At 35.1% G+C, this 68,000-nt stretch overlaps 4 protein-coding genes across 6 annotated transcripts in view; 3 read left to right on the top strand and 1 right to left on the bottom strand.

Moving 5' to 3' along the window:
* Positions 1-11,751: 11,751 nt before the first annotated feature.
* On the top strand, positions 11,752-35,658 carry rad21b (RAD21 cohesin complex component b). 3 transcript variants are annotated; one of them, XR_008839445.1, is made up of 15 exons: positions 13,651-13,749; positions 15,910-16,097; positions 18,268-18,397; positions 18,481-18,580; positions 18,782-18,888; positions 20,371-20,580; positions 25,235-25,360; positions 26,051-26,182; positions 27,491-27,714; positions 27,984-28,137; positions 28,846-28,991; positions 29,874-30,038; positions 31,023-31,106; positions 33,397-33,818; positions 33,904-35,658. XR_008839445.1 is itself a non-coding variant. In XM_056479439.1 (14 exons), exons 2-14 carry the CDS (start codon positions 15,954-15,956, stop codon positions 33,586-33,588), a joined length of 1,914 nt encoding a protein of 637 aa, XP_056335414.1. In that variant the 5' UTR covers positions 11,752-11,865; positions 15,910-15,953; the 3' UTR covers positions 33,589-35,658. The 3 variants fall into 3 exon arrangements, 2 of the variants coding, with proteins under 2 accessions (XP_056335414.1, XP_056335413.1); XM_056479439.1 differs by lacking the exon at positions 13,651-13,749 and adding an exon at positions 11,752-11,865 and having other exon boundaries at positions 33,397-35,658; XM_056479438.1 differs by having other exon boundaries at positions 33,397-35,658.
* A 55-nt stretch (positions 35,659-35,713) lies between these two features.
* Positions 35,714-46,203, top strand: mterf3 (mitochondrial transcription termination factor 3). Its single transcript, XM_056479461.1, has 8 exons — positions 35,714-35,811; positions 37,663-37,964; positions 38,936-39,088; positions 40,815-41,004; positions 43,042-43,189; positions 45,490-45,561; positions 45,644-45,805; positions 45,945-46,203. The coding sequence occupies exons 2-8, from the start codon at positions 37,676-37,678 to the stop codon at positions 46,137-46,139; spliced, it is 1,209 nt and encodes a 402-aa protein (XP_056335436.1). The 5' UTR covers positions 35,714-35,811; positions 37,663-37,675; the 3' UTR covers positions 46,140-46,203.
* Positions 46,204-49,342: 3,139 nt separating this feature from the next.
* LOC130246513 (cytochrome b-c1 complex subunit 7) lies at positions 49,343-57,492 on the top strand. The gene is made up of 4 exons (XM_056479500.1): positions 49,343-49,417; positions 49,880-49,951; positions 53,750-53,916; positions 57,301-57,492. Exons 1-4 carry the CDS (start codon positions 49,399-49,401, stop codon positions 57,376-57,378), a joined length of 336 nt encoding a protein of 111 aa, XP_056335475.1. The 5' UTR covers positions 49,343-49,398; the 3' UTR covers positions 57,379-57,492.
* Positions 57,493-59,401: 1,909 nt separating this feature from the next.
* Positions 59,402-68,000, bottom strand: part of lrrc14b (leucine rich repeat containing 14B) — a 10,877-nt gene continuing 2,278 nt past the window's right edge. Inside the window, exons 3-4 of the mRNA XM_056479442.1 lie at positions 63,183-63,542; positions 59,402-59,795 (exon numbers count right to left, since the gene is read on the bottom strand). Coding sequence (XP_056335417.1) covers positions 59,480-59,795; positions 63,183-63,542 — 676 coding nt within the window. The 3' untranslated portion in view covers positions 59,402-59,479. The remainder of the gene's footprint in view (positions 59,796-63,182; positions 63,543-68,000) is intronic.

Raw genomic sequence — 68,000 nt, 5'->3', positions numbered from 1 at the left:
AACCTCCGGTTCGGCACACAAGCTCTTACAGTAAACAAAGGAAACAGTGGCTAAAGCTTGCTAGTACTAAACACAGATAGCTGAAAACAATTTTAAATGTCAACAACCAATACACAACCAGCTGAAACAAGTCTAAGTGTTCTCGAACCAAACACAGCAACTGAAAAACAGGTCTAAATGTACTTACTCGGTGTTGCTCTCGATGCTAAAGTGCTTCTCCAGTTCTCCAGTTGCGATATGAATACAATTTCACCAGATGGCTTGAAAAGCTTGGCGGAAAAATCTTGAATTTAGATTGATCGGGGTGATTTTGTAAGGGTGTTAATCATGTATAAAATTCTTAAACAAATTTCAAGCAAGAATATTTACAATAGGCCAAAGAAAAAAGTCAAATAAACAGCGCTTCATGGTTTTTGGAGGGTCAAACTGTATTCAGATACAGAATTTGAATAATGAAATGTAAAACAGCACAGTATAGTCTTCACTGTATTAATTATTCAGTTAAATTATTCTTCATTAAAGTTACAAATTTTGTACAGTTTTGTGGCCGAATGCTTTACATTTTTGTGGAATACTTTAAAGTGCCGAATGCTTTAAATTCTCTTGTAATGCCTTTGAAACACGCAAATGAAAAAGTATCACTCTGTTATGGTTATACTTTGCAATGACTCACCAAATCTCAAGTATTCTCAATTGTTGTGATGATGAACTATAATCCCCCAGCATTGCAGATCCTGCGATGTGACTATTGCGGACACACATTGCAATATCGACGCTGAAAAGATAAATTGTGCAACCCTATTTAACGTACATACTAAACATACCATATGGAAGTGTCCATTTTTCAAATAATGTTTGTGAAATATTCAAAGTAGGGGGTGAAATGATGCATCATCATCAAAATGTGTAGAATAAGTGACCACATTAAATGACATTATATTTTACTCATCCATTCATTCATTTTCTTTTTGACTTAGTCCCTAATCAGGACTTAGACTTAGTATTAATCAGGGGTCACCACAGTGGAATGTACTGCCAACTTATCCAGCATATTTTACGTACCATACACACTCATTCACACATACACTACGGCCAATTTAGACTGTGAGGGAACGCTAAGCACCCGTTGGAAATCTACACGTACATGGGGAGAACATGCAAACTCCACACAGAAATGCCAACAGACCCAGCCGGGGCTCGAACCACTGACCTTCTTGCTGTGAAGCGATCGTGCTACCCACTGTGCCACCATGAAGTTTCATTATATTTCAATTAATATTAGATAATTTTATGTATATTTTCAATAAAAAACAGCAATTTTAATAATAATAAATAATTAAACTAACAAATGAGCAAGATCTACTGTCTATATAATAATAATAATTATAAGAATATATTTTTTTTTATTTATGATGTGCTTTTCTTAAACTCAAAGTGCTACAAGATCTACAATAACAAATAAAAAATGCTAAGAATTACAAGCTTGCTTAAAATCCCAGTAGGAAGCCAGGTGGTATAAACTCAAGTAGTAAATAAAGTGTGGATCAAATATTAAACAAATATTTAAAAAAATATTCAACTGGATTATATACTTCCAATTTCTATACTAACTATAGACTGCATTTTTATTGTTTTAATGCTTTTGAAAACCCTTTGTCTTGTGAGCCACTTATCTTAATATGCACAAAATGATATGTAAACATTGACATATCTTGACATATACAGTGCTCAGCATAACTGAGTACACCCCATTTTGAAAACGAATATTTTTATCAATTTCTCTGTGAATATAGGCAATGTATTTTGGTGCATTTAAACAAAACAGATTTATTAAACAGATATATTTTATTAAAATAATATTTTGGTCACCAAACATATTTAGAAATTGAAAGATAATACAATTAAATTCAAGCAAAATATTGCAAAAAAAAATTACAACCTAAAAATTTTTTCTTTTTCTTTTTTTTTTTTTTGCTTCTCTTGTTATTATTTTTTCCTCTTTATTTTAAATTTGTATGTAAAATTTTTCTATAATATATAAATTTGGGTTGTACTAGTTTTTGGACCGCTATCGTAAGTTATTTTGTTAGATAAGCTCCAGATTTGGCTTCAGTGTTGACTAATCTAATCTAATGTATATGCACAAAAATAATAATGTATATCTTCCTGTTAAAAATATGAATTTAAAAGAGAGATTTCTGAGGAGTGTACTTATATATGCTGAGCACTAGGGTTGGGCCGATAGACGATGCCATTTTAGAACGAAAACGATCCACGTCCACAGTGACGTTTCACCTAGCATTTCTGAAAAGCCCTCCTTCAACACTATACTGCTGAAAACGCACATCATGTGACCACACACAGACACACGCACACACACACACTCTGTCATGCGCTGCAGCGTCTGAGTTTCAGCAGTCAACCCGGAGAGCAGTGCAAGTCAGACAGTTTATCAAGGATGTACCGCTGGATCGTGTCTCACTATAGTTGTTAAACGTGATATTTAATTAATCTTGTCTCTAACGACTCTTCGGTCTTTTGGATCTATCAGCTAACATGTCACAGCGTCAGTACACTGCCTCAATCTTTCTCTTTCACGCTTGTACTTAGTCATTTTTGTGAAGACCTCAGATACTGTTGGTTGGTTCCTGTTGGTTGTGCACCTTTTTTACCAACTAAGTTTGTCGACACCATTATAACAACACAGATCACTCTGCCTATTCATGCCAGAGTCCTGTAGAAAAAGTGATTGACAGCTGGTAATTTGTGTGTAACTTTATTTATTTATGATTTGTTTATGGGTAAAACAGACCATTTGGGTCAGGTAGTTGAAACGGTAGGCTACAAATAATTAATTAGTTATGAATTAATTATAAATAAATAATTCACCGCTGCCTACGACGACGCCATCGTCCATTGCGATGTTTCAAATTAGACATCGTATGATGCAAATTGGTCAACATTGCCCAACCCTACTGAGCACTGTAAATTATCAATGCACATAAATACTAAAATGTTTGCTTTAATTCTGCTGTTTAATCATGGAAACACTGAAAACATTTAATATTTCCATCAGGCAAACAGTCTATGGGAAACATGCTTTTTATTATCAGCAGATTTGAGTGATTCTCCACCTCTAAAATCCCATTTGAACCCCTGTTGTGTAAACGTGCAATATTTTAATCTCCAACCGAGCAGAAAGCTCTCGAGAACAGGAAGATGCAGAAGTTTAATCCTGTAGTCGAGCGCTTTTACTTCCGTCACAGTCGAGCTGAGGTTCATGTCCAGTCTTTCATCTCAGCACCGACGCGTTTTATATCACAACAGCTTCGGGCGCGTGTGCTCTTTGAGACCGACCAGCAATTTTTCTCTTTCTACATCATTTCACGCCAATAGTGAGATCAAGGTTACTAGTAAAAGTTCTCGTTTGGCGCGGTAAACTGAGAGATGACACCGCAGCGTTTTGTAGCGCTTCTAGCATAACACTTAAAAGATGGAGACTGAAGGGCTTCACAGCAGAGAGAGAGAGATAGAAAGAGAGAGAGAAGTACAAAGAGCAGAGCCAGTGTGAAAACCGAGGCACTTATTTACTTTCAGCCTTAAATCACATCTTTCCTCCAGCCTGTCCAGCTCATATAGTGGAAGAAACATTTCGGCTATCTGTAAGTGAAGAAACAGCCAGAGAACAGATTGAATAGAGCTTTTCAAAGAATCGGTTGATCTGGCATATAAAAAGTACTATAGTAACAATTTATAGTAAGTACTATGGACACTTTTCACATTTTCTCAGTAGTGGAAGTCGCCATAGTTGGATAAACTTAGAGCGCAGCGAATTCAGTTCAATTCATCCTTTATTTGTATAGTGCTTTTACAATGTAGATTGTGTCAAAGCAGCTTAATATAGAAGTTCTTGTAAATTGAAACTGTCAGTCCAGTTTTCAAAGTTGAACTTCAGTTAGAGAATCGTTTGGAGTTATTTCGATAACAATGCTAAATCAATACTTTTAAAACGGTACCGGTGCCTGAACAGATACTTTTGAGCCACAAAATTATGGTGGATGACTTGACAAAATCTTTTAAAAAATAAATTTATTAGAACAATATAATTAAAGTTTAAAGTAAACATCAATTCCTATTTTATATATGTGAATTACATTAATATATTTCCTTTGATCATTTGTTGGTTAGCATGAATTTAAGATTCGCATTATGAAATTACATTAGCTTACTACTAACCTGTGTAAAGGCTGTGAGCAAAATACTGAACTCCTTTTTTCTAGGGTTGGGGCTTGTGACTATGTTTACATGGTTATCAGTAATCTAATGGTTTGCCTTAATCTGAATAAGACAATAATACGATGGTGTTTACATGAGTTGCTTTTTGAATGTCTCTTTCATGATCCCTTCTTACATGTTATAGTACATAGATAGATTAATGTCATTGCGTCACCACGCTATCCATGTTTCCTCTAGAGTTTCATGTAATTTCAGCTGTTTCATTTTTAATTTTCCGACTTTAACTGCAGATTCACTTTCATTAAGGAACATTTCATTCATGCCCCCATGACAAACTGAGGTATTTAATGCGAGCATTAAGTAAGGACTGGTGGAAGAGTGTTCTTTTAATGGAATTTGATACTGCACGTTGAGTGGAAAGAAAAAACCTTCGCATTTTGTGATTCCTTTAAGGTAATCAAAAATCACTGTTTACATGGGAGTCTAGACTCTTATTATCTTAATCATATTAAAATCGGAGCATTGGTGTCCATGTACGTACTCATTGAAAGTGCCAGATGATGCCGCAAGCTTTCAGAGACAGTGCATTTCTCTGCCTTTAAGTTGATTCCATGAGCCCTCGAATGTGTCATTAAGTTTGATGTGGTTCCCCCTTACACGCAACTTTTGTAAAGCATCAGCTTCACGTTGCTGTGTCAGAATATCTACTTGTAAAATACTCTTTAGAACGCTTGTTCAGGTTGGCCTGCGGGATCAATGCGGAGACTCATCTGTCTCATGCTCTCCACTCCTCCATGACTACCACAGCGTCTGCTCAGGATATGGCCTGGTCCAGGATTATGGAGACCTCGGTATAAGGAAAAACAGACTAACATAAGCGTAGATACCTTTCAAATTATAATGTCTTTTGGGAAGTGTTACCAGCTCCGGTTTCCCTAATTAATGCAGCCTATCAATCCTTTAGAGTATTGGGAGAGTACAACAATGATAGAGTACAGCAAATAATGTTTTACAATGCTATTTGCTGAAATAATAAAAGAAAAACTCCAGGATGGTGTTATCAAGACTTTCAGAAAAAGGAAAAAAAATAGTGCTGATAACCCGGGTGCGAACTACAGAGGAGCTAGGGCATGTGCTCCCCTAAAAAAACATGATTTGTGAAATGTTGAGTCTTAAAAACTAATTACAGTGTGTTGTTTTGACGTGCGGTTTCAGGATTGTGTAATGTGATCATGTATTATCTTCAATATATTTCACAACTTCTACAAGCATCATGCTCCTTGTGACATGTCTTGACTTCTTATTAGACAGCAGTCTGGAGCAAGGGCCCCCGCTCTATATTTACTCTTATTCTGCTATTTCCCTCTTGTCAGCAGTTTCTTCTAAGAAGTATGCAACACAGTAAGAAAGTAGAAGTATGCTTGCTCAATATATGGTATCATACAAAAGAAAAAGATGAATCTTTTGTTAGTCTAAACATTTCTTCTAATAAAAAAATAAAAACACAAAAGTAATCAAAATAAATGATTTTAAATCTTTTTTAAATGATCTTAAGGAAAATGCAAGGTTTACAGAAGCTGGACATATATTTCCTTTGATCCATACATGTACACATAAAAATGTAAACTGTCTATAAAATCACTTTTTAGTAAGACATGTCATACTCTTTTTGTTTTTTAACATGTTTAGATATCCAAGTAAAATAAAACCTAATTCATACACTTAATCCGGAGTTTTCTTTTAAAAATGTCCTGCCGTTATCAGCGCGCAATGAATCTTGGGAAGTTCAAGGCCGGGAAGGATCCACCGGTTGTGTCCATTACCTGGGAAATGAAGGACGCATTTTGAGGCTGCATTTGAAGGAGCCTTCGAGTTTCTTTGAAAATAAGACAGCCTTTGTCGTGCCGCGATGACGCTGCGCACATCGAATGCATCCTTCAGAGGATGCAGCCTCTAAAATTAGACAAAATATTACAATACACTACAATTTCCTGTAGTAAAATAAAGTATTTTTTAAAAAAGCTGTAGTATTTATTAGTTTACCTGTTTGTATAATACTGCAGTGTGCTCTATAAATAGTGCTACAGTATATAATATGGTTCAAAAACACTATAGTATTACTATAAATTAATTCATTAATTCATTTTCTTTTCAGCTTAGTCCCTTTATTAATCTGGGGTCGCCACAGCGGAATGAACCACCAACTTATCCAGCATATGTTTTACGCAGCAGATGCCCTTCCAGCTGTAACCCATCTCTGCGAAACATCCATACACGCACTCATACACTATGGACAATTTAGCCTACCCAGTTCACCTGTACCGCATGTCTTTAGACTGTGGGGGAAACATCCAGAGGAAACCCACACAAACGCAGGGAGAACATGCAAACTCCACACAGGAATGCCAACTGACCCAGCCGAGGCTTGAACCAGCAACCTTCTTGCTGTTAAGCGACAGCACTACCTACTGCGCCACTGCGTTGTCTATAAATTAATATATTAGGCTATTTTTCATGGCTACTTTACACACCAAGCCGATACCAAACACCTGTAGATGCACATTTACAGACAAATTAAAGACACTTTTTTTTTCATTTGGCAAAAAAAAGCTCTTTAATCATGAATTTAAAGAAGTTTGTCTTAATTCTTCAGAATTCTTTTGTTGTGTTCCAGTCAAAGTTTTATATGACTATTTTTAATTTCATAAGGCTCCTTTTACCGCAGCGATGTTTACAGGGCATCCACTGCGTAAAACTTATGCTGGATAAGTTGGCGGTTCATTCCACTGTGGCGACCCCAGATGAATAAAAACACTAAACCGAAAAGAAAATGAATGAATGTTGTGATGTAATTAAAATTCAATCAGTTAAATAGACTTATGCATTCATTTAGTTGTTCAAGCGTACAACGAGTTGAAAGACTGTAAACGCAAGCAGTCTTAGCAGTCAAGCAGTCAGTAGCAGCAAGCGAGCGCAGATTGAAACTCTATTGATAACACTGGAGTAAAATAAATTTCCAAATTTTAAAGACATGATAGGGAAAAATGTAATATAATGCTTCTTGTCTGATCTGAGACCTTCTATATATATCATATATCAATCAGGAAGTGAAGATCACAGATTTTTTTAAAGAAATCAGATCTAAAACATGACGATTTTGTAGTGGCGCAGGCGTACTTGGGCTGGCTGACTGAATCTTTAAAGTCTGTGTGCATATATCCTATTTAACTTGACCCACAATGCTTTGACCCATTCAGTCATGTGACCAAAGATGGTGTTTAGAGCAAAACAAAGGTGAGTAATTCTCATTTTTCGCGTGAGCTATCACTTTAACACCTCACCCTCGCTTGCTGTACATTATGTGGAAGAAAAGCAGTCAGTCGTGAGTTTCCATCTCTGGCATGCCCAGCGTTCTCCATTCCTGCAGATCCCACACTGTTGTTCTCATTTCCCACTGGCTGCAGATTCAGATTGCAAATGCACTCATGGTTACTCAAGAGAGCGAGTGCAGATGTCTCTGCTGTGTTTCTGTCTCTCGTCTGCATCTGCCCGCATCCGTGCGCTAATGAGATTCTTAGAGGCCTGATTAAACACACGCCGCTCGAACCTCAGCTGTGACGAAGACAGGCCCGTCCAGCTCTGTGGAGGACACGACCTGCAAAACGCTGACTAAAAGGCAGTTTAACTCTCCCTTTGTCTTAGAATTCTGTATACACCGTTCGTCGTAAAGGTCAAAAATCATCCACCTTCATTAAACCTCCAAAATAAAGCAGCTAAATATGATTTCAACCCTCATATCTTGTTTGCATGAAGAAACAACCTCATCTTCATCACAAACTCACAAACTGTGAATGTTTAGGTCTTCCCTCATCAGTGTGAGTTTTTCATCAATGTTTAATCAGAGGTCAACACACTTTGGGTTTTTTTAATTAGGTAAAGGGTCTACACTCACTGGCCACTTTATTAGGTACACCTGTCAAGCTGCTCGTTTATGAAAAACTCTGATCAGCCAATCACATGGCAGCAACTCAATGCATTTAGGCATGTAGACATGGTCAAGACTATCTGCTGCAGTTCAACCAGGCATCAGAATGGGGCAGAAAGGGGATTTAAGTGACTGAAAATGGCATGGTTGTTGGTACCAGGCGGGCTGGTCTGAGTATTTCAGAAACTGCTGATCTACTGGTATTTGCATGCACAACCATCTCTAGGGTTTACTATCTAGGTGGTTGTAGTGTAATGGTGTGGGGGATACACAGCCTACCTGAGTATTGTTGCTGACCATGTCCATCCCTTTATGACCACAGTGTTCCTATCATCTGATGGCTACTTCCAGCAGGATAACGCACCATGTCATAAAGCGTGAATCATCTCAGACTGGTTTCTTGACCATGACAATGAGTTCACTATACTCAAATGGCCTCCACAATCACCAGAACTCAATCCAATAGAGCACCTTTGGCATGTGCTGGAACGGGAGATTCCATAGCTGACAAATCTGCAGCCATCATGTCAATATGGACCAAAATCTCTGAGGAATATTTCCAGTACCTTGTTAAATCTATGTCACGAAGGATTAAGGCAGTTCTGAAGGCTAAAGGGGGTCCAACCCGGTAACAGTAAGATGTACCTAATTAAGTGGCCAGTGAGTGTATTTTCTAATGTTAAATGTACCTGTGTGTGTGCGTGTGCATGTGTGTGGTCAGTAGTTTTTGTGGTGGCCTTCATGAAAATATGAAAATATAATTTTTTTTTTGTAATTTTGGGGTTGTTTAAGAAAAAGTCACAAAACTTCAGGTTATTTTTGACCCATAAAGAACGGGATGATTAACTAGACAACTAATCAAGAAGCATGGCAAAGGAGAGAGAGAGAAGTTTGCATCCCATTGTTGCTCAAGGTCACTTTCCTTTCCGCTTGCTGAAGAACAAGCATCGGAGGCTTGATGGATGTCTCATTCTGGTCTGACACTGTGTGCACCGTATGAGAGTGAATGCATGACAAAGCACTCCACAGTAAAGCTCACGAGAGAGTTATGATCATTTCCAATTAAAAGTAAGCAATTCGGTTGTCATGCCGGGGAGTAATGGAAAATCATATTCGGACTTGAAAACCCCTTACCCTAAAGGTAATATGATGGAAATGACTGTCCTTATTCGTTCCCCCAAAGCACCTGTGATTTATGCAAAATACTTCAAGAGGTTGCGCTCTTGTCATTAAAGCCAAAGGACAAGGTAAGGGCATCATGCATGGCTCATGTGCACCAAACAGCAGATCACATTTAGGTTCACTCTACATGAAGATGTTCGGCTCTGCAGAATGGGATAGAAACACTAAGCACATTGTGTGCTTATTTATTTTGATTACCAATTTGGCGGACTACAGTGGGATAATGTTAACGAATAAAATACCTCAAAGTTTTGGGGGATGATTATAATCAAACAATATTTTGAAAAGTGTTTTTGTACTGGTTTTGGGCTATCGCAGATAAATAATTACACCAAAGCACCAGTAGGTGGCGACTAGCGTCTGTATTAGGGGCCGATCACACTGATAGCACTTTTCAGTTCTGATAACATGAGGCGCAACATACAGCCTTATTGTTTATTTTACAATGAGCAGTGCACTGTGCTTTTTATGGTGCTAGGGATTCACCAAAAACAATGTCTTGTTGCTGGAGCGCATGACTTCGGGCAATTTTTTATAGCACTGCATCAAAAACACAAGAAGCAGCATGTGTTTATAGGGTGTGTATCCACTGAAGTTTTTTTTTTTCTTGAGCTCAGCTTTTATTTTCTGTTGTTGTCAATGGTAGGGTCATGTTTGTTGAGCACCTGCAGCATATAGTGAGGCACCAAGTGGGCGTTTTGCATTCAGTGTTTTTTCAGCTGTTGCGAGTTTAAAAAATGCAGTGATTAGTGTCACTTTTTAACATGTAGTTTGATACAATTCAGTTCAAGATTACTTGTATAACGCTTTTCATAAAATTAGCATCCAAAGCATCTTTACAAAGGGTGCACATTGTCACTACATTTCAGTCGAAATCAGAAAAGTTAAGGAGTTGTGTATCGGGTGGGCAGTAAATAATTGTAGTTAACCTACTGTACAGTTACACAGTGTCCTTCCATAAATGTGAGGCTTGGTATAATACATGTTTAATTACGTGTATTAAGTGTGTGTTGTGCTTAATGTTCTCGGATGGTTGACATCATCTTTTCATATCCTCATAGGGTCGGCATCATCAATATCACGCAATTGTCAACAATTAATCTGCTAAATACTTTAATAGTATTGAACTTATTCTTCGTGTACGAGCGGGTGCAGCCATTTCAGCCTGATATCACGAGAAAACGTAAGTATTTTACGTTTTGTCAGTTTAGTGGCTAATTCGTACAAGTTCAGTCGTACGAAATTGTACGATTTTAAAAAGAAGGCGTGGCACCTAACCCCACCCCTAAACCCAACCGTCATTGGGGGATGAGTAAATCGTACGAATTAGATCGTACGAATTCATACGAATTAGCCACTAAATCAAAAAGTTACGAATTGCCATGAGATTGTGTTGGTCATTTGTATCTCTTTAGCTCAAGACTTCCGGTCTCATTCACTTCCATTCATTTTTAGACATTAAAAACAGCTTGTTACGCTGCTTGATGTTGCAAACCGATATTTTCTTATATTATTCTGCCCTATTTGTATAGTCATGGACACACTTGTTTGTGGAGCAACTGAATCGTAAGTTCTAAAACAATTGCAAAAACGAGCACACTTCCGCATTGTAAGAATAAAGTCAATAGCAGAGATTTAAGAAAGAAAAAAAAACAGCCCTGGGGCCCATAATGTTTGATGCCAACGAAACATTTTTAAATAAGCACCTCTCACCTCAAAGAAAAGTGGTCAGTGTGATCAGGGCCTTAATGGGAAATTCATTGAATCTATTATTTTACTGATTCATTTAGAAAATTGACTAGTCTATATAAATGAAACTTTGCATTATTGAAAAGTATTGCTTATAATCGCACACCACTCGCAAATAAACACACTTAAAAAAAGCCATGCTTTTACATTTCTCAAGTAATGTCACATTCACGTTTGTAGCACTATTATCATCATTTATATATTTTAAACAGAGCTGGGCAATGATTCGTTGCATTTTTCAAATATATGCATGTGTGTTTATATATTATAAATATACACAGTACACACTATACTAATGCCTATACACTGTTTATACATTATGTATATAAACTTTTATTTTGGAAGCGATTAATCACAATTAATTGTTGCCCACTAATTCCAAATTGGGGCAACACGGTGGCCCAGGGTTAGCACTGTTGCCTCGCAACAAGAACATCGCTGGTTTAAGTCCCGGCTGGGTCAGTTGGCATGTTGGCGTGGGTTTCCTCCGAGTGCTCCGGTTTCCCTCACAGTCCAAAAACATCCACTATAGGTGAATTGAATCAATTAAATTGGCCGTAGTGTATATGTGTGAATGAGTGTGTTTGGGTGTTTCCCAGTACTAGGTTGCTGTGTAAAACAAATGCTGGATAAGTTGGCGGTTCATTCCACTGTGGCGATCCCTGATGAATAAAGGAACTAAGCCAATGGAAAATGACTGAATTATCATCAAGGTTAGTGAAAGTCAGCTTACTTTTTCTTAAACAGTTTATTTACACTTTAACTTGTCTTTTCAACACAACTGTCAAAAACCCTCCGATATGAACCTCTTGTGATGTTTTCAAATTCATAAACCATAGCATGGTTAAAGTTTATTTCAGGTAAATGAACATAACAGGCTGCTTAAAAAATGTTTATTAAAATTTCAACATGAGGTTGTCCTGCTGCCAGTGAATAACCTTATTTTTGCCATTCTGTACAATACCATGCATTTCTTCAGATCTGGCATTGATTGGAGAAAACACTACATCCTGGTGCTTTTATGGTTTAACCTAATTTATCAGCTGTATTTTGTTGTATGTTTTCCCCCCTCACATTTCATACTGAATTGAATGGTAGGTGTTAGTTTTGTTCACCACCATTATTGGGCACTTAATTTCAGGTAAATCAAAATAACAAACATAATTATTAAAAATGTATTACATTTATTAGATTAGATTCAATTTATTGTCATCACACATTTATTTAAAAAAAATGTAAAATAAGGTTGTCCTGCTGCCAGTAAATAGCCTTTATTTTTGCTTTTCTCTACCTCTGCACAATAACATGCATTTTTCAGATCTGCTTGAGTCCTTCACTGAGTGGAGTAATAACTATCCTGATTCTTTTAACCTAATTTGTCAGCTGTATTTTGTGTTTTGTATGTTTTTCCCCCCTTACATTTCAAACTGTGTCAAATAGTAGGTGTTAGTTTTGTTCACCACCGATTTGAAAAGGAGTAAATATATGAGAATACACAAAATCTGCAGCAGGGGAAAAAATTCATATAAGAAATCAAAATGCATCAAGCGCATCTTGTGTGCTTTTTTCATCCTTGCTGGAGGTAGTGTGAGGTTACCCAGCATCATGTTTTAGGATGGAGTAAGAGTACCATCTGCTGGCTCTAAACGGAATTCATCTACACAATGCATTAAAAATCTGTACGTTTTAGCAAGTGTTCACAAAATGTATGTCATAACTTAAAAGGCTGTGTTTCAACTAAAACCATGTCCTTATTAACTTCTCATCTCATCAAATATATAGGAAAATAATTTGGAATTATATGTTTTACCATGTATTAAGCCACGACATTATATTAATTAAAATCTTTTCATTTTTAAGTGAATGAAAAAAACATTTTACACTAATTATTACTTTTACATTTTCATCTGAATATCACTTCCCAGTCTTCTCGATGTTTTGTTTGAATATTATATTGTATAAACTTTACAAGACCATATAAACTAATCCTCTAATTAAATTCCTTTTTATTTTACTTATTGCTCAGAAACATTTTACATTAATAAATGTTTTATTGTTTTAAAATTAAGCCCCAAAAGAGTGTAAGTATGGGAGAAAAGTTACAAACGCGATTTTAATAGGTCTATACTTTAAATTTTACAATAATCTAATGAGGCGGTCTTTGCAGTTTGCCAATTTGTTTGCATTAAGCATGATCTAGCACTGAAAATAAAATGTACAAATGTAACATTTAATAAGACCAATTAAGTTTTGGTGGAAGTTAAAGCCATTGAGTTTTTTAATGTAAATATTATATTTAATATCCAGAAAAGTGGGATTCAGTCATACCTAAGATGACGATATTTCAGTTGCAAAAAATAACATGACGTCTTTAACAATAACTATAAATTAGTAATTATTAATATTCATTTATTATTTAAAAAAATCATCTTTATGCCTGCTGTAAGAGCACCGGTTTCCCCCATGAAGCGCAGTCTGGCGGCGGGAGGGGGCGTCGCCATTTTGTTTGTTTTAGTGAAACTGTACAGTGGGAGGAGAGTGAAAGCTACCCTAGAAACGGTTGCTAAATACGGAAAACTACGATAGGACCGTTCCGCGTAAGTACTTTCGGAGAAAACATAAGTAAAAATACATTTACGTGCATGCACATGAATCATAACCATTCGTTCGCGGCATGGAACTTGCTAGAAAACCCATTCTGTCACCCTGCGACAGGTGACAGGCGCTAAATAACAGTCGTTTTTTATAGTATGGAAAAATATGGTTTATTAGCGCAATAATGACGGTGCAAAATGCTTTTGCCGCTTTTGAGAAACCGGCACATGGGCTCAGATTAAGGCAGATGTTGATCTCGCAACAGCAGACCGTTAGCTACTAGCTCTTCTTATAGCTGCAGCCTTCCATAACGCGTGTCTATTGACATTTTGCCCATATATTTAATAGGCCGTGACAATACAGGAATAATTATTAGTGTAACGTTAATAATAAACATACAGGGTGCGCGCAATGTATGGTCACAGTGCGCGCATCACAGGCCCCGCCATCACTGACAGTCACACACACCCATTCATCTGTCCTTAGGGCTCTTTTAGCTAAACATTCAGTCTGGATTAAAACGAAAGGATATTAGTAGAAATGTTAAACATGTCAAACATATGAGTAGTAAATACTCCATCGTTATTTTTAAAGTTGAATTAAATTATGTTATATTGCTATTAAATTGCATTTCAATGTGGTGATGTCATTGGCCCATGAAAATTTCCTGCTTGTTGTCAAACTATTTCATAACTGTAACAAGAAGCAATACAATGATAACGTTACGTTAAGACACCTGCCCAGGGATTATTTATCAATATGTGAAGCTTTTTGGATTCTCGGAAGTTATGGAAATAAAAAAATGTAAACGAAAATATGTTAGGACCATAGTTATTGTTTACATTCCTCAAAATGGTCTATACTTATATTACTACATACATATATATATATATATATATATATATATATATATATATATATATATATATATATATATATATATATATATATATATATATATATATATATACATACAGTTGAAGTCAGAATTATTAGCCCCCCCTTGGATTTTTTTTCTTTTTTAAATATTTAGTAAATTATGTTTATCAAGTAAAAAAAAAATCATATTATGTCTGAGTTTTTCTTCTGGAGAAAGTCTCATTTGTTTTATTTTGGCTAGAATAGAAGCAGTTTTATTTTTTATGACCTGTTTTAAGGTCAAAATTATTAGCCCCTTTAAGCAATTTCTTTTTTCGACTCAACGGAACAAACCATCATTATACAGTAACTTGTCTAGTTAGCCTAATTAACCTAGTTACGCCTTTAAATGTCACTTTAAGCTGTATAGAAGTGTCTTGAAAAATATCTAGTAAAATATTATTTCCTGTCCTCATGGCAAAGATAAATTAATCAGTTATTAGAAATGAGTTATTAAAACTATTATGTTCAGAAATATGTTGAAGAAATCTCTCTGTTAAGCAAATTGGGGAAAAAATAAACAGGGGGGCTAATAATTCTGACTTTAATTGTGTGTGTATATATATATATATATATATATATATATATATATATATATATATATATATATATATATATATATATATATATATATATATATATATATATATATATATAAATGTATGTGAGTGTGTGTGTATATATGTGTGTGTGTATGTATATGTATGTATGTGTGTTTATATATATATATATATATATATATATATATATATATATATATATATATATATATATATATATATATATATATATATATTTGTATTTATATATATGCCTATACATAATTTGTATCTATTTTTATTATATATCCGCAAATAATAAACAGTTTTGGTAATATTCTTATAAGATATCTAATTAAATATTGTGTAAAGTAAAAAATACAAATACAAAAAATAAACGCTTTTCAAAGTTTTTTTCAGACTACTAGTCAGCATTTTAACTGTTTGAACTTGAAGTGCATGCAACAAAGCATTACCATAACATTATATCTGTTTATTACACTGGGATAGAGGAAAGTGTGTTTACATGAATAATTTGGAAAACTATGCACATAAGTCTCAGATGGGTGCTTAACCAAAAATGCAGCATAAATAAATTCAGCAACACCAAATCTGATACATATAAATCTTTGTTGTTGCCACTTTTATATTTGCTTTTATGAAAAATAAATATCAATCAAATCAGTAATTGATTTTCTTCTGCAGGTTCAGCGTCCCCCACCACCTCAGTGTGAGACGGTGCAGGGACGATGTTTTACGCCCACTTTGTCCTCAGCAAACGTGGGCCGCTGGCCAAAATCTGGCTGGCGGCCCACTGGGATAAGAAGCTGACCAAAGCACATGTGTTTGAGTGCAATCTGGAGAGCAGCGTGGAGAGCATCATCTCTCCAAAGGTTAATGGATTCTCTGGAAATCATGCTGTTTTGGCTTGTTTTGTTCATGTGACTTTTTTTTGTTTTTAAATGCCATGACTGAGCTTAAAATGTCTTGCAGCCTTTTTTATTTATCAATATATTTATTATTTTCACTTCAGCAATTTACAGAAAAAATTCAGTATAAAGGTAAAAATTATACCTGTGCTGGTCATATAATAATTATAATTCTGTTGTGCAAGAGTGGCTTGACACAAGGAATGGGACAGCTGAAACCCATGTCTTGCATCCGTCTGTGTGTAGTGGTTTTTGAAGCACTGACTTCAGCTGCAGTCCACTCTTTGTGAATCTCCCCCACAATTTTTAATTGGTTTTGTTTCACAAATCTCTCCAGGGTGCGGTTATCCCTATTGCTTGTACACTTTTTTTCTACCACATCTTTTCCTTACCTTCGCCTCTCTATTAATGTGCTTGGGCACAGATCTCTGAACAGCCAGCCTCTTTTGCAGTGACCTTTTGTGTCTTGCCCTCCTTGTGCAAGTTGTCAGTGGTCGTCTTTGGTCTCCCCATGGTTGTGTAGCCTACAGAACTAGACCAAGAGACTATTTAAAGGCCTTTGTTTTGAGTTAATTAACTGATTAAAGTGTGGCACCAGGTGTCTTCAATACTAAACCTTTCACAATATTGTTATTTTCTGAGATCCTAAATTTGGCGTTTGCATTAGTTGTCATCAAAATCATCAAAATTTAAAGAAATAAGCACTTGAAACATATCAGTCTGTGTGGAATAAATGGATACATTATACCAACTTCTTGATGGGAATTAGTGAAATAAATCAACTTTTTGAAGATATTCTAATTATATGACCAGCACCTGTATGTAAACATATTCACCCACAACCAGGGCCGGAGCAAGCAGAACTGCCGCTCTAGGCAAAGGACGATCACGCCGCCCTCAACCCAAAAGTAAAAACGAAAGTGACCCGTTAGCAAAGTGAGGACCGGGGGGGAGGTGGGGGGGGGGGGGGGGGTTGATGGGGAAGGGGTGGCACACTGTTAATTGCACATAGCGCCGTCTGAATAGCATGGGAATGTGCGCGTCTGGTGTGCGTAATTTTAAACTCATGTGCGTGCAGTGTCGCTCATGTCATCGGGGTGGTTAGAAAAAAAAGTGGCAAAAATAGACACATTTACTTTAAAATTTGTGCCCTAGGGTGTCGCGTGTGTGTGTGTGTGTGTGGGGGGGGAGGGGGGGCTTGGTTGTCGGGGATATAACTGAGAACCCGGGTGGTGAGGGAGATGTCGCGGACGCCGCCCTCTCTATTCTGCTACTTTAGGCGCGGATATAACTGCTGAGGACGCGGGTGGTGCAGGAGGTGTCGCGGACGCCACCCTCTCTATTCTACTGCTCTAGGCGGCCGCCAAGGTCGCCTCTATGGATGCGTCGGCCCTGCCCACAACTAACACATAACCTATTTGAGCATGCAAAATTCATACAGTGCTGCGAAAAGGTTATTGTTATTAAAACAACAATAGCCTAATCATTTTAAGATCATTCCACAATAAAAAAGTGAGCGATTGGTCCATATTTTACATTTCTGTAGAGAGAGGTCATGTTTTGATCTATGATTGGTCTCACGCAATCACGTGATGCTATTTCACAGGTCAGAGTTCACCAAGCTTGAAATTTCCAACACAGCGAACTGTGAAACATGTCGCACGAGCTTGCATTTCTGGTCTGTTGTGTTCGCATACATATGAATGAAAATGTGCAGTGTGACTGCGGCTTTACTTGGTGCATTAGGTCCCATGCTGCTTTCTAGCTCAAACCAGCCTAGTCTACTGAAAAATCTCCCAACAATATGTAGATAAAATCTTTGGTGAGTATCGTACACCCTTAATAGCTACTATAAGCTACTTTCTATACATATCTAACTCAAAAAGTCTTCTGAAAAATTTCCCAAAAACTATGTAGATATATATTTTTGTACAATTTACATTTAGAACAAACAGTGAAACTCTCTCCAAGTAATGTTCACAGTCCAGATTTTACTCCAGCATAAATCAAAAACCTCCCTTCTAAAATCACATTATAAATAAACTCCCTGTAATATTTCTTGCTAATTGACATCAAGACTGAGCAGCTCTCTAACATATCTCCATTTACTTTTAATGTGTGTCTAATTTGATAGGTAAAAATGGCTCTCCGTACGTCTGGTCACTTACTGCTGGGCGTGGTGAGGATCTACCACAGAAAAGCCAAGTACCTGCTGGCAGACTGCAATGAGGCTTTTATTAAGATTAAAATGGCTTTTCGCCCAGGTAACTTGTGGCTGCAGCGCATCAGAAGTTGATCTTGCTGTACCGCAACAGATGGATGAAATATTATGGTATGTTTGAACCAGGTGTGGTCGACCTGCCCGAGGAGAATCGTGAAGCCGCGTACAACGCCATCACGTTACCAGAGGAGTTTCACGACTTCGATCAGCCTCTTCCAGATCTCGAGTATGTGCAGCGTTTCTTTTTAGACATCAGACACACACACATGTGTATATATATATATATATATATATATATATATATATATATATATATATATATATATATATATATATATATATATATATACAAATATATATATATATATACAAATATACAAATATGTGGTTATATGGTGTTGAGAATACGCTGTGTTATGGATTGCAGCGACATTGACGTGGCTCAACAGTTTACGCTGAATCAGTCCCGTGTGGAAGAGATCACCATGAGAGAAGAAGTGGGAAACCTCAGTCTTCTGCAAGAGAATGATTTTGGTATGGCATCCACTATTGGTCAAATTTTGGGGATCAGTAAGATTTTTTTTTTTTAAATAGGTTTATTCTGCTCGCCAAGGCTGGGCTTATTTGATGTAAAATATTTTTTTATGTATAATAATTGTTTTAATTTAGAATAACTTTTTCTATTGAATGTAAAATTTTAATCAGTCCTGTCAGATCAGATATTTTCTCCAGGCATCAGTGTTGCATAACTATATTAATAAAAAAATATAAACATATATATATATATCCTCTTACATTTTAACTATTTTTTTTATATTTCCCAGGTGATGTTTACCAAAGCAAAAAAAATTCACAGTATTTCCTATCAATTTTTTTTCTTCTGACAAAACTTTTATTTATTTTAGTTTGGCTGAAATAAAAGCAAATTTCAAATTGTTTATTCTTTTTAAGGTGAATATTAAGTTTATAGTTTTTTTTATTGGCTACAGAATAAACCACTGTTGTCAAATGACATGTTAAATTTTTTTTTGCATTTATTTAATAATTTCCCCAATTAATCAAACTTTCCTAGTTATCTTAATTAACCCCTTGTGAGGCCTGTAAATTGCACTTTCAGTTGAATATTAATATCTTGCAAAATAAAAAAAATAAGGATTGACATCATGGCAAAACAAATTAAATAATTTATTAGAAATTAAGTAATAAAACTATTGTATAAATGTATATTTACAGTTGAATTCAGAATTATTAGCCCCCCTTTGAATTTTATTCTTTTTTTAAATATTTCTGTAAATAATATCTGTTAATAATGTTTAACAAATCAAGGAAATTTTCACAGTATGTCTGATAATATTTTTTCTTCTGGAGAAAGTCTTATTTGTTTTATTTCGGCTAAATAAAAGCGGTTTTGAATTTTTTGAAAACCATTTTAAGGTCAATATTATTAGCCCCTTAAGCTATATTTTTTTTCGACTGTCTACAGAACAAACCATCATTATACAATAACTTGCCTAATTACCCTAACCTGTCTAGTTAACCTAATTAACCTAGTTAAGCCTTTAAATGTCACTTTGTATAGAAGTGTCTTGAAAAATATCTAGTCAAATATTATTTACTGTCATCATGGCAAAGATAATATAAATCAGTTATTAGAAATGAGTTATTAAAACTATTATGTTTAGAAATGTGTTGAAAAAATCTGCTCTACATTAAACAGAAATTTAACAAGTCAATAATTCAGGGGGTTTAATAATTCTGAAATCAACTGTATATATATATTTTTTTAAATAATTTAACAGTTTTGCATTGAGCTGTAAGTATAGTTTTTAATTCTAAAGGGAAACTGAAGTAATGATGCTAGAAAAATCTAACTGTTAATCACAGCAATAAATTAGAATTTCATTATATTGTAATTTGACTTATATTTATTTAAATATTGAATATATTTAAAATATTGAAAATATTGCATTGCCTCATATAGTAAATGATTTTAAAAAAAGCTTGTTTCCTTGATAGCTGATTTTGGGATGGATGACCGAGAGATGATGCGGGAGGAAGGCGCGTTTGAAGTGGACATCATCCACGGAGCATCTGCATCAAACCTTCTGCTGGAATCAGAGTCCAGTAGCGTACAGATCGCTGACAAATCCAACCACCTGGAGTACGACCAGTACAAGGATGACTTTGGAGACAATCCAATGGAGAGCACTGAAGGAGGCATGCTGGGTAATAGAGGCATCTATAAACGGCTAACTGCACTCCTGTTTATACAGTATTTGATGCACTCGTCATTGTTTTCTAAAATTACACAAGGCATCTATAAATGGCTAACTGCACTCATGTTTATATATAATGCGCTTTTCCTGGTACTGTTTTTTGAAATGACGTGGGGCAGATTACAGAAAATATCCTTTAAACCAACAGATAGAAGCATAGAAACAGTAGTTTAGCAAATCATGTGCAAAATGTTTACTAAAGATTAGGAAATTGATTTAGAAAAGTCAAAAAGTATTTGATCCATTAAAAAAACATCTAAAAATGTAAATAAATGAATAAAAAAAATAACCAAAGCTCATTACACATTCACTTCTCATAATTTGGAAATGTACGCTAATTTGGTCTCTTGGTAAATTTTTAATTCACATGCTAAATATCTGAACAAAATCTTATCAACAACTTTACAAATGATTCATAATTATGAGATCTGTTTGTATAATTGCTTTTATAACCTTATTACCGTGGCAAGAAACCGTTTCACGTATATTTATAGTCTGGGTTATTTCAGCTAGAATAAAAGCAGTTTTTAATTTTTTTTAAACCATTTTAAGGTCAATATTATTATCCGCTTTAAACTATATTTTTTTCGGTTGTCTACAGAACAAACCATCGTTATACAATACCTTGCCTAATTACCCTAACCTGCCTAGTTAACCTAATTAACCTAGTTAAACTTTTAAATGTTACTTTAAGTATAGTTAAGTATAGTATAGATATTTTAAATTATTTTTTTATTGATATATTGATAGTAAATTTTTAATTCACGTGCTAAACATCTGAACAAAAACTTAACACAAGAAACAGTTTCACGTATATTTATAGTCTGTTATGTATTAATATGGTTTTATAGGTTTTTTGTCAATAAATATATTAAACATAAATGTATATTTTGCACTAATTTGTTAAAAAGTTATTTTTAAAAATGTTTATTTTATTATCTTATGCAATAAACAACTAAAAATGTTTACAATTTAATAAAATAAAACAACCAAAGCTTATTACACATCCCACAATTTGAAAATGTTCACTAATTTGGTCTCTTGTTAAATTTTTTATTTATTATTTATTCACCTGCTAAATATCTCAACGATATCTTATCAACACCTTTGCAAATTATTTATAATTATGAAAACTATTTGTATTTTGTTTTATTTAATAACCTTATTAACATGGCAAGAAATTATCTGATCTGTTATATAATAATATGGTTTTTTAAATATTTTTTTAAGGTGCTGTATGTACGTTTTTGACTCTTCTAAAACAAATATCTGCAAACATATTATGGTATTTTTTAAGAAACATGCTAAGTGAACATTCTTGTTTATCTGAAAAACAATGCTGAAGTCAGATATTCTGCTTTGAAAATGTGTTTTTTACGTGCTGGAACGCTGTCTTTTGTTTTGGTTCTTTTAACCCGCCCACTGCCAGCTTAGCTAAATATATTTCAGCACTCTAGGTTACCTTGGTGGAAAACCGCATATTTCATTCATTCAGAAAGGCTCTGAAAGCATGTGTCCGTGACTAAAATGCGACCTCCGGTGGGCAGTTGCAGACTCTGAAATGAGACGCAGATTGAGAGTTCCAGGTGAGGTTATCAATTAGCAAATAATATAAACATAACGAGCGTGAACATTAGGTGAGCAGGTTACATTGTAACCCCGTGTCCTAACAACACGCTACGTGATGAGATACGCAGTGATAAGCAATTTGGCTGTTTGCACCAGATAAAACACGACAGAAATTGAAATTCAGCCATTCAGAAGCACACAATATGCCCTCGCTCACAAAATGGTAAGGTTTATAATCTATATTTAATAACCCTCTTTAACATTAATAAATGTACATGCAGAATCACTGATATGTGTTTAGTTCTAAAGTTCAGTTTCAAGCGGTTTATTTTATTTTTATGATCTAAGGTGAACTATCTGCTGCTGCTTTCAGTATATGACAATAAATGTGATGTGAAATGGCATTCAAACTGATATTATTAGCATTTAACACTGAATAAAGCACATGAGGTTTACCTGAGGTGATCATCGTTTTCTGTTGTTCACCTGTGAGAAATAGACGCCGTATCTAATATATCAATTCGAGATGTTGGTTTGGACAAAAACTCCTTTTAATATGGAAAATATTTCTTCTATCGGGTGCTGTTGCTGTTATTTAGAACATGGTTTAAATCACTCGCTCTTGTCCTCAACCTTGCAAACTGGTTGCGTTTGTTTTGATCCGGGAGTGTAATACCTAGTTTAACCACTGGGTGTCAAACTATTGTTGAATGGCCATATTATGTTGTTTGAGAGACTTAACAAGTGAAGAATTTTTTTTTTCAATTCAGAAGTGTTTTTTTGTTGTAGTTCATTTTGTTAATTTATGTTATATCTTTAAAATAATAAAATGCATTTTTATTTTTAGTCATCATTATTAAAATTTCCACACCCTAAAAGATAAAAATAAAAAAAGTGTCACAACAATCATGCATTTTTCTTTTGGTTTAAAGATCTTTTTTCACACTTAGGAAAACTGCACTCAAGTTTTTGTAATGTTACTTAACAATATATTAATTATAAGTATAAAACCATAGATATGCAAGGAAATTTGAATTTTACGCTCGTTTTAACTGCATTCTAAAATCATCTTTACACAGATGATCTAAAGCAGGGGTTCCCAAACTTTTCAGCCCCCAAACCCCAAAATAATGATGCCAGTGACTCACGACCCCAATATCATCTGAGGTGGTCATAAATAAGTAAACCTTGCACATAACAGCGCACACAATAGGCCCAAGTCTATTCACTGTTTAAATGGGAGTGCTGTGAAGGTGTCAAAGTTTAACCTGGTGCCATAAAATCAATCTGCTGCATTTGACACTATTGCTGTGTATAATGTAACATAATCACTCTAGGAGTCACACACAAAAATCGAAAGGCTGATGACTTTTTATTTGCATGTTTTTTTTTTATGTAACTATTACCTACATTTTTTTTCTTCTGTAGGTTATTGATAAAATATGGTAATTCTAATAGTTTTATTAAATTTAATTAGATTTTTGGAAATCACCAAGCAACGACCCTCCCTTTGGGGGGTCCCGGCCCCCACTTTGGGGACCATTGATTTAAAGCAGGGGTCCGTTCTTTGTACCTCGCTTAAATGATCTAAGATGATTGGGCAGATCCTGGATCTTTTAATCTTGATAACTGATCTCAGGCTAATTTGGTTCTTCAAACAAGTTCGCGAATCAGATTAAAATGTCTGGATGAACTGATCTGAAATTGCTGCGTGTGTTGTGAAGGACAGATCTATCGATCCACAAAATCATGATCAGCAATGCAACGATTGGCTGATTTACACTCTCATGTGTCAAAGAGTATTGTAAAATTTATTTAGTTTTACATTTAGAGCGGATTTTCTTTAATACAGTAGGATAGGTCTATTTCAGTTTTTTAATGGGCATATTGAAAATAACTGGCTGTCTAAATTAATTCTGCATCAAAAAAGCATTTTGATATTAGTAAAGGTGTCTGCAACTTTTGTAAAGCAATAAATCACTGTCATTAGCTGTCAAAACGTGTTCATAACTGCATAAAGTATACTTTAAAAAAAAAAAAACAGTCGAATATTTTGCATGCCTATTATCATACGCAAATTGTACTAAAGCTGGTACCTTACAATAGTACATGTTTGTATCTGAAAAATTAATGTTAATAGATGTTCTCTTTGAACCCCTTAAGGAGAACCACCCCATGACAGTCTTTGTACTTTTAATTCAGAGTAAAGATTGCAAAAGTTTTATTTATATATATTTTAAACTTCGATGAAATATATATATAATTTTTCTTTAAAAATGATATATATAATTTTTAAAAACTGTTTTACTATTTTTCCAAGAGTATACAACTACATCTGTAAGAAAATATCAGCATTTAGTACATACTTTCAGTATTATCTTTGCTTGAAAAGACCCGATCTGATCATGTTTATATGAAATAAGCCTGCTCCCAAGCAGGTTTGAGCTATCAGAACTGTTGCTAAGACAACAACTCTCGGATGAGCTTTGAAGAACGAAACGATCCTGAATCGTGTCAAATCGTCAATGACCAAATCCAGCTAATTGAATAATCCACGTATGAAGAACAGACCCCAGGTCTGTGACACTAATCTGCATTGAACAGTTTATATAAATACACATTTTTGAAAATTCAAGCCACTTCAGGTTTGGTTTCTGTCACCTTTGCTTTGTAAAGATAATTTAATATATAGGCTTCATGTGGACTATGCTTTAGACCAGTGTTTCCCAACCCTGTTCCTGAAGGCACACCAACAATCCACATTTTCAATCTCTCCCTAATCAAACACACCTGAATCAACTTATCATAACATCAGAAGAGACTCCAACACCTGAAGTTAATGGGTCAGATAACGAATACATCCAAAATATGTACTGTTTGTGTGCCTCCAGAAACAGGGTTGGGAAACACTGCTTTAGACTCTCACAATGTGTTTTGGTGACTTTTTTTTTTTGCAAAGTAAAAGACACAGTTAAAAAAGCCAGAAATCCAGCTTTATAAACCTTTTGAAACTGAGCTGCTTTCTGTATCTGCAGTGGACAAGCTGCTCAGCAATGAGGACGGAGGGGGTATTTTTGACGATCCTCCAGCCATCGCTGAGGGTGTGATGATGCCCCAGGACCATGGTCCAGACGACGATGATGATTTCGACAACCTTTCACGTAAGAAACATATGATATAGAAATAGGGTAACATTAGGTCTGGGCGTTATAACAGTATTTATCGTTACTGCAGAATGAATTGTGTACCATAAGGTAATTTTGTATTCTGTGTATACTGTGAAATGTAAATTAGCGGGTGTGGCCATCTCATAAGCAGCAATGCGTGAGGCTGAGAAAGACACTGGAAGTGTTGCCAGGTCTGCTGTTGTTGATATTTAAAGTGTCCTTAAAGTGTTTACTTATTTATGTTTTCGTATTTGTTTTCTTTTACTGTTACTTACTTGAGGTATATTTTATATCTGTGAGAAGATGTTTGGTCAGTTACTTGATGTTACCTTGTTTATAATTATAATTGATAATAACTATGAAATGTGACATACAGTGAAATTTGTTGTTCGTCTTTTTCTTTTCTATATTTATAAGGTTAAAAATCAAATACAAAATAATCAAATAAGATCAAGTCCTTTTCTTAAATACTCATGCGTATTTATTATAGAAATATATTTTGTACATTTTCTGGAATAACTTTCTTTATAAAAGAAACCTATATCGTGAAAGATATGGTTACCATGAAATAAACTTTCTCATACCATGGAGTAAAATTTTGGTCATACCGCCCAGCCTAGCTAACATCTATTTTATGTTTGGTACTCTGGATAGTAATTTATTTATATATATTTCATCCGATAGCTGCAGGAGGTCCAGACAGCCCTGATTCTGGCCCTGTGGAGCCTCTGCCCACCATGACAGACCAGACTGAACAGACCACACTAGTCCATAATGAAGAAGAGGCCTTTGCTTTGGAGCCCATCGACATCACAGGTCAGTCAGAAGAGAAATAAAAGTACAGAGCTCATGTGGCTTTTAGTCCAGTGAGCAAAACTATACTTAACATATACCAGGACTTGACTATAACTTTGTTCAACAGCCATTGTGGCTGGTCATTTTTCAAACTTAGTAGCCACTTAGCATTTCCACTAGCCAAAATTTCAACACAGAATCATTGTGGATGCGTACCCCATCTTCATTTCTGGAGAATGTGAATTATGTAGCCAGAGGTACGTCTGGCTGCATTTCGTCTTTAAAATAAACGCTACGGGACGGTATGACACCGCCGACGGCTTCTGTTCCTTTTCATGCTATCAGCTGACCGCTTACCTTCATGTCGATGGCTTTTCTGCTCTTAGCAGTTTGCCCAGAAGCTCGCTGCGTACGTCGGTGAACATGGGACAGAGCGGAGTTGACTGCGACAATGGGGTTCGAGTCCGGTGAAGAACTGGTCAGAAACCAGTTAAAGCAAAAAATAAAATTAAAAAAAGAAAGAAAGAAGTAAACAACCGGCTGAAAACATGGTGAAATGATGCGGCCACGACGGCTTTTCTTTTTCTAGATTGCTTTTGAAAATACTATCGGTTGGGTTTAGGAAAGATGGGTGGGTGGGTCAGTGGGCTGTCAGTCAGTCAACAGCAAGCTGGCCTGGTTGGCTGAAATCTATATTGCGCCTTCTAGTGGATTTATGCGAGGACGAGCTAAAGACGTTTGAGATAATCAAAAAGTGTACACAGCAGCCTTTGGTCGATTAACAAATACAAAAACTGTGAGCAGACGTATCTCTGGTTACGTATTTCGCTGCCCCCAGAAATGTAGACCTGGGTACATATCCACAATTAGCCTGGGTTGCAAAATTTTGTTGTAGGGAAAATATATTTTATATACTTAAATTTGACATTTGCATTCTAAAAGTACTTGATTTAAAGACATTTTACTTGATTTAGGTCATTTTATAAGATAAAAACTCAAATTATGACATACATGGTAGCCTATATCAGCTGCTGTACAGTAGTCAACATTTGAAAGACTTTCATCAATTTGACCTAAAACCAAAACAACACCCGTTCTTGTCTTAGGAGATATATGATGAACTTTTTTTGATCTACTTCAAATGTTGACTACTGGATACCAGTATCACTTGTAGTTCTAACTAAGCTATTTTGAATTTATTTATTTTTTATTGTTGATTTTATTTATTTTTTTAATGTATTTCACATTCATGCAAACATCATTAAACATTCTGTGGAGTTCAGAAGTACCATGTACACTTTCAAATCAAAGCAAACTCTGATATGATAGTGAAGGAAACCAAAGCGAAAAGGAAGAGGAAGCTGATCGTTGACAGTGTGAAGGAGCTGGACAGTAAGACCATCCGTGCCCAGCTGAGCGACTATTCTGACATTGTGACCACGCTGGATCTGGCTCCCCCCACCAAGAAGCTGATGATGTGGAAGGAAACCGGCGGCGTGGAGAAGCTCTTTTCTCTGCCAGCTCAGCCCCTCTGGAACAGCAGACTGCTCAAGGTCAGGACACATCTCTGCCACACACTGGGGGACTTTAATACAAGATTTAGTGCAACAAAATACCCAAGCACCCTGGGCTATGTCAGTTATTGGAGTCTTTTTAATAAGGGTGTGCTATTGTGCCTTTTTTAAACTATTTAAAAATATATAAAGGGTTCATATGGTCACGGAAAACCGGGAATGGCATTTTCCAGGCCTTTTAGTAGTAAATATGTGTGTGTTTGAACCACTTGAGGGAGAATAAATAGTGAGGAAATGTTGATGTGCAGATGTTCACTCGCTGCCTGACCCCTCTGGTGCCCGATGAGCTGAGGAAGAGGAGGAAGGGTGGAGAAGCAGACAGTTTGGATGAGTTCCTCAAAGACCTGGAAAACCCTGAAGTGCCCCGAGAAGAAGCCCTTAATCAGCAAAGAGACATCATCGGTAAGACTGACTGACTGCCCGACTTCATAGACGATTCTTCTGATTGCCTTATATAGACCTGCACAATTCAGATATTTTTATAAAACCACAGTGGAGACATTATATAATTAGTGAAATAATACTATTGTAAACGTGGATGTCTACAGTAGAGATCAAAACAGAGGCATTTACATTTTGAAAAATTCTGAAATATTTTGTAAGCCACTTTGGACAAAAGCATCTGCTAAATGACTCAATGTAATTGTGATTACGGTGTATGGGCAGTCAAAATTATTAGTCCCCTTAAGCAACATTTTTATTGATTGTATACAGTATATTGTATACAAACACTGTTTTACAATGACTAGCCCTAACCCTATTACCCTAACTTGCCTAATTAACCCAGTTAAGCACTTTAAGCTCAATACTTGTATCTTGAAAGATATCTAGTAAAATATTATGTGCTGTCATCAGAGCAAAGATGAAATAAATCAGTTATTAGAAATGAGTTATCAATACTATTATGTTTAGAAATGTGTTGAAAATAAATCTCTCCGTTAAACAGAAATTGTAGGAAAAAAATATACAGGGTGGCTAATAATACAGGAGGGGTAATAATTCTGACTTCAACTGTACTTCTTTCAGAAATTTTCTGCAATTTTTGTACATTAGTCCAGTAGTTTTTCCACTTTGTTTTCATCACTTAGTTTTTTGTTTGGCTTCTTGCAGATCAGACCATCTTAGAGGAGCCCAGTGTTCTGCAGGCTTCAGCAATGGAGGGTAGTCGCACAACCCTCGATGAGTCCGTCATGCCTCCTCCATCTGGACCCCGTGGACTAAAGCGCAAAGCTCAGGATGGAGAGCCTGCCCTACCTGTGAGCTTCTGAAAATTCACAATTTCACTGTAGCTATTGAACCTGTTTATACAGACGGGAAATAAGTATTGAAGCATTTTTCTCAAAAAAATTATTTTTAAAGATGCTGTTGACTTGAAATTTTTTTCCCAGAGGTCGGTAACAACCAAAGCAATCCATTCATGCATGAAAACAAAACTAATTATTTTAGGAATGAAGTTATGTGTAATCAAATGAAATCACACAATGGCGTATTGAACACATGAAGAAAGGGAAGTGTGAAAGGCATGGAAAGCCCAGACAGCAGCTGAAATCTCAGTAGTTCTTTAGCAACCCTCTGCCCCTCGTCAGTGTAAATGAATATCATCTGCCTCAGTCCGACACCAAAATTACCAGATGATGAAGATGAAGATCAGGATGGATATCTCAGCAAGACAATGATCCAAAAAACAGCCAAGGAAACTCTCAAATGCTTTCAGAAAAAGAAAATAAAGCTGCTGGAATGACCAGCCAATCACCTGAGCTGAATCCAATTGAAAATAGGAGCTAAAGATCAAAGTTGATAGACGAGACCCATAAAACTTAAAAAATATTTTAAAACTCTCTTAATATCACGAGATTTACACGTGAGCAATGCAAAGACTTAATTCTCTATACAATAGGCATCGTTACCAAAAAAGCCTTTTCTACAAAATAATAAATACATTGTTATAAGGCATAACTAATTTTTCTGAATTAATTTTTTGGTTTTATTTGTTTGAGTTTTTATGTAAATCTGGGTCAATGTCAACAGCTTCTTTAGAAATAAATTTAATAGGAAAAATCATGTCATGTTCAATATTTATTTTACCCGCTGTCTGTGGTTTGTCTCATCATCCTGTGCTCTGGCTCATTTCTCTGCAGATGCTGGAAGATGATCGTTCCTCCATTGTGTCCACGCAACACGTCAGCATGCCGCAGGTGGAGCTTCCTCCTGAAGAACCGGTCAACATCGCACAGCTCATCCCTGAACTTGACCTGATAGGAGAAAAGAGCAAAGACAAGAAGGACGACGATGATGAGGAGGAGGTGAGGAGCACGCAAATCATGGAGTTTAGTGAATCAAGAATAAAACAAGAAGTCCCGTTTAGTACAGACAAATCTGCAAACACTTAAGCGCTAAACATCATAATGCATTATAACAGTACAGCAGTTTATAACAATTAAAATTTTTCAAAAGATGATATTAATATTTATTTAGCTATTTTTACATTAATAATAATTAAACCTTATTTTCCTGAGGGCTTTTTTCTAGTTTTTTGGAGTGTTTAGGCCTGTCTTGGATAAATAAATATAATTCTGACACAAAAGCCACCAGCAGGTGGCAGAAAATCCCTGTTTCTTTGAGTGAGTCACGTTCAACATTCATTCAAAATGAATAATTCATATGAAATTAAGCAAGTGACTGTCTTTATGAATGGATAACTGAATGAATGTTAGTCGGCGCCAATAGCCTAGTGGTTAAGTGCGCCAACATATAGCACCATGGTGCTCACGGCGACCTGAGTTCGATTCCCGGCTTGAGGTCCTTTGCCGACACTTCCCCTCTCTCTGCTCCCAATACTTTCCTGTCTGCAATCTCTATTGTCCTTTCCAAATAAAGGTGAAAACCTGCTAAAAATAATTATAATTATTATTTTTTTTAAACTGAATGAATGTTGCATTAAGGAACAAATCATCACTTGTTCTGATATGCATATATGATTTAAACTATTTTCGTTGTTTTTTTAACAGAAAAAAAACAAATAGTGTGCCATATGTAATTTAAATGTTGAATACAATTTATTTCACGTTTGTAATTGTGCTGATGTTCATGAAATTGGCTTGCTTGTGTGGTATTACTTTTTCATAATGAGTAAAGAAATCAATAATGTCAGTTTGCACATTGTTAAAACAACAATTACATTATTAACATGGACAATATGTATCGCACATTTTGAGCTATTTTGTAGTAGATATTTTGCACCGGATGACTGAGTTTGAAATTGATCTATCTGAATTTATGTTTAAAAGGAGGAAGAAGGTCAGAGCGGAGACCAGGATCAGGAGGAGAGGAGGTGGAACAAGAGGACGCAGCAGATGCTTCACGGTTTACAGGTTTGAAACAGTTCAATCATGTAGCGCTCTTGACACTTTGATCTGTCTGGCAGATTTCCAGGGTTTTTATGTGTGATGGAAATCTTTTAATTTTAGGCGGTACTGTGGCTCAGTGGTTAGCACTGTCGCCTTAGAGCAAGAAGGTCACTGGTTTGAGTTGGAAATATGCAAATATATTCTCTCCGTGTTGGCATGGGTTTCCTCTGGGTGCTCCGGTTTCCCCTACAGTCCAAAGACATGCGCTATAGGTGAATTGAATAAACTAAATTGGTTGTAGTGTTTGAGTGTGTATGGGTGTTTCCCAGTACTGGGTTGCAAATGAATGAATGAATGTTTGAATTTTAATTTAGTGTTTTTAAGTGCTTAGATTTTGGATAAAGTGCTTGAAACTACTTAAAAATTTAATCCTGTTGCTTTCATAATAATTGAGCTGACTAAATAGGTAATGATAATTAATTATTTAAATAAAATAAATGTTTTTGCATAAAATGAAAACAAAGTGCATAGAGAGGACTGCTTGATGAGTGAACAATGCATGATATTGAAATAAATATCCATTTAAAATGAAAGCTGACACATTTAAGAAGAGTATATTACATTTAACAGAGTGAGGGTGCTTTCACAACTGTAGATCGATTGTTTTGTTCCGACACAGGGATTAAAATTGCTACAGTACATTGATTATTTTTGTTCTTGGTGCGGTTCGCTTTCACGCGGCAAAGTTTCTAAACAGACTAAAACAGTTAACCCAAGTCACGTACTAATAAATTCTCGTCACATTGGTCAAAGTTTCAGGGTTTATTTTTCAGAGTCCCATGGATTCCGCTCAGCTACCACTTCGTTATTTTAATTTATAGTGATAAGCAATAAGACATTATAAGTGAAAATGTGCACTTCAATTTTGACACCCACAAACATCATCAGCAAATATAAATCAGAGAGGTCAGACTTTCTCATAAATAGCCCCGTTTCAGTTGTCAAGTTTTGTAAAAATTAAATAATCAATCTATTTAAAAAAAAAAATGTTGGCTAGCATTATGCATTATAGGCTTAAATTATAGAGAGAAATAACAGATGAACCGAGACTGCAGTCAGATCATGAAGCAGATCAATGTTGATTCTTCTTTCGAGGTGTCAGTGCAGAAATGAACAAAACAATAGGCCTAACACAAAATATTATAAGACTAAAAAAGTGTATATTGCGCCCTCTGGTGGATTTACACAAGAAGATGATGCACAAGAAAAGTTTGAGATCATCAAAAAGCGTACACAGCGGCCTCAAGTGGATTTGCAATAACAAAAACTGCGAGCAAACGTACCTCCAGTTACATTTTTCGCTGTCCTCAGAAATGTAGACCTGGGTACATATCCGCAATGAGCCTGGGTTGATTTTTCCATGCAGTTTACATGCGTTTTCTGTCCCAAATGAGGAAAAAAAGACTTTTATAATCGTGAAAAAGTGCTTCTTATAGTAGTTTCTCATTACAAGCATGCACATTGGGGAAAAGCTAACCTGATTGAGGTTAAAAAATATTAATGCTTTTGTTATCAAACATATAAATAACCATAATAGAAACGCCTATTTTAGACAACAGAATTGTAGATTTAAAATATGGAAAAGTTATCCAGTGGTAATTTCTGTCAGTTTTCCTAACGGGTAAACGGCACTCATTAATATTTCAGTATGCTTTCACTTTCGTAATTATTATGAAACGCGCATTTACTGGTAGAAATGATGAAATCCCGCCCTACTCATTGTTCTCTCTTCATATAGCCGTATATATGGCTATTGCACAACCATAATACACTGTGATATAGTCTGGTTGCTTAGTTCGTTGGATCGTTTTGCTTTCTCACTGCAATCGATCTTCTCTAGAGTTAGTCACAATCGAACCGAGACCACCTCATTCAGGCGATCTCGGACCAATTGTTTTGGCGCGGATCCGAGCGCGATTGATGGATTCATATATGTCAAACGAACTGCGCTAACTGGGAAAACGAGACCGGTTCCCAAACAAACGTCTAGGTGTGAAAGCACCTTAATTAAAATAATTCAATGTTGGGAGTATTCTTTAGAATGCTATACTATACTATAACAAGTAGAATCTGATATAATGTGATGAAATATGTAAATTGCAACACTTGTAATGTGCAAAATACTGAAAATGTTTGATAATGCATCTGGAAAGTGCTTAATTTGACTTTGGAAAAGGTGAAAGAACCCTGTATTTTGGTGAATATTAAGCATAAAGTGATTTTTATGTCAATAAATACACTCTGCTTTGCACAGAGAGTCATTGCTAAGACTGGAGCAGAATCCATCAGCTTGCTGGACCTGTGCAGAAACAACAACAAGAAGCAAGCGGCTGCTAAGTTCTACAGCTTTCTGGTGCTAAAGAAACAGCAGGCGGTGGAGCTGCGACAGGACGAACCCTACAGCGACATCATCGCCACCCCGGGCCCCAGATTTCACATCATTTAGACTCTTTACAGTCAACGCTGGCAGATTGGATTCTTTTTAATGGTTTTGTTTGTATATGATGTGTTATGTATATCCGTGCATGTGCATTTTTCGCAACACAGGCTCATTGTGGACATGTACCCCTGTCTACATTTCTGGAGAGCGCAAATTATGTAGCCAGAGGTTTGTACGAGCAAAGTTGACCGCAACGACGGGGTTCGAGTCCGGCGAAGAACAGTTCCAGAAACCAGGTAAAACAATAAATAAATAAATAAATAAATAACAGGATAAAAATGTGGTGAAATCACGTGACCGCGACAGCTTTTCTTTTTCTAGATTTCTTTTGAAAACACTATCAGTTGGGTTTAGAGAAGGAGTGGGTGAGTCAGTCCGTTGACAGCAAGCTGGCCTGGTCAGCTGAAGTGTATATTGCGCCCTCTGGTGGATTCACGCAAGAAGATGATGCACAAGAAAAGTTTGAGATCATCAAAAAGCGTACACGGCGGCCTCAAGTGGATTTGCAATAACAAAAACTGCGAGCAAACGTACCTCCAGTTACATTTTTCGCTGTCCTCAGAAATGTAGACCTGGGTACGTATCCGCAATGAGCCTGGGTTGATTTTTCCATGCAGTTTACATGCGTTTTCTGTCCCAAATGAGGAAAAAAAGACTTTTATAATCATGAAAAAGTGCTTCTTATAGTAGTTTCTCATTACAAGCATGCACATTGGGGAAAAGCTAACCTGATTGAGGTAAAAAAATAATAATGCTTTTGTTATCAAACATATAGATAACCCTAATAGAAATGCCTATTTTAGACAACAGAATTGTAGATTTCGTATGAAAGTAAATATGTAATTTTGATCATTGCATGTACTTATATGCCAAAGGCCTTCAGTTTGCTTTTATACTCACGTTGTTTCATATTATTTAATGGGCCCTGCTGTTTGGCATGCTTTGAGTTTTATGTTGACATGCAACGTATTTATGTTAACTTCCATGAAAGTATTTTCTTTGCTGTTTTATTTGAAAAGATAGCATTTTAGCTGCTCCAAAGATAAACGAAATGTGTTTTTTTTTTAAAGATGCAGTGAATAAAATGTAAGTTTACATGTTTTGGTAATACTTTAGTTAGTTTAGGTCACAATTTATGCTATCGGCGTATTACCTGCCTATTATTAAGATATTAGCCATTCATTAGTAGTTATAAGGTATGATCCTGCATCTCTAATCCTACCATAACCTCCCTGCTGAAAAATCCATCTTAAACCAGCCTAGGCAGGTTGGCTGGTTTTAGCTGGTTGACTAGGCTGGTTTTAGAAGGGTTTTGGCCATTTCCAGGCTGGTTTCCAGCCATTTCCAGCCTGGTCTTAGCTAGCCAAGCTGGAAAATGACCAGCAAAATCCAGCTAAAACCAGCTTGACCAGCCTGATTTAAGATGGACATAGTTGGTTTTGGCTGGTCAAGCTGGTTTTAGCTGGTCATTTTCCAGCCTGACCAGCTAAGACCAGGCTGGAAATGGCTGGAAACCAGCCTGGAAATGGCCAAAACACCTCTAAAACCAGGCTGTTCGACCAGCCAACCAGCCTAGGCTGGTTTAAGCTGGATTTTTCAGTAAGGCTAAACCCAATTTTTACCTTACTAACTATTAATAAACAACTAATTAGGCTAGTAGTGCAAGCAAATAGTTTGTTAATACCGTGAATTGTGAGCTAAACTAAAGTGTTGAAAGCTACTACGATATTATTTCCGAAAGTGTCGTGAACATTCAGCCAAAAGCATTGTTAGTTTTGCGTGTCTGTCAGACAACTAAACACTAAATGTTATTTACTGTGATATACACTGCTTAATATTGTGCCATTTGTTGTAAAGGTCGTTTTTGTAATCGTGCAAGCACTTTTTAAAACAGTCCCATAGGTCTTATCGATGTTACCTATATGACAACACTCTATTTTGTATGTTAATAATAAAACACTATTAAATGTCTTGGAAACCGCTTAAAATATGTTATATTCATTAAAAATATCACGTCATTTGCCTGTATCCCTGACTTGATACAACCGTGTTATGTACATTTTGTAATAAACAGTAAATAATGAAGTAAAAGCTCGTCTTTATCATTCATCCGTGCGTGAGAGGGCGCTGTGACTCTACGTTTGTTTCTCACCACCAGAAAAGAGCAAGCCTGAAAACAACACGTGAACTCGCTGTGGTTGTAGGTTTATCCTCTGCTAGCAAAAACAGGTAATGTTTTTATATTTTACTCTTTAGTATGTCAGTGCATATTTATAGTTTATACTGCATCTGCTGTAATGCTTTGATATAAACTCAAAGTCAAAAGTTGTCTTTTTCACCTGCTCGGCCTATGTTATTGCGGCAATGACATTGAATGGAGTCAATACAGTCAATCATACAATGCTTACGTTTATTTAATGATATTATGTCTTATGCCTGCCTTATTCAATGAAATATTGTGTATTTTTTATGATAATATGGTGTCGTTTGACATAATAAACGAGTATTTTATGAACGTCATTTGAAAGATTAAAGCAGATATTTACTCTATTTATGTGCTTCCTATATATGTAAAATGTTTTCTATTATTTTAATTTGATGCGGAGACAAAACTTATGTAAAATATATGTACATATTTTTGTACAAGTATGCACTTATTATAAAGAAATAAGCAACGTTGGTACGAGTGTTTCACACAATATTAAATGTTTAAGGTGTTTTTTTCCACAATGATGTGTAATCAGATGACAATATCCTAGAATCACACATGCATACGAGGAAAAGGAGAAGTTTGGTGTAATAACTTATTATTATAATTGTATTTGAATTTAGTCTGAATGTTCTTAAAATGAAAACATAACATTAATTAATCTTAAATTAATGTTTGAATGAAGCTTCGATTAGTTTTACTGCTCATATATTTGGCTAACTTTCATTCTCCCAAAGTTCTGGGATAGTTTCTTCTTTAAAGGTGAGTAAATATATTTATTCAGATTTTATATTGACTTCAGTGATATTATTGAAGGATATGCAAATGTTTAGATAAATCATGCACGATATAATTTTTCAAGTAATATTTTTTGTCTTTTAGTGGGTGTATTTTATGAGAACAGCTTTGTTTACTAATTAAGTGGTTCTATTAGTATTTCGATTGTTTTAACAGTATTTTTGTGTTATTTTTTTCATTATATATGTTAGATTTTTTTTTTTTTTTTTTTTTCAAAATTATGTTCAGAAATGGCAAAAAAAAGTCTGCAGATTCTGTCTTGAGCCATATAGCTGAAGATAAAATTATTAAGCCTCCTGGAACTTAAATATTTTAGTCACCAAACATATTTAGAAATTGAAAGATAGTACAATTAAATTCAAGCAAAATATTGCAAAAAAATTACAATCTACAAAATATCAACTAAATTTTTAAAATTTTTTTTTTTGCTTCTCTTGATTTTTCCTCTTTTTTTTATTTTTATAACATATAAATTTGGTTGTACTAGTTTTTGGACCGTTATTGTAAGATATTTTGTTAGATAAGCTCCAGATTTGGCTTCAGTACTGACTAATGTATATGCACAAATATAATAATGTATAGCTTCCTATTAAAAAATATGAATTTAAAAGATAGATTTTTGAGGTGTACTTATATGCTGAGCAGTATATATAATTAAATAAATATCTGTTTAACAGAGCAACAAAATTGTTCTCTGCATTTCCTATTATATTTTTTCTTCTGGAGAAAGACTTATTTCAAAATTATTAAAAAAAACATTATAAAAAAATGTAAATGAAAATAAAATGAATTTAAAAAAATGTATTTTTAGCCCTCTTAAGAAATTATATATATTTTTATTAACTACAGGACAAATCACTGTTGTCCATTGAATTGCCTAGTGTCTTTCTAAACAACAATAATAAAGTCAAATATTATTTACTTATTATTGTATAGTAAGTTTTTAAAACTGTTTAAAAATCTGTTCTCTTCATTAAACAGCAATTGTCTTTATTTGTATTTTTAAACAATATATGTATTTTCACAATAACACAAACTCATACAACATAATAACTTATCATTTTTCCCCTCAGCAACCTTCCCATCATGCATGTTTGTCAGCGATGTGTGTGTTTTTTGCTGTGGAGGCCTTTATCTGCAGCTCTCCAGCAGTCGACACGCTCACTGCATCAACACACACAACACAACATACTGCAGCACAGCACAACACACACATCCGTCTACAGCAGAGCAGGAGGACTTCGATACTTCACACACCAACACACAGCTTCACCAGATGTCCAGAACACTGATCCCCAACAGAACGAGGCTGGAAAACATGTTGTGCCGCTTGAAAAATCTGCCATGCATCAAACAAGTCAAGTGTATCTTTCAGGTAATGCAAGTTTTGGTTTGTATTACAACTCATCATATTTACTTGCATGTAGGTGTGTGCAATTTGATGATCTACAGTTCATTAAGTCAGAATTATTAGGTGCCCTGTTTATTTTTTCCCCAATTTCTGTTTAACGAAGAGGTTTTTTTCAGCACATTTCTAAACATAATAGTTTAATAACTCATTTCTAATAACTGATTTATTTTATCTTTTTCATGATGACAGTAAATAATATTTGACTAGATATTTTTCAAGACACTTCTATACAGCTTAAAGTGACATTTAAAGGCTTAACTAGGTTAATTAGGCTAACTAGACAGGTTAGGGTAAATAGGCAAGTTATTGTATAATGATGGTTTGTTCTGTTGACAGTCGAAAAAAAAATAGCTTAAAAGGGCTAATAATATTGACCTTAAAATGCTGTTTAAAAAATTAAAAACTGCTTTTATTCTAGCTGAAATAAAACAAATAAGACTTTCTTCAGAACAAAAAATATTATCAGACATACTGTGAAAATGTCCTTGCTCATTTGGAAAATATTTAAAAGGGGGGCTAATAATTCTGACTTCAACTGTATGTATGTGTGTATATATATATATATATATATATATATATATATATATATATATATATATATATATATATATATATATATATATATATATACAAATAAAAGCTGAGAAATATTATTTTTCCACTATGATTCCTCTTTTACATCATCTTATTATGTATTCAGAGAAGTCTGTGTCTTTTCTGATAAAAAAAACAACAACAACAACCTGCTGGTAGAATAAAAGTAATTAAGTCCAAATTTGCCAGGGCTATGAATCATTTCGAGCTTGATGTATATATTGTTTTTAGGATATGAGATGACTTACATCGTAATATGAGATTTTTGTCATATCGCCCAGCTCTACAGGCATGTCAATTGTTGATATTGCGAAATATACTAATACTTGTGTTTTCTATAGGTCTGGATGCAGTTGTACGTCCTTCTCCGCTTCAGGAAATCAGCGATGAAGAAGCAGTTCAGATCCAAGTGCCTTCAGTTCTTCCTGCAGACTCTTTCACACTCAGACCGTATGTGGAGAAATCAGAAACGCTCCGCAAACTCGTTCAGCTCGGTATGTGTTTCATATCTTCAGTACATTTTACATCATATTAGCGTTAAATATCTTCTCTTGTGTTTATTTGTTAGTGGTCTTAATTCTATTTTATTTTAAATGAATTGTTTTTGCCATGAAACTAGCTTTTGCTGCTGACATTGTAATAAATAAAAATATTAGTGCTGGGCAAAGAGTGATCACATCCAAAATTAGTTTTGACTTAAAATATGTGTGTGTGTGTGTACTGTATATATTTATTATGCATATATAAATACAGGCATGCATGCGTATATTTGAGAAAATGTTTATTTATATTTAGATATGACTAAAAGATTGACTATATCTGACAGTGGCGCAGTCTCGCATGAAATGTTGAGGTGATGGAGCTTTTTCTGTAGGAGACAAGAACATTTCCTACTTTGGAAATGCCGAGTTCAAAGGTCACTGAAAACACACTCATTTTAGCTTTTAATCATGTGTTGTAAGTTTATGTATTTGGGCACATATACAAAATAAATATATTTAATGCACACACATATTGTTAAAACAATTTTTATTTTGAAAGCATTTAATCGCGGTTTATTTTTGCCCAGCACTAAAAAAATATGATATGGTATTATGATCTACCTTTAAATTTGGTCAACTAATCTTCTGGTTAACTTCATTCATTCATTTTCTTTTCGGCTTAGTCCCTTTATTAATCTGGGGCAGCCACAGCGGAATGAACCGCCAACTTATCCAGCACATGTTTTAAGCAGCGGATGCCCTTCCAGCTGCAACCCATCACTGGGAAACATCCATACACACTCATTCACAAATATACAGTACACTACGGACAATTTAGCTCACTCAATTCACCTGTACTGCGTGTCTTTGGACTTGTGGGGAAAACCAGAGCACCTGGAGGAAACCCACGCCAACATGGGGAGAACATGCAAACTCCGCACAGAAATGTCAACTGACCCAGCTGAGGCTCGAACCAGCGACCTTCTTGCTGTGAGGCGATTGTGCCACCCACTGTGCCACCATGACGCCTTCTGGTTAATTTTCAAGTGTTAATTAAGAAATGCAAAATCCCAACTTCAGACTTAAAACCACTGGTATAAAGAACATAAAAACACTGGTTTAAAAAACATAATAAAATTTTAAAAAGGCGTTTCTGTGTGGAGTTTGCATGTTACCCTGTGTTCGTGTAGGTTTCCTCCGGGTGCTCCGGTTTCCCCCACAAGACATGCCGTACAGGTGAATTGAATAAGCTAAATTGTCTGTAGTGTATGAGTGTGTTTGGGTGTTTTCTGAGTGATGGGTTGCAGCTGGAAGGGCATCCGCTGCTTAAAACATATGCTGGATAAGTTGGTGGTTCATTCCACTGTGGCGACCCCGGATTAATAATGGGACTAAGCCGAAAAGAAATAGTTGAATGAATAAAAAAAAGATTTTAATCTAATGGCAATGGGATCAGTGCGAAAATAAAAAACACTGCCATTGTGTCGCCTCTATTAGACAACAATCTGGAAAGATTTTATAATATTTTACATTTTTCTATGTGAGTTCTTCAAAAATTGCAAAATAAATACTTTTTGATTTTTACCTTATTTTATGCATAATCTATTGTCCTTTAATTGTCATGGATCTTTTTTTATAATAGGAAAGTGATATTTATAAAATGTCTGTAAATTTGATGTGTTTTGTAATGAAATAGCCAGGAAAGCTCATATTTTAATAAGCTCAAAACTGTGTGCAGGTGTCAGTCTGTGGGATCTGGAGCAGAGGCCTAATGTGGGCTCCATGCTGGTTCGGCTTGACTTCCAGGCAGACGTTGCGCCCAGACTGCTCTTCCTCAGAGATCTGGGAGTTGAGGAGTCCACACTGGGTCGACTGCTCACCAAGAACCCTTTCATCCTAACGGAAAGCCTGGACAACCTTCAGGCCAGGTCAGACAGATAAGCAAATGTGTTAAACTTTACTTCTGAAAACTAGCCTACAGCATTTCTGGTGCATTCGAGTCCACATGAGAAATACGTTCATCAGACATCACAGCCTAAACCTGGTCAACAACTAAAAAAAAAAGCTTTATTTATACAGTTGAAGTCAGAATTATTAGCCCCCTTGTATATATTTTCCCCAAATTTCTGTTTAATAGAAAGAAACATAATAGTTTTAATAACTCATTTCTAATAACTGATTTATTTTCTCTTTGTCATGATGACAGTAAATAATATTTGACTAGATATTATTCAAGATACTAGTATTCAGCTTAAAGTGACATTTAAAGGGTTAAATAAAGTTAGAGTAATTAGGCAAGTGATTGAATAACAGTGGTTTGTTCTGTAGACAAATCTGAAATCTGAATCTGAAAAAAATATTGCTTAAGGAAGCTAATAATTTTGACCTTCAAGTGGTTTCTAAAAAATTAAGAACTGCTTAAAAAAATATGATAGGAAATACTGTGTAAAATTGTCTGCTCTTTTGCTATTTTTTTTTTTTTAATTCACAGGAGGGCGAATCATTGTCACTTCAACTGTAAATATGTATATATTTCCCAAGTGATGTTTAAAAGAGTTTAAGTGATGTTTTTTCAGTATTTCATATTCTGTCTGTCTTCTGAAAGAAATCTTATTTCTTTTAGTTTGTCTGGAATAAAAATGTAATATTATAAATAATATAAAATCTGCTAAGGTCAATATTATAAACTCCCATTTTTTTGATTGGCTACAGAATAAACCACTCTTTTTCCAAACACTTGCAAACTGGTTTCTTGCAAAATAACTAGTAAAATATTATGTATTGTCATCATGACAGACAAAAGTAATACCTTCCTAAAACTATTACATTTTGAAATGTTGAAAAAAATCTGTTAAACATGACTAGGAAAATGTTTGACAACAAAATAAATTACACAGGATGGCTAATAATTTTGTCTTCTACTGTGTAAGTATATTTATATAAATAATGAAATCTTTTTATATGATTTTTTTCAGTTCATGATAATTTAATCATTGATTCATTTTCTTTTTCGGCTTAGTCCCTTTATTAATCAGCGGTCACCACAGCGGAATGAACCGCCAACTTATCCAGCACATGTTTTACGCAGCGGATGCCCTTCCAGCCGCAACCCATCACTGGGAAACATCCATACACACTCATTCGCACACATACACTACGGACAATTTAGCTTACCCGATTCACCTATAGCATATGTGTTTGGACTAGTGCGGGAAACTGAAGCACCCGGAGGAAACCCACGCAAACACAGGGAGAACATGCAAACTCCACACAGAAATGCTATCTGACCCAGCCGAGGCTCAAACCAGCGACCTTCTTGCTGTGAGGCGATTGTGCTACCCACTGCGCCACCGTGACACCCTCATATATACAGCAGTTAAAGTTCAAGTAAAATGTCTTTGTTAACATATCATCAAATTATTCTTGTTATACTTCACAAATTTTTTTAGTGTATGAACTAATCACACTTAATGATATTTTAGATTTTTTAACATTCCAGTATACAAATGTATCCTTGAAGTGCCCCCTTTTCAACTTTGACCTATATATTAGTAATAATTGTAGAATTTTGGTATTTGGTCATTTTGTATTTTCTAATTGAACTTGAAAAGATTCTACTTAAGAATAGTTGACCCCCAAAAAATCATTTACTAACTATTTTTTAATACTCAAGTGGTTTCAATCCATTTATTTTTTTCTATTGAAAACCAAAGAAGATATTTTAAAGAAAGCTGAAAACCTGTAACCATTGAGATCCATTGTAGGAAAAACAAATATTAGTGAGTGGTTACAGGTTTCCAATTCTTCAAAATACCTTTTTATATAAATATGGTCTTTCCGACACGCTTTGCCTGCCTTTATTGGGCACTGAAACACTGTATTTCTCTCCCATTTTATCATGCATGACCTTAAATCAATCTAGTATTTTCTTCTAAAGACTACATTTTGTTTTGCTTCATTTTTAGGGTGTCCTATTTGAAATCAAAGAAGTTCAGTGCGCAGTCTGTGGCTGCGATGGTGAGTAAAGCTCCATACCTGCTGAACTTCAGTGTTGAGAGACTCGACAACCGCCTGGGCTTTTTTCAGCAGCAGCTGGGACTCAATGCCGAGAAGGTGAAGCTAAATTACATACAGATGAAGTCAGAATTATTAGCCATTTTCTGTTTAATGGAAAGTTTTTTTTCAACACATTTCTAAACATAATGGTTTTAATAACTCATTTCTAATAACTGATTTCTTTTATCTTTGCCATGATGACAGTAAATAATATTTGACTTGATATTTTTCAAGATACTAGTACTCAGCTTAAGGTAACATTTAAAGGCTGACTAGATTAATAAGGCAAGTTAAGGTAATTTGGCAATTAGGGTAGTCATTGTATAACAATGGTTTGTTCTGTAGACAATTGAAAAAAAAAATGCTTAAGGGGGCTCATAATATTGATATTGAAAGAAAAAAAACTGCATTTATTCTAGCAGAAATAAAACAAATAACTTTCTCCAGAAGAAAAAATATTATAGGAAATACTGTGAAAAAATCTTTACTCTGTTCATTACTCTGACATCATTGATAAAAAATCTCACAGAAGGGCTAATAATTTCGACTTTAATTGTACATTTTATTTATTTGAAATAAATAATAATAATAATTAGTCACTGCACATCCTCTCATGCTTTATTTTAATCTTAATATCATATAAAAATGTTCTTCAGCATTTTCTTTTTTATTTAAAACTCAATTGTCACTGCATGTCAACGAATGCTTTATTTGAATGTAATAATGATGTGAAAACTGTATTTAGCATTTGCAGAAGGATTATAGTTGATCAGCACTACAATTGAGAATGCATGAGATTTGTGGAGTAACACCAAAGTTGAACCAAAACAGAGTGAAAGTTTATCATTTGCATGTGTTTTAAAGGCATTTCAAGAGAGATTGAAGCATTTCATCACAAAAAAGTACATTTACAGCTTTAATTAACAATAATTCTACTTGATTATTTATACAATTAAGTCTATACATTATTATTTTACATTAATAATAATAATAATATATTTTATTTATAACGCGCTTTTCTAAAACCCAAAGTGCTTACAAGAAAGTAAAAACAACAAAGCACAGTAAACAATAAAAAAAATACAATAAACACAGTAAGAATAAAAGAGATATCCCAAATTAAAAACAGTCCTAAATAGATGAGTTTTAAGTAGCTTTAAAAGCGTCCAATGAACCGGCATTCCTAATGTCAGTGGGAAGAGCATTCCACAGTTTGGGAGCACGGAAAGAGAATGCCCTACCTCCCATGGTGCTGAGTTTGCAGCGAGGCTGAAACAGCGTAGGACTTGAGGCAGAGCGTAGACAGCGAGAGGTAGAGGAAATGGATATCAGGTCACAAATGTAACCTGGATCAGAACCATGAACCGCTTCAAATCAATGTTTTAAAATCAATACGAGACTTGACGGGCAGCCAGTGAAGTTGTTGGAGTGGGGGAGTGATGTGCGACCGAGACGATGTATGTGTCAACACACGTGCAGCAGAATTTTGAATGTATTGTAATATCTTAAAAGAATTTGCTGGTAAACCTCCGAACAGAGAATTGCAAAAATCCGAGACGTGATAAAAGCATGGACGAGTCTTTCAGCATCAGGCCTCGAGAGAAAAGGACGTAAGCGGGCTATGTTACGAAGATGATAAAAGGCTGTTTTAGTTACATGTTTAAAATGAGGCTTCAGACTAAGCTGAGAGTCAAGGAGAACACCAAGATTACGCACCTGCGGAGATGGTGATAAGACAGACCCATCAACCATTAACTCAAATTCACTACACCTCTTAATGTTAGAAGGAGTGCCAACCAATAAAATCTCTGTTTTCGAACTATTCAGTTTAAGATAATTATGTTGCATCCAAGCTTTAATTTCAGTTAAGCAAGCGTTAAGCGATGACATTGATGCCGATGAATTGGGAGAAGTGTTAACATAGATTTGCCTGTCATTACATTTGATTATTTGATTTCTGTACCTGAATGCTGTTTGACTCCAGAAAACCATAACGCTGTTTGATTTATTTATTTTTCTTTGCTCTGTTGTATTTATTTTTGCTTGTAATTTGTTTATTATTTTTTTATCCATGATTCATTCCCCTATAAAAATCTCCATAATCAGTCTACATTCAAGATTTCATTCCAAAATACTGCTATTAAATCATCTGGTGAATGCATATCGCAGACAAACAAAATATTCCAATGCCCGATTTATTTCAACATAGTGCTGCCTTATATAAATCATTATTTGTTTGGTATTTTGAGCTGAAACTCCACATAAACTCTCTAGGCACATCAGAGACTTATTTTACATCTTGTAAAAAATCATAGGTCACCTTTAACCATCAATATTTTCCTGAATTATACTTTCAGACCCGAAATCTTGTGACTCGTCTACCGAAACTATTGTGTGGCAGTTTGGAGCCAGTCAAGGAGAATCTGAAGGTTTGACACTTGTAGGTTTGTTTTGGATTTTTTCCTTCAGTATAACATTGAAATGTGACTTTCATTTATTATTCTCCTCCAGGTCTGTGAACTGGAGTTTGGATTCCGTGGAAATGAAATCCAGCACATCGTCACCACAGTTCCCAAAGTACTATTGGCTAGTAAAAGAAAACTCACACAGATATTTAACTTTGTTCACAACACCATGGATATTCCACACTCACTTATTGCAAAGTTCCCTCAGGTACATATCAATCATATTAATAAACATAATAATTTTACTAACTCATTTCTAATATCTGATTTCCTTTATCTTAGCCATGATGACAGTACATCATATTGTACTAGGTATTTTTTTTAAGATGCTATTTTTTTCCTCAAAGGTGCTTAATGCCAAATTCCTCCGCATCCGAGAGCGCCACTTGTTTCTGGAGTATTTAGGCCGAGCTCAGTACCAGCCAGATCAACCCAACTACATCTCCTTGGATCGTTTGGTGTTCCTGCCTGATGATGTTTTCTGTTCGGAAGTAGCATTAGCCTCTCTTGAAGACTTTGAAAGATTTCAGAAAACATTGTAGCTGTAATTCACTGAATGCAGATCATTGTTTTTTAGTTTGGTTGTAAATAAACCTTATGAACATATATGGTGAGTATTTCTGCTATCTGAATTCATTCTTCTCACCTTCATAAAGAAGAACCTTTTTAAATATTTGGGAACTGATCGATTGTAAATTGATATTTTACAGCAATGTGGAGGTTAAATGCAGTATGGAAAATCAAAGGTTATATTTGTTAAGCAAACTTTGAGAATTTTTGGTCTGTACAGGCTTTCTAGAGTTAGTTTATGTTAGCTTGGTTAAAAGCCTTAACAAAAAAAAAAAAACCAAAGGAATCCTGCAGGAATATTATGCAGATTTCCTACAGGATTTTCAGCTCATTTTCCTGTTGGAATAACTGAAGGAATTTTATGAAGGAAACAAAATTTATGTAGGGATTATTTCTGCAGGAATTACAATCCTACAGGTTTATTAAAATATAGTTCCAGCAGGATTATTGTGCAGGATAGAAATGAAGTTAGAGAAATTTGACAAAGAAACAATGTATTTTCACAAATTATTTATTAATATTTGAAAATTTGAGGAAAAGAAATAGATTAAAGCAGAGTCCAATTCACAGCAGGCTGCATTTACTCCATTAAAAAATAAAGTAAAGAAAGTTTCCTGTAAGGGGTAGAGTTGGTGTAGGGCAGAACACTACGCTATGGAGAATCCCATAAACAACCAAAGGACCCTTTTCACAAGGCTGTTATGACGTGTTTAACGCCCATCAGAATCCTAAATACATTAAATTAAGTTTTTAATATTTAGATTTTTTTATAAACATATAGATTTAAAGGTATTTGTGTATGTATTATATAATCTTTGCGTCAAATTACTAAAAACGAATGATCGCTCATGCAGAGTATCTAATGAAGCGTCTATGGGGGCAGGACAGTAAATCTGACGTTATTCTCTCTTCTGGCTGACATTATCAGTCTCACATTATTTTATTTTCCTTTTTCTGAAAAGTCTTGATAACCCCAACGTGGAGATTTTATTTTATTATTTCAGCAAATAGAATTGTAAAAAAATTGTTTCAAATTAAACATGATTACTAGGATGGCAGGTCAAATCTTAGGATCTAAGCAAAAATCAATAGATGAGTTGTGTAACAGCAGTGTGGAGGAAAGCTAAAGCTGTATGTGATAGTATAACACACCCTTTAAACCAAGTCTTTAGATTGTATTGGGTTAAAGTTGAGGTAAAATGTTTTGTTTGCTGTATGTGATGCTAGACATCAATTTTCAGCCATGAACAATAAGGTGTTATTTTATTAAATTAGCTCAGGGAGAACACTGAAAACTTAAGATTGTAAGATATTTCAAACCTGTTTGAATTCTGTTGAACGCAAAGGAAGATATTTTATTTCCAAAACCGTAGTCAATGGCATCCATGGTAGAGAAAGCAGTACTATGGAAATCAGTGGTTGCCTGTTTTCAACACTCTTTAAAATGTGTTTTGTTTTTTTGTACGTTTTTTTCATCTATGCAAAATACAAAGCATGTGAAGACATTGTGTTTTTATTTTTCATGAAACCAATAGTTATGACTGTTTTTGTGAGGCCACGGTCTACATTGTTAGTACAAAACTGTTAACATAATTTTTTTGTCCTTTTTTTTGTATTCTGCAGAATTCTCCGGCAACTTAAGTTACAAAATAATGAAACGTAACGAAATATAAGCATGTGAAAATTGTTTATGGCGACGCAGTGGCGCAATAGGTAGTGCTGTCGCCTCACAGCAAGAAGGCTGCTGGTTTGCGCCTCAGTTGGCGTTTCTGTGTGGAGTTTGCATGTTCTCCCTGTGTTTGCGTGGGTTTCCTCTGGGTGCTCCGGTTTCCCCCACAGTCCAAACACATGAGGAATAGGTGAATTGGGCAGGCAAAATTGTCTGTAGTGTTTGAGTGTGAATATGTGTATGGATGTTTCCCAGAGATGGGTTGCAGCTGGAAGGGCATCCGCTGCGTAAAACATGTGCTGGATAAGTTGGCGGTTCATTCCACTGTGGCGACCCAGGATTAATAAAGGAACTAAGGTGAGAAAATGAATAAATGAATTTTTTATTTTATTCAATGACATCGTATGAAACTTTGTTGAATAATTATAATAAAGCTAACTGTTGTAACTAAATTTACATTTCTATGAAGGGAAAAAAAACTTGTTCCTGTCATTTTGTTCAAATAAAATTAAGACACTGTTTATTCCTGCAGTTTTGACTTCGTGTATGGCAAGTTCAAGCCTCAAATTTCTACTTATCTCTGTTACATATATACACTGGATATTTTAACCAAAACACATTTTAAAGAATGTTGAAAACAGGTAACCACTGATTTCCATAGTACGGCTTTCTCTACGGATATATACATTTTAGTTACCAATGTTACAAGTATGATTTATGCTTTATACTGCAATTCTGAGGGTTTTTAATGGTCTGAATTGCAAAATACGGTATGAAAAGTCAACTACAAGTCAAACTTTAACCGAGACAGATATTTACATAGGGTAGCCCTACTGAAAAAAGCTGGTTGACCAGGCTGGTTTTAGAGGGGTTTTGGACACTTCCAGGCTGGTCTTAACTGGTCAGGCTGGGAGATGATCAGCTTAAACCAGCATGACCAGCCTAGCCAGGCTGGGAGCCCAGCCAAATCCAGCTATGTCCAGCTAAAACCAGGCTGGTCAAGCTGGTTTCAGCTTGTTTTAGCTGACCATTTTCCAGCCTGACCAGCTAAGACCAGGCTAGAAACGGCTAGAAACCAGCCTGGAAGTGGCCAAAACCTCTCTAAAACCAGGCTGGCCAACCAGCCTAGGTTGGTTTAAGCTGTTTTTTTTCAGTAGGGAGAGGACATCTCATGTAAATATCGGTTAAAGTTTGTCTCGCTGTTGACTTTTTATACCGTGTATTGCAATTCATACCGTTAAAAAAACTTTGAATTGCAATATAGATAATTTTGCAAAAGTATAAATTCAACTTGTAACATATGCAACTAAAGTGCGTTACTGATATTAAATCAGAACTGTGAGGAAAGTGGCAGTTATCTGTACAAGAAACATATAATATAAAGCGCTTTATAATATATTTCATAAAATTATTCGATTTTAAATCAAATAACAATAAAGAAAAACTGTTCAAATGATTATTTTATAAAAACGCTATCTCTTCTTGAGGCAAGATGATTGCGTAATCCCCGGACGAGACGTCACGTATCCCACAACTCTGTGCGTTCTTCCCAGTGAACAAAAATGGCGGCGAGGGCACCAGGTAAAAATGTTGTTCGGTTTTTAGCAGCGTTTTCTGAAACTGTGGTCTAATGTATTTGTTTTCATCAATGTAAAGAGCTTTCTTATATCTTGCCTGTCTTCTGTGGTGTTAGAACTGTTGTGTTTAACCGAATCTGTCAGTTTTGTCACGTAAATCACTGATGTCCTCTGAGTGTCCCCGTCTGCTTCAATGAGTTGTTGTTTTTTTTTTAGTCGTAAATGTCCTAATATCTTGCTTCCGTCGCTTCTAGAAACTCTTTATTTGGTATTTGCATACTACAAAATATACATTGTGGAAACAAATGCTCCTTGATTTGTTCCGATCTCATTTAGCAGTTTGTTCGTGATTGTTTCGTAATTACAACTCACTCATCTTCCATCTGACAGCCCAGAAATCAGAAAAGAAATCCATAAAACACAGAAAAAAAATGTATTTTAATAATTTACTATTGTTTTTGCACAGCTGCTGCATCCGGCAGGTTCTTGGATGGCTTCAGGAAGTGGTACTACAACGCGTGCGGGTTCAACAAACTAGGTAAGCAATGTCATATCTGCCATCTGTTAATCTGGCAGTAAATAATTATTTTAATTTACTTATATTTGATTTGTCCTTATTTTATAATTGTTTTAATCCTCATGTCAAACATTTGAAATTAGAATACAGCATGAAACGATATCCATACATCCTGTCACAATAATCAATATATGGATTTGTCGCACAACACATGGACATGACCTCAATAATTTCTAATGATGCAATACAACAATATCAGCAACATTTTAGCTCATTGCACTGGGCCTGTCATGATATCTATTTTTGTTGTACGATATATTGCACCAAAATGTATTGCGATTAAACTATTATTGTCATTTTATGCCACTCATTATATAATGCCAGAATGACAATAAAATATCATCATAATGCAAGTACACTCTTCCAAAGAACACATCATATTTCATTTTTAAGAATATTTCATTTAATTATAATCATTTTAACAATTTAATAATCAGGCATTGGAATTAGAATGTAAAAAAAGCATATCCTAAACAAATTAATAATAATAAATGTTAACAAAAAAAAGTTAAAAGTAACAGAGGCGGCGATATCTGCTACCAGATCAATTTTCAGTTGTCAGACACACGCATGTAAATATACTATAGTAATTTATAGTATATACTACAGGGTTTATTTTTAACCATACTGACACCTCCGATGGAGATGGAGTTGTTGCACAATCAGCTAAAATGTTGCTAGAATTGGTCTTTTTGTATGGGCGATATATATCACATCACCCAAAATGATTGAGGTCATGTCCATGTGTTGTGCGACTAGTACATATATTGATTATTGTGACAGGCCTAGATTGTGCAACATCTCTCTCTATCGAAGGTGTCTGTGCCAGTATGGTTAAAAAACACAATATTTACTATAGTATATTTTCATGTGGGTGTCTGACAACTGATAATAGATTGGTTACTTTTTTCTAGTTTTTTTCTTTGTATGTATTTTTGTTAACGTTTATCAATATTTATGAATAATAATAATTAAATATAATTAATTATTATTATATTAATTATTATTTGTTTGTTACGTTTTCACATTCTGTTTCCAATGCCTAAATGTTAAGTTGTTAAAATGAAAATAATTAAATATAAAACAATATTTTATTCTTAAGAAAACTGTGTTCTTTGGAAGAGTGTACTTGCATTATAATGCTATTATATTGTCATTCTAGCATTATAAAATTAGTGGCATAAAATGGTCTTAAAATGACAATAATATTGTTTTGGTGCAATTTTTGTATTGTAGGAAAAAATATAGATATCGTGACAGGCCTATCCATACATGCAATACATTTTTTTAGAAAGTATTATTTGGCATGTGTTTGAGTTATGATTAGTGTATTTGACTTGTGATTATTTTATGATTGTTTTAAATCCCTTTTTATCTAAAACCGTTCTAATTTTTAATATGTGCTGTATTCATACATGCAGTTCAGTGTTTAGAAAGGGTTATTTTCTATGAGTATGAGTTCTGAATGTGTTTTAATCCCATTGGGGTAAATTTGGTTTTATGTTCGCACGTTCAGATTGTCTCCTTAATAATATAAATTCAGAAAAGTATTCTTTGCAAATTCTGAATAGGGAAATCATATTTTCAGCCAATGACTATCAAAGTAGAACACTGTCCACAGTTCATTAAATAGTGCTAATGTTGTTTTGAAGTCATGCTTGCATGCTATTCACTTTTGCTAACAGCAACATGCTAGCGCCCTGTTATTAAGTCTTCAAGCAGTTAGTGCTGCGATGAACACCAACAATCCAATATTCTCAAAAAGCACCAAAATAGAGCACTAAATAAATAAAAATAAATCATTGATTGTATTTTGATGTGGCCAAGATTAAAATATCATCTATATTCATTATCATGGTTTGAAAAAGTATAAATACTGCACAGGAGGGCTAATCATTTTGCCCTCGACTGTATATTAATGGAAGGTTTTTGTTGTTGTTTTGCATTTTATGATTTGCCAAGAACCTTTTTTAGTACTTTAAGTAAAAGATGTCACCTACATCTTGGGAGAACACAAATTACACATGACACTGGGCCACAAACCCAGTCATACTTGTCATTTTTAAAAAGATTTCTAGCAGAATAAAAGCATTTACTTGATGTGTTTAGCATTTGGATGTATTTAGCCGAAGTACAACTGCTTAGAAATCTGGAATCCATGGGGTAAGAAAAAAAATCAAGATATTGAGAAAATAATTTTTAAAGTTGTCCAGCTTATGTACATTACTAATCAAAAATCCAGTTTAGCTATTTAAAGTAGGACATTTACAAAGTGTCTTGATTTAACATTTACTTAAAAATCCAATGATTATTATTATTATTATTCTTTTTTTTTTTGCCAAAAAGACAAATAAATCATTTTTGTTTCTTGTAATAGTATTGTTATTCCTACAAATTGAGCCGTGCTATTGACTGTGATGCGGAAGTGCGCTCGTTTTGGCAAGTGTTTTATGTCTTCTGATTCAGTTGCCTATGAATCAGAATCAGAAAGAGCTTTATTGCCAGGTATGTTCACACATACGAGGAATTTGTTTTCGTGACAGGGTTTCTACAGTGCAACAGGATTACAGAGACAGGACAAAAAACAGATCATAAATATATTTAAAAAAAATACAAGTAGTGAATGCAAATATACAAATTGACAAGTGTATGTACAGCTATATTACTATATACAACGTTATATGTGCAGCTGTTTTGTGCAAATTGGCATGTAAGTGTGTTGTTAAATAAGTGTATATGTGTATAAAAGTGTATAGCAAGTAGTGATGTTTGTTCCACAATTATTATCATCAAGTGTTCATGAGATGGATTGCCTGAGGGAAGAAACTGTTTCTGTGTCGGGCTGTTCTGGTGCGCAGTGCTCTGTAGCGTCGACCAGAAGGTAAAAGTTCAAAGAGGCAGTGTGCTGGGTGTGAGGGGTCCAGAGTGATTTTGGCAGCCCTCCTGCTCGCTCTGGATAAGTACAGTTCTTGGGGAGTAGGAAAGTTTGTACCAGGGATTCGCTCAGCAGTCCGAACTATTCGACGTAGTCTTTGGAGATCGTATTTAGTAGCTGAGCTAACCAGACAGTTATTGATGTGCAGATGACTGATGGGAGAAATGACTAGGAATAATGAATAGCAGAAAATAGTCAAACTACAAACCAGTGTGTTCATGACCATACATAAAATGTAGAATAATATAATAAGAAAATATCAGTTTGCAACATCAAGCAGCATAACGAGCTGTTGTCTAAAATCAATGGAAGTGAAAGAGAGTGGAAGTCTCTGACCAAAAAGATTCCAATGGCTGCGCCCGCTCATACGTCAAGAATAAGCTCAATATATGTGTTCCTCCTCTTCTGCAGGTCTGATAAAAAGAGTTTTAAGACTCAATTTGATCAAGTGATTTTTACCAGATGTTGTATTGGACATACAAGATTAACTCACGCCTTTTTAATTAAAGATGAAGACCCCACTCAATGTTTGTGCTGCACAACTCCCCTTACTGTAAAACACAATTTACAGGACTGTCCTGCTTTTAATGCTTCCAGAAGACTTTTTTAATCAAATGAACTCTCTTAAGGACATTTTTAGCAAAGTGACAACAGAAAATTTTTAAGAATTCTTATCATGTATTAACACTAAACATCTTATTTAGCTTGTGTATTCATTCATTTGTTTGTTTGTTCTTTATTATTTATTATTGAAATGTTCTTGCACTGAAAATAGCCTTGGTTGCTGACATGGCAATAAATAAAAAACACATTACATTCTGCAGGTCTGATGCGGGATGACACCGTCGATGAGGACAGTGATGTGAAAGAGGCAGTTCGTCGCCTCCCAGAGCCACTTTACAATGAGAGGGTGTTCCGCCTCAAGAGAGCCATTGATCTTTCCATGAAGCACCAGATTCTTCCCAAAGACCAGTGGACTAAATATGAGCAGGTATGTCAATGTTAAGTGTGTCTTAGGACATTTGTAAATTTTGTAAAAGTACTTTTAGATTTACGATTTTCAGACATATGGATTCAAGGCCAGGAAAATACGTAAGGACAAGCATTGGTGCTTTAATGAAATTTGAAATAAAATTATTTATTCAAAACTTGTACAATAACTCTGACAAATGCTGCACATTTAATCAGCCTTATGATGATAAACCATATTTTAATATCACCAGTATTGAATTCAGCAAATTATTTAAGTTCTTTGAGCATGACTTTAAAAGGGTCAGTTTTTGAAAATGACTTAACATAAACATTAAGTGAAATGTTTAGGAAAGAAAAGGCTTTCGTGGCGCTACAGATGCTGGGGGATAAATTAATTCTTGATTTAAAATGAATGGTGCTTTATAAAGTCATTGAATATCCTCAGTCATTGAATCTGTTCATGAAAGGTGGGAACTCTGTTAAAGTTTTGACTAATTTAATATACTAAATATGTATATTGTGTGTTTTGTGCCAAACCTCACTTGATATTTAGTTTATTGCTTTTGCAGAAATACACTTTTTTCACTTTATTTTATGTAAGAAAATTCCCTAATAATAAACCATTAGCTAAACCATTTAGCTCAACTCCTTATTTACTGCTTATTATGGTAGAAGTTGGGTTGGGTTAGGGATGTAGAATAAAATTATACTTTAAGTACTAATAAACACCCAATATTCTGATAATAGGCAGGTATATGCCACTTATAGTAATAGTGGGGATTATTAAACTAAAGTGTTTAAAAATATTGGAGAACACTTTTTAGATTAGGTCACAATTCATGTTATTAACTACTGGCGTATTACCTGCCTAATATTAAGATATGAACTGTTCATTAGTAGTTATAAACTGATCTTATTCTGCATTCCTAATCCTACCCAAAACTTAAACCCAGCTACTACCTTACTAACAATCAATATAGCTAATTAGTGGTTTATTAAGCTAAGTTAGTTAATGGTTTGTTATACCGTGATTTGTGACCTAAACTAAAGGTTTCAGTATGTTGTAGTGCAAGAAACATGACGATTACTGCAAAATGTATCATATTTTGCTCTGTTCTAAAAACAAAATCTATTGCGTGATTAGGATTTATTTTTTTTAAAGACTTTTATTTATTCATTTTTTATGGGTTTTTTTTTTTTTTGCAGAGCTTAGCTGAAGCTAGGCTTTCACTAAACTAAATAATTAAATTAGATTAGATTAGATTCAACTTTATTGTCATTACACATGTACAAGGCAACGAAATGCAAGGAGTCAATATGGAGTCAAATATAGAGTCAATTCAGGGCCTTATATACTTGCAACATAAAATAAAGTTTTGCAACTGAAAAAAAAAAGTATTGAGTAGGGACTGGGTGATTAATCGAAAAAATAATCGAAACTGACATTCAGAACTTATTAGAATTTAATTTTCTCAGGAAGATTTTTTTCAATTCTTTTCTCCACTGTGTGTGGAATCATGTGACCCTGATTTATACATTTTCCATTACATTAAAATTATTATTTACATCAAAAATATTTATTTACAAAAGCTGCAAGAAATGCAGTGTTTAAAATATTATTTACAGGATATGCATAAGTATGAATACTAAGAGTTATTTTATTTAGAAAAGATACAGCTTATTTTCTACTTTTAATATGAAAACACTGAAAATGTTTTGTTTCCATAAGTGCATGTTTCATTTTTCACTTTTTATTAGAAAAAAGTGACTGCTGGATTTAGGCAATGTCCGTCTTAATTTCAGTTGTTCAATGTTGATGTTCAATGAATATTCATATATTGTGTGTTTCCTTCAATTCTTTTAAAATGAAGTAACGCACTCTTCATTCAAAAATCTCTCACTTGTAATATGTGAGCAAATTTACTGTACAAAACCTGTCAGTGAAGTATGAGAGCAAAAATAATATAAAATTGTATATAAAATAAAAAAATGTAAATCTCAGAACATTGCAAAGGCAACTTTTGAGAAATAAAAAGGACTTCTACAAACAAAAACAGAAAGAACTGCAAAATAAAATCAAGCCGTGTGAAACAACTAACATTTTGCCGCCTTATTTATATAAAATAAAATTGCTAATATTTTAGTTTTTTTCACACTGCTGGATTTGTATTTGTAGTTCTTTATATTTGTTTATTTTGGAGATTTGCATTATTTTAAAAATTGTTTGCATGTAAGGCCCTGGATTATGGAGAGAGATTAGACTCAATAATAATTCACGCAAAAGACACGATGTACACATGCGTAGCCAAATTCACGTACGTAAAATATTTATTTATACTTTTAAAAAAAATTCACATGCACAAAATAAAAATACATTTTCATAACATACGTTTCACAAATGCAAAACACCATTTGCAAATATATAAGAGTGTACAAAAAGTTTTGAATGTTTAAAATTCACGAGTTCATCCTGAATGAGAATGTGCAAATCCTCTCTCACGTACGACTCACCCTGAATACCAGTGTGTGCATTTTTGAGACTTTCCTGCCAGAAACAGGCAACTCGTACCTCTCAGCCAATCAGATGAGAGCTGTACTCGATGTCAACCACTCTGCACTCTTTTTGCGCAGTCTGTTCCTCTAACCAACATGGCGGATACTCCTGTAAGTCAATACTGTTTCCTACTAGTTTGTGTATACGCTTTTTATAGTAGAATCTGAGTGTATTTTCAGTAACTCAATAGAAAAGTGCTTGTGTTAGAGCGCATCCCGCTCTTCACCTGCCATGCTAAATAGAGGAGTATTCTTCTTCTTAGTTCTCAGGGAGTTGTGATTGGTTGAACAGTAAGCTCGCATCTTATTGGCTACAGGGCACGAGTGACTCACGTGGGAGGTGTGTGCTGGCAGGAAAGTCTCAAAAATGCACACACTGGTATTCAGGGTGAGTCGTACGTGAGAGAGGATTTGCACATTCTCATTCAGGATGAACTCGTGAATTTTAAACATTCAAAACTTTTTGTACACTCTTATATATTTGCAAATGGTGTTTTGCATTTGTGAAACGTATTTTATGAAAATGTATTTTTATTTTGTGCATGTGAATTGTTTTTGTAAGTATAAATAAATATTTTACGTACGTGAATTTGGCTACGCATGTGTACATCGTGTCTTTTGCGTGAATTATTATTGAGTCTAATCTCTCTCCATACTGGATTGACTCCATAATTACGCAGCTTTAAAAAAAAAAATGACAGGCCACATTACTGCTTTGTATCTTTCTGTCACTGATGTTTTTGTTAAGATAGCTCATTCATACAGTCTAGGCTTAAGTCTGGTCTCTGAAAGTGAGGGTTTGTGTTCTGGTGCAAGATTTTATTTATTATATTTCTTTTTTAACTTGTAGGATGTGAAGTACCTGGAGCCGTACCTGCAGGAGGTGATCCGTGAGAGGAAAGAGAAAGAGGAGTGGGATAAGAAATAAGAAGAGCGTGATGACGATGAAGCTCTTTGCTGTGATGTCTGGTATCTTGTATTTAAAAGAAAATGTATTATGTGATGAGTCCTTATACTTATTAAAATTTCCTTTCTGACAAAAGCCTTTAAACGTAGCTTTTCTGAAGTCATCGCATGTTCTCTAATCAAATGAAAACGTTTGATGGGAATATTTGAAAGCTTCAGTTGAATAATTATGCGGACGATGCATTGACTTAATTGAAGCTACAGTAATTTATCAGTTTAAGAATATATATTAGTTTATCAAATGTTTTTAAGGATCTGAAACGCTACATGAGGGTGAGTAATTCATGACAGTATTTATTGAAGTGTGAACAAACACAGTGTGATGTTGCAGTAAATTACAAGGTTTTTTTTTTTTTACGAGCGCAGGTTTAAGCCGCGGTCACACTGGACGTTTTGGCCCATAGACTTCCATTCATACACATGCATCAGACTAGAAACGCAAGCTCGTGCGACAAGTTTCTCAGTTCGCTGCCTTGCAAAGTTCAAGCTTGGTGAACTCTGACCTATGTGTGAGACCAATCGAAGATCAAAACATGACCTCTTGACAGAAATGTAAAATATGGAGCAATCTCTAGCTTGGGTAATTCCCCCCTTTTGAAGTGCTGTTCAACAGAATTTCACATGCTCAAACTCCAGTGTGACTGCGGTATAACTTGTATTGCGCATTTGTTTTTAAATGACCTTTCACAAGATATATATATATACAGTTTCACACACATCATAACTGTTTCTCTTTTATGAGTTCTAAAGTACATTGCAAATAAATCCTGTTATGAATACACGATTGCAATTTATGTATTTGCAACTGTATATTCATAACTAGGTTTATTTGCAATGTACATTACACTGAATACTTTGAAATCATAGCACATCTTATACATTATACATTGTGTACATATTATTAGTTGGCTACGGATCTATTTGCTGAGTCATTTAAACTTTTACTGCGTGGTATAAGTAATAAATGATAAAGAAAAGTGATGATAACAAATGCAGGTCTGGAGCTACAGTTTAATAATTATTCGTTCACATCGAACCACTAAAGTAATGTAAAACACCATTAAATAATTATAAGTGCTACTAATAACGGCACTGATTGTGTTATGAACTTGAAAAATAAGACAAACCATTTAAATAAACCCAGTGTTATACTTTTCACACTTTAAGGCTATACCATTTTTTCAGTTTTGGTGATGTAATCGTTTCTTTTTCTTTGTTGTACATTTTTGGAAAGTATTAAAGATTTATTAAAGTATTAAAAATAAGTTTTCTATTTAACTAAAGGAAAAATAATGTAAAACAATTGAACCGATCATTAATATATACTATTAAAAATATATTATATATATATCTATATAGAGAGAGAGAGAGATGATAATGCAAAAAGGCACTGGTTGTGTTCTGAATTTGACGACTAAAAACATCAAACAAAAAGCATCAAACGTGACAATATACACTCACCGGCCACTTTATTAGGTACACCTGTCCAGCTGCTTAACGCAAATTTTTAATCAGCCAATCACATGGCAGCAGCTCAATGGTCAAGACGATCTGCTGCAGTTCAAACCGAGCATCAGAATGAGGAAGAAAGGGGATTTAAGTGACTTTGAGTGAGGTATGGTTGTTGGTTCCAGATGGTCTAGTCTATTTCAGAAACTGCTGATCTACTGGGATATTCACGCATAACCATCTCTGGGGTTCAACCCAATAGAGCACCTTTGGGATGTGGTGGAAAGAGAGATTGGCATCATGGATGTGCAGCCGACAAATCTGCAGCAACTGCGTGATGCTATCATGTCAATATGGAGCAAAAATCTGAGGAATATTTCCAGTAGCTTGTTGAATCTATGCCATGAAGGATTAAGGCAGTTCTGAAGTCAGCCCGGTACTAGTAAGGTGTACCTAATAAAGTGGCCGGTGAGTATATAATGAAAATGTATGAATTTGTACGAGTTCTCGTTCTACCATTTTAACGATTTAAAGTCTGACGCTCAGTTTTTAATATAAATATTTTCTATTAAAATATAGTTCTATTAAAATGATGAAATTTCCCATAATACATCTTATTCCATCAGTCTGTGCTCTCTGCGTTGAGTGACCGTGTTAACAGTATCGATGAAGTTTCCGATGACGTTGTTGAATGAGCTTAGCATGGAGACCCCCAGCTCATTGCTGGTCTCGTTGATGTCAGCATCGTAGACCCCAAATAACGGCGTACAGACTTCCACGTGTCCTTTCCCCTCACGCTGCAGGATGCCAACAAGTTCAGTCCTGGCCTGCTGGAACTTCTCACTGTCGTAATCGACCAGAGTCCGATCATCCAGCGGGTACGTCACACTCTCAGGATAACAGTCTCGAGGCACAGGCAGCTCAACGTATCTGACAAAACATTCATCATTATTGTTTTTCCTTTGCATGCATCCATTATTTACTGTCTGTCATATCATATGTCTAAAAAAAAAGTGTTTCCATGTATGCATGTTTTTATTGTATTTACGTGTTAATATTAACATTAAGATTTCGGTTTAGATGCATCCATATAAAAATGCATAAACATCTACCTCTAAATACGGTTTGTATGTAAAAAATAAATTTACATGTTGCTTTATGCATTTGTTTATATGCATGCTTGTATATGTGCATACATATATACATGCATGTATGTTTGTAGGTATGCATGCTTATATACGTAAACATGCATGCATGCATGCATACATATTAGAATGCATTAATATATGTATATTTATATATATACATGCTTGTTTATATACGTACTTGAACATACATACAGTTGAAATCAGAATTATTAAAAAATGTCCATGTTAGCCTTTTTATGCATGCATGTAAATATGTGTGTGAAAAAATACACGTGTCCACTTAGTTATGCATGCATGCATGTTTATTTAGGACATAAACAAATGGGTACATGTTTTTATTTATGCATGCATACAGTTGAAGTTCTTTTTTAAATATTTCCTAAAAGATGTTTAACAGAGCAAGGAAATTTTCACAGTATGTCTGATAATATTTTTTCTTCTGGAAAATGTCTTATTTGTTTTATTTCGGCTAGAATAAAAGCAGTTGTTATTTATTTTTTAACTATTTTTAAGGCCAATATTATTAGCCCCTTTAAGCTATATTTTTTTCAATAGTCTACAGAACAAACCATCATACAGTAACTTGCCTAGTTACCCTAACCTGCCTAGTTAACCTAATTAACCTAGTTAAGCCTTTAAATGTCACTTTAAGCTGTATAAAAGTGTCTTGATAAATATCTAGTCAAATATTATTTACTGCCATCATGGCAAAGATAAAATAAATCAGTTATTAGAAATGAGTTATTAAAACTATTATGTTTAGAAATGTGTTGAAGAAATCTTCTCTCCATTAAACAGAAATTGGGGAAAAAATAAACAGGGGGGCTAATAATTCTGACTTCAACTGTATATGTTTATGAGGATGTAAAAATACATGTATTTATTAATGGATACCTTTATGGATGTTTAAATGCATGTAAATATGTACATTCATTTCTAAAATGACCCCAACATTGGGGGGAAAAAATGATAACTGTCATATTTTCATGAAGGCTGTACACATTTAGGGTACAACGGTTGTCCTTCGGGTCAAATTTGACCTGCCGGCCATAAAACTATTTTTACACCACAAAAACTACTGGGACACAGACAGATAGATAGACAGACAGACAGACAGACAAACAGGCAGGCAGACAGACAGACAGACAGTAATAATCTGCTGCTTTAACTTCTATGAATAGTGTCTTAAGAAAAATGTTTAACCCACACAGGTACTTTACCATTAGAAAATACACCCTTTACTATAGTCAAACATGAGTGTTGCTCACTGATCAAACACTGATGACGGAAAACCTACAGAGTTTGTAATGAAGATGATTTTATTTCTTCGTGCAAAAAAAGATTTGCGTATTGAAACTAAATTTAGAGGTTTAGTGAAGGCGGCTCATTTTTGACCAAAAGGACAAACAGTGTTTACAGAATTTGCTATCACTTCAGAATAATGGTCCATTAATTAATGTTAAAATAACATTAAGTATGAATAATCTTGTAAAGTATTGATTGATTATAAGTCACCATAATCATTCAAATCCAAAGTTGCGCTTGTTAACATTAATGCAGAGTGAGTAACATGAACTAACGTTACTTAAGAAGAATCAATACCATAATAAATCTATTACTCACTGTTTGTTCATGTTAGCAAATACATTCACTAATGCAGTTTTCCCAACCCTGTTCCTGAAGGCACAACACCAGTCCACATTTTCAACCTGTTCCTAATCAGACACACCTGAATCAGCTCATCAGAACATAATGGCTCGTTTCCACTGACTGGTACGGTTCGGTTTGGTACGGGTCACCGTACCGTACCACTTTTTCGGCACCCTTTCGAAAGGGTACCAAACACGAGAAAGGGTACCAAAAGGCGGAGCCACACGCGCAGCTGAACGCTACAGAGAGATACATCATTTACAGAGATACATCAATCGCTTACGCAACAAGCCAGAATGAAAACAAAAACCCCGCCATGTTTGAAATACACAGCAAGAGATTTTAGCGGAAATATAAACACATATAATAACGAGCCATGGTCGATCTGGACTCAAACAAACCTTGTCGTTGTATGGATGAACAGCCACAAACCCAAGAAGAAGAGCAGATTTACCCTGTGCCCCGTAGTTTTTTACGAGCCAGTCTGAGGCGCGAGCGGTTTCGCTTTCTTCCTTGCGCTCGCGCGCGTCTAACATTATATCTGAAATAACAAACTTCTTCAGCTGATGATAATAACCTGCGCTTGATTATTGATGTGCTTTTGAAACCTGATCCTGTCAGACACTGACAAACGCGAGAGTGAAGCGTGAAGAAACAAAGGAGAAGCCGGAAAAAAGGAGCACATTATTTTTTAGCAAACATGAACAAAATGCCATGTTTAACTAACTTATTATCTTCACGTTTTGGACTAATATGAACTCAGAATGACAGAATTACTCTCTAACAGAGGCTACATGTGCTGCTGAAGATTACAGACACAGATGAGAGGTTTTCACTGACTGTAGGCTATATTTTGTGTTGTTTTGAACCTAAATACGGGCGAAATGTCTGCTGTGTGTAGTTCTTCTGTAGTTGGTAACATATCGGAGACTGTAAGGGGCTGTATGTGTTTATATCAGAATCAGAATCAGAATCGGATTTATTGCCAAGTGTGCTTCACACACACAAGGAATTTGTTTTGGCTACAGAAGGCTATATGTTCATTTATTTAGTTATTTAATATAATTACAGACGTTACAGTAGGCTGTTTCGCACTGTCTTGGATCTGCAGTTATAATCAACTCATGTTCATTGAAAAGTTAGTAATAAACATTTCTACACAAGTATTTATGTGTATGAAGCTTCTGTTTTGTGAGAAGTGCTTCTCATATGATATGTAAGTGACCCGTACAGCTTTATTGTAGACATTTCCTCCAGCGAGAATGACGTCGACTGAAACTTTGTCATACACCACGCCCACCAAAAGGGTACCCTTGTTAGTGGAAAAGCAAGCCTGATAAAGGTGACCCGTACCAAACCGTACCGTACCAGTCAGTGGAAACGAGCCATAAGACAAAATGTGTACGGTTGGTGCGCCTCCAAGAACAGGGTTGGGAAACACTGAACTAATGGACAATTACTTTAAAGTGTTACCCAGAATTTTAGGATAATATAAAGGTTAATAATAGACTTGCTGTACCTGAGCACAGGGAAAGCGTTGGCCAGTGTGTTGAATAGTTGGCGGAGGGCAGCAGAAGTCAGAGGATTGCCCAGGATCTTCAGCTCCTGCAGCCTGTGGCAGGGTGTCAGTGCCTGGGTGAGCAGATCCAGCTTCTCATCATCCAGTCCGCACTCCTCCAGACCCAGACTCATGAGTGTTCCGGAGCAGCGCTGCAGAAGCTTCCGGAAGGTGTTGGGGAAAATATCTGCCACCTCGTGACCGCTCAGATCCAGCTTTACTAAGTGTTCACTGTGAAGGCTGTTGGCGAAGTAGGCCATATCCAGAGCATTGATACTGCAGTTCGCCAGCTCGATACACTCCAGCGGCGTATTTAGAGGACTGATGGGGGAAAAAAACGACAAGATCAGAGTTAAAACATGAGGAATTTGCATTAATATTGATAATAAAGCGTTAAATGAATTACATGTTATCGTATAATGATTTCATTCATTCATTTTCCTTCGGCTTAGTCCCTTAATTATCAGCAGTTGGCACAGCGGAATGAACCGGCAACTATTCCAGCATATGTTTTCCACAGCAGATGCCCTTCCAGATGCAACCCACACACTCGTACACTACGGACAATTTAGTTTATTCAATTCACCTATAGCGCATGTGTTTGGACTGTGGGGAAAACCACGCCAACATGGGCAGAACATGCAAACTCGATAGATAACAAAAAATGGCACCTGGCCCAGCCGGGAATCAAACCTGTGACCTTCTTGCTGTGAGGCGACAGTGCTAACCATTGAGCCACCGTGCTGCCATATAAGATATCAATTTTGACAAGAAATGTAACCTTGAAATTAGAGTAAATCTGAAATCAACTCTTAATATTAGTGAGTTACTGATCCATTGTGTATTCTAACATGATGAATGCTAAATTACAGTATTTATTTATCTTTGTTAATGCTAGTTAGTGAAAATAAAGTTGTTCATTGTTAGTCTGTTAACTTACAGTGCATTAACTTTGAATTTTAATAACGCATTAGTAAATGCAGAAGATTCTTCATGTTAGTACATTAATCAATAGGCCCCTTTTTTTTTTTTTTTTAAGGGATAGCAAATGTTTCTACATTATATAAACTTTTATGGAAACTTATTTCCAAGACAAGAAAAAAAAAAATCAGGCATAAAATATAGATTAGTCATAATATTGACTATTGAAATCATAATTGCGAATCAAGTAGAAATTATGACTTGAAAAGTCAATTAGAAGATAAAAATGAGAAATGATAACAAATAAAAAAACGACGCCATTAAGTTGAAGTGGTGATGACTCAACTACTGAGAAATATTCATTACATGAACACTACCTGACTGAAGTCTTGTTGCCTATCCAAGTTTTAGTAACAACAAATAATAACTTGAGTTCTAGTTGATTATTTGCTATTAGAAGTGGCTTATATGAAAGGCAAAAGCCTCTAGATTTTACCTAAATAAAATGTTAATTATTAATGATTTAATTAGGACAACAGTCTTGTTACTTAACAGAAATAATGTCCAGTATAGAATATAAAGTCATGCTGCAGTGGAAACAGAATGAATATTGTGTCTGACTCCCATGAGCTTGGAGGACTGCATCTATACATCTCTGCAATGACTCAAATCACTTATTAATAAAGTCATCTGGAATGACAAAGAAAACGTTCTTGCAGGACTCCCAGAGTTCATCAAGATTCTTTGGATTCCTCTTCAATGTCTCCTTTATCCTACCCCAGACATGCTCAATAATGTTCATGTCTGGTCACTGGGCTGGCCAATCCTGGAGCACCTTGACCTTCTTTGCTTTCAGGAGCTTTGATGTGGAGGCTGAAGTATGAGAAGGAGCGCTATCCTGCTGAAGAATTTGCCCTCTCCTGTGGTTTGTAATGTAATGGGCAGCACAAATGTCTTGATACCTCAGGCTGTTGATGTTGCCATCCACTCTGCAGATCTTTCGCACGCCCCCATACTGAATGTAGCCCCAAACCATGATTTTTCCTTCACCAAACTTGACTGATTTCTGTGAGAATCTTGGGTCCATGCAGGTTCCAGTAGGTCTTCAGTATTTGTGATGATTGGGATGCAGTTCAACAGATGATTCATCAGACAAAATCGACCTTCTGCCTCTTTTTCGAATGATCAACTAGAAGTCAAGTTATTATTTGTTGCTCTTACAACTGAGATCAATGACAGGACTTTTGTCTGGTAGGGTCATTTGCATGTAGAATTGATATAATTATGCATTATTGATTGTAATTATTATAGTAAATACATGGAACGTGTAACAAAGACACATCAAAATATCAAGAGTTAACAATTTTGTCGTCAATTAGATTTTTCTCATGAATATGACTTTTAATAAATAATAATTTCAACTTTAAGCCTTTTTTTTCTAATATGGTGGAAATGATCTTGCATATTTTTTGCAGCTCTTGTTGCAATGAACTCAGTGTTCTCGAATGCTCTCAAAGGCTGATGGGAAGCGAGCTCACAGATTTATATCAGTCCACATGCTGCATAGAGGTCTAGGTTGAATGAATATCACGGCCCAGATTGTGTTTTGTCTGGTATGAGACACGTGTGCTGCTATTTACACTATGTATATGCAGAACGCATTGTGTTTCCAGTCACATCGTGCCCTTAGTATTTACAGAATGACAGCTGTCTGAATTCTGGCAGTCGCACAACAAACACACAGCAAAAACAACAACACACTTGGATGATAAACAGCGGATTAACTCTTAAATAAGATGGTCAGACTTTACATGCAAATAAAAAAAGAGCTTCTGTACACTGTAAACATTTGCCTGCCCTACATTTTTACGTTGAATCAAATTAACCTTATAAATCATTTTAACTTAAATTACATTCAATTTACTTAAAACTGCTTTTTTAACTTTAAAAAATAAGTTAAAAACATGAATAACTTAAAAATAATATGTGTATTACTATTATAAACACACACAGTATGTGTTCAGCAAAAATGAGTACACCTCTTACAGATCTTTCTTTCTATTGGATGCTGTACAATAATATAGTCGTGTATATACATTCAATTAGTCAGTAGTAGCAAAGCCAAAACTGAGGCTAATCTAAGAAAATAACTTAAGATCAAGGTGCAAAACATGACTACACAAATTACTATGAAGAATTTAATTTAGTTTAAATTCATCCCTTTATTCATCAAGGGTTGCCGCAGCGGAATGAACCGCCAACTATTCCAGCATATGTTTTACACAGCGGATGCCCTTCCAGCTGCAACCCAGTACTGGGAAACTCATACAAACACATACACTTCGGCAAATTCAGTTTATTCAATTCCCCTATAGCGCATGTCTTTGGACTGTGGGGGAAACCGGAGCACCCGGGGGAAACCCACGCCAACACGGAGAGAACATGCAAACTCCACACAGAAATGTCAACTGACCAAGGCTCGAACCAGCGACTTTCTTGCTGGAGGCGACATCGCTACCCACTGCACCACCCTCAATCCACTTACATTTGTAAAAACAATCAACTTAACTTAATCGATTTGTGTTGGGACATCATGAAGGAATCTGTGGAACCCAGCATTTTTTAGTGCATCGATGACAATGAGAAACGTTTCTTCAGCATCAAATCAGCATATAAGAATAGTTTCCCAATGATCATGTGCCTGTCACCGACATATAGCACCATGGTGCTCACGGCGACACGAGTTCGATTCCTGGCTCGAGGTCCTTTGCCGACCCTTCCCTTCTCTCTGCTCCCAATACTTTCCTGTCTGTAACTTCCACTATCCTATCCAAATTAAAGGTGAAATATTTAAAAAAAATAATAATAAAAAGAATGATCATGTGCCAAAACGGGACTAATGATTATGAAAATTCACTTTTGTAATAATGTTCCACAATTATTTTATTTATTTTGATAAATAATAATGTACCTTGCTTGTGCACAAGTAATAATCAATAGCTGCAGTTCACTGAACGGCCATAGGTGTCACTAAAAACTAATTTACCTGAATTCATGCAGTGCATTGTGTCTTTACGTCCAGTGTAGCCAACTTAGCAATTTTGTTGCTAGATTTAGCAACTTTTCATACTACTCTGGAAACTTAATTTTTTTCAAAAAGCACCTAGCAACAAATTTAGCCATTTTTAACATTAATTTGGCTGCTTTTAGCAATTTTTAAAAGTGACTCAAAAGAGCAGCGGCTGCAGGCTTCACAGAGTAGAGCTAGCTCAGATTGTTTTTCATAACTGTTAATTTACTGATATTTGTTAACATGTATAATTGTTGTTAATTTAGGTAGAAATAAATTCCAATAGTGCTATAATTGTTGTCACTTTCACAAATGTGTTAATTTCACAAGTTGAAAAGAATAAGTACACAAGCTGGGATTGTTTAAAAGAATGTAAGTGTTCATTATCCAGGGTTTTTGTTCAGTTAAATTTAAGACTTTTTAAGACCATTGTGATTGAAATTTTATACTCATAAAGCGCTAAAGCCTAAGGAACCACACTGAACTGAGCTAAACTGAACTGAACTTAAACAAAAAAAACTGATCTACACTGTTCCTATTTACTGTGACCTTTTATGTGAAGCTGCTTTGACACAATCTACATTGTAAAAGCGCTATACAAATAAAGGTGAATTTTTCAAATGGCCCAGACGGAAAAGATTTTGCCCCATCAAAATTTTAACGTTAAATAATACAATAATACACTAATAATTAAAAAATTCTATATTTTAGATTCAAAATATTTTAAATATTGTGTAAAAACAAGCAAGCTCTACTTGTATCCATACACTTTTTTCCAACATAAACTA

The sequence above is a fragment of the Danio aesculapii genome, chromosome 19 (genome assembly GCF_903798145.1).
Source record: "Danio aesculapii chromosome 19, fDanAes4.1, whole genome shotgun sequence".
NCBI lineage: Eukaryota > Metazoa > Chordata > Actinopteri > Cypriniformes > Danionidae > Danio > Danio aesculapii.
The sequence above is the reverse complement of the archived record's forward strand: the minus strand, read 5'-3'. Positions and strand labels throughout refer to the sequence as shown.

What these genes read in the sequence shown, in the direction of transcription:
- rad21b (XM_056479439.1), top strand. Translation starts at nt 15,954, where the DNA reads ATGTTTTACGCCCACTTTGTCCTCAGCAAACGTGGGCCGCTGGCCAAA. An exon ending in TAAAATGGCTTTTCGCCCAG is followed by an intron (nt 18,398 to 18,480) that starts GTAACTTGTGGC and finishes TGTTTGAACCAG; the next exon opens with GTGTGGTCGACCTGCCCGAG. An exon ending in ATGGAGAGCCTGCCCTACCT is followed by an intron (nt 28,992 to 29,873) that starts GTGAGCTTCTGA and finishes ATTTCTCTGCAG; the next exon opens with ATGCTGGAAGATGATCGTTC.
- mterf3 (XM_056479461.1), top strand. Translation starts at nt 37,676, where the DNA reads ATGCATGTTTGTCAGCGATGTGTGTGTTTTTTGCTGTGGAGGCCTTTA. An exon ending in CTGGACAACCTTCAGGCCAG is followed by an intron (nt 41,005 to 43,041) that starts GTCAGACAGATA and finishes CTTCATTTTTAG; the next exon opens with GGTGTCCTATTTGAAATCAA. An exon ending in TTATTGCAAAGTTCCCTCAG is followed by an intron (nt 45,806 to 45,944) that starts GTACATATCAAT and finishes TTTTCCTCAAAG; the next exon opens with GTGCTTAATGCCAAATTCCT.
- LOC130246513 (XM_056479500.1), top strand. An exon ending in GTGCGGGTTCAACAAACTAG is followed by an intron (nt 49,952 to 53,749) that starts GTAAGCAATGTC and finishes TACATTCTGCAG; the next exon opens with GTCTGATGCGGGATGACACC. An exon ending in AGTGGACTAAATATGAGCAG is followed by an intron (nt 53,917 to 57,300) that starts GTATGTCAATGT and finishes TTTAACTTGTAG; the next exon opens with GATGTGAAGTACCTGGAGCC.